At 45.4% G+C, this 72,089-nt stretch overlaps 2 protein-coding genes across 2 annotated transcripts; one reads left to right on the forward strand and one right to left on the reverse strand.

The window, feature by feature from the left end:
- Positions 1 to 18,033: 18,033 nt before the first annotated feature.
- Positions 18,034 to 20,880, forward strand: LOC119268629 (putative receptor protein kinase ZmPK1). The gene has a single exon (XM_037550296.1). The coding sequence runs from the start codon at positions 18,069 to 18,071 to the stop codon at positions 20,508 to 20,510; it is 2,442 nt and encodes an 813-aa protein (XP_037406193.1). The 5' UTR covers positions 18,034 to 18,068; the 3' UTR covers positions 20,511 to 20,880.
- Positions 20,881 to 28,865: 7,985 nt separating this feature from the next.
- LOC119268630 lies at positions 28,866 to 43,521 on the reverse strand. Its single transcript, XM_037550297.1, has 6 exons — positions 42,134 to 43,521; positions 41,590 to 41,730; positions 39,768 to 41,502; positions 32,593 to 32,816; positions 30,801 to 31,741; positions 28,866 to 30,637 (listed from the first exon to the last, which is right to left on the reverse strand). The coding sequence occupies exons 1-6, from the start codon at positions 43,415 to 43,417 to the stop codon at positions 29,434 to 29,436; spliced, it is 5,529 nt and encodes a 1,842-aa protein (XP_037406194.1). The 5' UTR covers positions 43,418 to 43,521; the 3' UTR covers positions 28,866 to 29,433.
- Between the last annotated feature and the right edge of the window lie 28,568 nt (positions 43,522 to 72,089).

Raw genomic sequence — 72,089 nt, forward strand, 5'->3', positions numbered from 1 at the left:
CTCGGTGTTATCAGACGATGAGTCCGATACCACCTGGCGCCGGGAACTCTTTCGGGTTCCCTTGGCCTTCTTCTTGGTCTTCTCCGGCACCTCATAAGGAGCCAGAGTCCGCATCTCCATCAGGAGAGCGTCCGCAGTGTCTTCCGATAGAGGGGCCGGACAGTTAATCTGCTCCGATGTCTCCACCCAGTCCTGTCAAAGGCATGGGAGCTCAGACCCCGCACATGGTTAAGCTATGGGAAATAAATATCCTACCAGATGTACAGAACTTATCGAATTCGCAGGGCGCTTCGCTCTTAGCCCGCGGTCCTCGGTAAGAGAAGGAGGGACCTCGGCGCCCTTGAATAGCACCCTCCAGACGTCCTTATGCATCGTGTCGAAGAGCTCGTGTAGAGTCTGGTGCTGGGCCGGGTCGAACTCCCATAAGTTGAAATCCCGTTGTTGACACGGGAGGATCCGGCGGAAGAGCATGACCTGGACTATGTTGACAAGCTTAAGTTTCTTGCTTATCATGTTCCGGATACACTTCTGGAGTCCGTCCAGCTCCACCGATGAACCCCAGGACAGGCCCTTCTCCTTCCAGGAAGTGAGCCGCGTGGGGATTCCGGATCGAAACTCGGGGGCCGCCACCCAGTTGGTGTCGCGCGGCTCGGTGATGTAGAACCACCCCGATTGCCACCCCTTTATGGTCTCCACGAAGGAGCCCTCGAGCCATATAACGTTAGGCATTTTTCCACCATGGCTCCGCCGCATTCCGCTTGTTGGCCGCCAACCACCTTCGGCTTGATATTGAAGGTCTTCAGCCACAGGCCGAAGTGGGCCGGATGCGGAGGAAAGCCTCGCACACGACGATGAACGCCGAGATGTTGAGGATAAAATCCAGGGCCAGATCATGAAAGTCCAGCCCATAATAGAACATAAGGCAGCGGACAAATGGATGGAGGGGAAACCCCAGTCCGCGGACGAAGTGGGGGAGGAAAACCACCCTCTCGTGAGGTTCCGGGGTAGGGACGATCTGCCCCGCGGCTGGCAGCCGGTGCGCGATCTCCACGGCTAAGTATCCGGCCCCATGTAGCTTTTTGATGTGTCCCCCCATGACGGAGGAGGCCATCCACCTGCCTCCCGCTCCGGACATGTTTGGAGAGAGTTGAGGAGAAGGATGTTGACTTGGGCGTTGGAGCTCGAGTGCGCGAGAATGGATGAGCAAGGAGGAAGAAGGCGTGGGTAGAAAAAGGTGAGACCTTATCCCTTTATAAGGGCGGACGAAACTATGCGCCCTCCAATAGCCTGGTAAAACTCGCTTATCCCCCAAGCGCCGTAATTGGTGGCGCGGTTGGGTTACCCATGCCCGTATTGATGGGAATCACGTAATAAGGGGAACACGATCTCTGCTTTGACAAGACGTGTCAAGAAACCGCCTCACGTTATGTGCGGGGATGGTTAAAGAAAAATGGTTCGAATAATTACCGGGCCATGGCATGATATCATGCTGCCAAAATGTGTCAGCAGATTAGATTTGCGGAAATATTATTCTCTCTACGGTGGTATGTGGAACTTATTTTGTAGGGTCGGACACTATCCTTGTATTCAAACTCTTCTATGGTGTATTCGGAGGAGGAACCCGCCTTGCAATGCCGAAGACAACATTGTGCGCAGGACTCATCGTCATTGAAGCCTGGTTCAGGGGCTACTGAGGGAGTCCTGGATTAGGGGGTCTTCGGACAGCCGGACTATATCCTTTGGCCGGACTGTTGGACTATGAAGATACGAGATTGAAGACTCTGTCCCGTGTCCGAATGGGACTCTACCTGGCGTGGAAGGCAAGCTAGGCAATACGGATATGTATATCTCCTCCTTTGTAACCGACCTTGTGTAACCCTAACCTCCTCCGGTGTCTATATAAACCGGAGGGTTCTAGTCCGTAGGACAACATACAATCATACCATAGGCTAGCTTCTAGGGTTTAGCCTCTCCGATCTCGTGGTAGATCAACTCTTGTACTACTCATATTATCAAGAATAATCAAGCAGGACGTAGGGTTTTACCTCCATCAAGAGGGCCTGAACCTGGGTAAAACATCATATCCCCTGCCTCCTGTTACCATCCACCTTAGACGCACAGTTCGGGACCCCCAACCCGAGATCCGCCGGTTTTGACACCGACAATGAACATGGCATTATGCAGGAAGATCATAATTCTAAGGCTGCAATTTTGTGGAGGGCATTTAAGAACAGATTGAGCAACACAGTTCCCACTTTCAATCTATTACTGTTGGACTCTTTAATTCGAAAAAATCACAACCAGTTGGATTTAGAGAAGCGTTTTCAAAAAAAGAAATTGATGCAGTTGTTAAAGAGCTACCTTCAGATAAATCTCCTGGGACTGATGGATTTAACACTGACTTCATCAAACAATGTTGGGACATCATTGTTCCTTATTTCTATCTACTTTTTGAGGATTTTTATCATGGAAAATCAATCTGCAAAGCATTAACTCTTCCTACATCACTCTTCTACCCAAAAAGATGCTCATCTCACTTCAAATGATTTCAGACCCATCTCTCTACTGAATTGTTCAATTAAAATCATCACAAAAATGCTGGCCAATAGATTACAAGCTATGATTTTAGAGTTGGTTCATAAAAATCAGTATGGATTCTTAAAGCATAGATCTATTCAGGATTGCCTTGCTTGGTCTTATGAATTCATCCATCAATGTCAACAATCTGGCCAAGAACTTATTTTTCTCAAACTTGATTTTGAGAAAGCCTTTGATATGACTGAGCACACAACTATTAGAGAATTACTTGTTGCCAAAGGTTTTGGTCCAAAATGGTTAATGTGGATGGATATGACTTTTTGCTTCTGGGTATTCCTTAGTGCCGCTTAATGGAGTTCCTGGCGAACAGTTCAAGTGCAAAAAAGGAGTCAGACAGGGGGATCCTCTCTCACCATTATTGTTTGTTATTGCTATGGATCTGTTGCAACCAATTCTTAATGAAGCAATGGCACACAATCTAATTCAAGCTCCAATCATGTCAGCTTCTTGCAAAGACTTTCTTGTCATATAATATGTTGATGATACTATTTTAATCATGCAAGCATGCTCTGCTCAGTTAAACCATCTCAAGAACCTATTGACACACTCTACAGCCTACACTGGTTCAAGGTTGACTTTGTGATGGTGCCTATAAATACTCCTCACAGTAAGATGCAAGAGTTGTCCCTATCTTTGGGATGCAAGAAGATTTGATCCTTCTCACTTACCTACTTGGGCCTGCCTTTGTGTCTGGCTAAACCTAAAATTTAGGATTTCATGCCCATCATGAAGAGAATTGAGAGAACGCTAGCTGGATGCTCTTCCTTTTTATCTTATGGTGACAAGTTGGTGTTGGTCAGATTTGTATTCTATAGTTTGTCAATCTTTTTCATGTGCACTCTTACATTGCCAATTGGAGTTATGGAACAGATCAACAAATACAGACACTTCTTCTGGAGAAAATATGGTATGGAAGGTAGAGGCACAACACTCATTGCTTGGGAAAAGGTTTACAAGCCCAAAGATAAAGGTGGTCTTGAAGTTCTTGATATCGCTCTTCACAAAAAATGCTTGCTTATGAAACATCTACACAAATTTCTCAATCAACATGATTTACCATGGGTGCAATTGATTTGGGAGTCTTCTTATCCAGATAAAGTGGTTATTGAGGCTCCTCAGGGATCCTTTTGGTGGAAATCAATACTCAAACTCCTTCCAGAACACAAAACAGTTGCCAAACCAACAATAGGTAATGGATACACTGTCATGCTATGGCAAGATACTTGGTCCGATGAACCTCTTAAATAGAAGTATCCTGAGCTTTTTTCCTTTAGTCTGAATGAGCACATATCTATCAAGCAATTCTTGAACTTGGATGCACAGTCTCAGCACTTGCACATGCCACTTTCATTTCAAGCATTCCAACAGTTTCAGACTCTAACCAACTTCATGCACCAAAATGGTTTGTCTACCAACTTAGACAAATGGTCTTACCCTTGGAAATCTTCAAGATATTCTTCTATTAAGATGTACCACCATCTCCAACAGATAAATGCAGTGCCGGGGATTTACAAGAAAATTTGGAAGAGTGCAGCAATGCTTAGATGCAAGATCTTTCTATGGCTCATGACTTATGATAGAGTTAATACAAAAAACCTCCTTCAAAGGAAAAGTTTCTTCCTGCCTAGCTACCTATGTGCTAGAGGTCAAGTGCACACTGATTAGAAGGAAATGAGGGCGACCGTTGTGGCGTCCTCAGGGCCAGGCACTCCGGCGGATGCCCAATCGCTGGCTAGCCGGCCACGGACTGGGGGCCGTTTCTGGGAGCTTGAGACGGAAGGCGAGGACGGCGAGGAAGAAGACGAGGAGCTGGCCGGAGATCCATACGGGTCGGCGTCACCGACGCCATCGGATAATGTGTGCCTTCTTTTGACTGAGGGTTACGATGAGAAGGAGCTGGCTGGGATCATCGATGACCTCCTGCCCGCGGATGATTCGGCGACGGTTGGATTGCAGGAGATGGAGGGCGACGAGGTAATCCGGCGGGTCGCGTAGCGGCGGATGGCGACGAGGTCTATTCGGCCATGGATCAGGCCGATACCCAATGTATGTTTACCTCAGGTCACTCTGTGTGACATGATACGTCCGGAGATGTGGATGACAGTGGTTCATCGGAAGAAGGGACGCCGGCCGCCGATGGAAACGGTGCTGCCGCGATCTCCGGCGAATTCACAGGCGATCAGATCACAGTTTGAAAGTTTTGATGGGCTTGAGTGGGCCGAATTATTTGTTGGACTCAGGGCATGCGGACCAAAATAAGCTAACGCAAGGGCAAGAGGAGGAGTGCGCACTGGCGCGGCAAGATGGCTCGAGCGTTGTAACGCCCTCGATGTGGCTATATCTCCCACGTGTCGAAGCATGACTTAGAGGCATAACCGCATTGAAAGCAATGTCGCAAGTGAGGTAATCTTCATACAACCCATGTAATATATAAGGGAAAGAGATACATAGTTGGCTTACAATCGCCACGTCACACAATACATGAATAAAGCATTACATCATCCAGATACAATCAAGGTTCGACTACGGAACCAAAATAAAACAAGACTACCCCAAATGCTACACATATCCCCGATCAACCCCAACTAGGCTCCACTACTGATCAACTAGAACGAAACAACACAAAGGACAAGATCTTCATCGAGCTCCTCCTTGAGCTTGGTTGCGTCATCTGCATGAACTCATCGGCACCTGCAAGCTGGTTTTGGAAGTATCTGTGAGTCACGGGGACTCAGCAATCTCGCACCCTCGCGATCAAGACTATTTAAGCTTATGGGTAAGGTAAAGGTATGAGGTGGAGCTGCAGCAAGCGACTAGCATATATGGTGGCTAACATACGCAAATGAGAGCGAGAAGAGAAGGCAAAGCACAGTCGATAAAAGTAAGATCAAGAATGATCCTAGAACAACCTACGTCAAACATAACTCCAACACCGTGTTCACTTCCCGGACTCCGCCGGAAAGAGACCATCACGGTTACACACGCAGTTGATGTATTTTAAGTAAGGTCAACTTCAGGTTTTCTACAACCGGACATTAACAAATTCCCATCTGCCCATAACTGCGGGCACGGCTTTTGAAAGTTCAAATCCCTGCAGGGGTGTCCCAACTTAGCCCATCACAAGCTCTCACGGTCAACGAAGGATATTACTTCTAGCGGGAAGACCCGATCAGGCTCGGAATCCCGGTTACAAGACATCCTCGACAATGGTAAAATAAGTCCAGCAAGACCACCCGATGCGCCGACATCCCGATAGGAGCTGCACATATCTCATTCTCAGGGCACACCGGATAAGCTAAGCGTACGGGAGCCAACGTAACCCAAGTTGCCAAGGGACAGCCCCGCACGATGCTCTGGGTTGGACCAACACTTAGACAAGCACTGGCCCGGGGTTTAAAAATAAAGATGACCCTCGGGATGCGTAACTCCCAAGGGAAAAAGGCTAGGTGGCGAATGGTAAAACCAAGGTTGGGCCTTGCTGGAGGAGTTTTATTCAAAGCGAACTGTCAAGGGGTTCCCATTATAACCCAACCGCGTAAGGAACGCAAAATCCGGGAACATAACACTGATATGATGGAAACTAGGGCGGCAAGAGTGGAACAAAACACCAGGCATAAGGCCGAGCCTTCCACCCTTTACCAAGTATATAGATGCATTAATTAAATAAGAGATATTGTGATATCCCAACAAGTAAACATATTCCCACAAGGAACAACATCTCCATGTTCCAACAAGGAACAAACTTCAATCTTCACCTGCAACTAACAATGCTATAAGAGGGGCTGAGCAAAGCGGTAACATAGCCAAACAACGGTTTGCTAGGACAAGGTGGGTTAGAGGCTTGGCTTAACAATATGGGAGGCATGATAAGGAAGTGGTAGGTATCGCAGCATAGGCATAGCAAAAGAGCGAGCAAACTAGCAAGCAAAGATAGAAGTGATTTCGAGGGTATGGTCATCTTGCCTGAGATCCCGAAAGGAAGAAGAATGAGTCCATGAAGAAGACAAACGGACGTAGTCGAACGGATCCTCACACACACGACGTTATCGGAACCAACCCGAAGAAGCAACACCGGAAAGAAGCAAACAACATAGTAAACAACCAACACATCAACATGGCATGATGCACAATCGAGTATGATGCATGTCTGGTTTAATGAAGTATGGCATGGCAAAATGCACAAACAATCCTACAAATTAAGTGGAGCTCAATATGCAACGGAGTTGCATATTGAAGAAAACACCACATGACTTATTTAGATCGATCTTGTTTATGTACCCCACAATATTAAATGTTGTTAACCATGGCAAGAGGTGAAGCAAAGTAAACCACACAATCTAAGCAATTTAAATGGGGCCGGAACCATCAAACAACAATTTCGGTAAATCCCCATATGCATTTAGCAATTTGGTGCAACAACAATTTTAAACATTTAAATGTTATTATCATGATGCGAATGACATGAACAAGTTTTATGCAATATTTATGAATAAGTTGATAAGAGTATTATGAAGCATTTGTCACCGTGGTGGAAAGGAAAGGGGTGCCACGGCGACGATTACGAAAATGATGCCATGGCAACATATCGGTTATCAGGTAGCCCACGGGGATACCGGTGCAAAAGGAAGTGACGGTAGCGTGCAAAAGATGGTGGGGTGATCCCGGTAACTGGGTTCCCATGGGTCGACGGTGGTGCCAAGCGAGGGAAACAACTAACGTTCACGGGCAGATACAACATCCAAACATGCATCTCATACAACTCATCCATACGATCCATGAGTGGTCGTCTCGAGGTTATACCTTTGAAGTGTGCCTTTTCGGAACGGATCAAGTTCGATGCGGTGTAGGGGAAGTAGACGTTCTTGGGACGTTCGTAGTGGAAGTAGTCGTTGTCGCATGCTCTAGGATCGACGGTAGAGGTTCTCGCAATCTCGACGGCGGTAGTGGTACATGTTTTCCTGCAGATGTTCAGGGTCACGGTGAGGAACTTGATGCATCGTTGAACTTGGCGTCCGAGGAATCCCGCGTAGTCGTACACGAGTCATAGTCGAACTTGATGGTTCCGTTACACGGTTCTTCGGAGACGGTAGTTGTTCTCGGTTCGTAGACGAACTTGACGGATCCGAGGGCTCCGGCCATCGGGGTACTTGACGCAACGCCGAGTAGTCGTATGTTTTGAAGAGGAACTTGGCGTCCAAGGTGTACTTGGCGAACAACGGTCATCGTGGAAGTAGTGGTACTTAGGCGTTTCGGTCAGCACTCGTTCGGGCATCCTTGGTCTTGCCGGCGGTGTGGGTCTCCTTGGGTCAAACAAGATGTGCAAGGCCAGATTGGCGATGGGGACTTGAAGCACGGTTCCTGCAGCGCTGGTAACGGCAAAGACGAGCGGATCCTGGTCGGCTGGCGTCGGGCAAATGGCGGCGCGAACGGAGCCCAGGGGCGGAGGAGCTTGAGCGCGGGACGGCGGCCTGGTGGCGTTGGCGCTCCTGCAGCAGTACACGTGAAGGAAGAGCGACGGGGAGGCATGGGCGAGGAGATGGACGCCGGCAGTGGCAGCTCCGTGGCAGGAGGCCAGGGCCATGGACGGCGAAGCAGCACGGCGGCACGCTCGCGGCAGGCTTCTGCAGCCACAGAAGAGGACGAGGCAGGGCGTCGAGCTCCCAGAGGTGGGCGCTGGACGTGGTCGCCGGTGATGGAGGCGGAGCAGAGGAGGCGGTCGAGGCCGGCGCTGGTCGGCGCTGCAGCGGCGTCCTGCTGGTGGCCGGCGACGTGGACATGGGGCGGCGAAGCCATAGGTGAAGAAGCAAAGGCACAAGGAGGACCATGGCGACACGGGCGACGAAGCAGCAGCGGCACTGGCGCCGAGCCACGCGGCGGGGAGGCGAGGAGGTGAAGAGGGATCGAGAGGGAGAGGTTGCGGGAGGAAGATGGGATCGAGGGAGATGGTGGTTCGGGCGCTGTGGGAGAGAGAGGGTGAGATCGAGAGGAGGGAGTGGCGGCGCAAGGAAGGAGAGCAGGGTGCGGGCTAGGTTAGAGGGTTAGGTGGGCCAGGGGAGTGGGCCTTGGAGCCGGCTAGGTTAGATGCAGCTGGGCCTAAATGGCCTGCTGGGCTCCATTCTCTCCCTCTCTTGATTTCTAAAAACAGAAAAAAAAACAAAGAAGGAAAAAGGAGAAGAAAGGAGGTATTGGGGAAGAAGTAGGACACGCGTATAAATTTCCGGACCCACAAAACTGAGCTGGAACCAAGAAGATAGAAGTTGGCGCGAATGCAAGATTTAAATTTGAACTCATTTGAATATCATTCAAATGGGTTTGAATTGGGGCTAGGTTTTAGAAGTGCTCAAAAAAATGTTGAGATTAAAGAAAAGAGCCTCCATAGATGGGAAAAGAATTTGGCAAAGTTAGAGAGTCCAAACCTGAAGCAGGAAAGGAAGGGATTTCTATGCACGTGTGTTGCGGTAAATTCCAAACTAATGGAATATTTTATATAGCTCCCTAAATATTGGGAGGGTATGTTTTAAAGAGAAAACACCATGTGAGTTCCCTCGATTTAAATAGATCAATGATCTATGCAATTTATTTAGTTGAGATGCAAAAGATTTATGACATGATGCAATGCGCATGATGCAAAGATGAATGCAACAAACCAACAACTCACACGACGAAAACCCGGAAACTCTGGAAGACATCTGAAGCTCCGGTCTTGGGGCGTTACAAGCGTGACGGCAGTGTCGGGCATGGGAGGTTCCCGACCCAACATGGTTAGCCATGTAGCGCTGCATGAGGTGGGCCTGAGGTGCACTAGGCCCAACATGGCATTTACTAGGGTACAACCTCTGCGTCCTTCGCCCAGGTTTTGTTCAATTGGAAAAGTTAAGGCACCGCGAGTCTGGCTGTCAACGGCGGCGTGGGATTCGCGATCCTTTGCATCCGTCGTGATGAGCTCGGGAGGTGGCGGCGACTGGCCTCCCCAGCGGGCCGCCAACGGTAATAACATGCAGGGGCGTCCCGACGCCGGGGGCAATCACGGCGGAGCTACAGGGGGTCGTGGCGCTGGTCGTAGCGCGCCAAACGGCGGGGCGGCGCAGGCGGCAGCCGCTGGCCGGCAAGTTGGCGGGCTGACGCGACCTGAGCTACATGGCGGAAGTGGCCGTGGAGGCTATGGTGGTTTTGGCAATTACGGCGGCGACTATAATGGCGGTCGCTTGAACTGGAATCGCCAATGGGGTGATGACGGTTACGGGGCCTATGGTGACGGGCAGTTTGCTGGTTCTTCATCAGCTGGACAGAGAGCGGCACCTGATTACTATGTTGGCTTCAAGGGTCCGGTCGAAGGTTTCGTCGAGGGACATACTGGCCCGCAGCAGTACTAGCCGCGTCGGGATGGTCCGGCAGGCAGGCGATTCGGGAGGACTGGGGGCCGGAACACACGCCCTCCGAGGACGGATCCTCTTCCGCGGCGTGATCCGGCGTTGGTGACTCCGTCGGCGGTGGTGGATGCTAGTTTGCAGCCACCGGTGGTCGCGGCATCAACAGGGACTCAGCCGGCAGCGGTGGTGCCCGTGGTTGGTGCAACTAATGCGGGTTCGACAGCTGCTACGAGCTCGACGGTAGTGACGGTGACGTCTGCTGATGGCACGACAAGGCTGCCGGGGGAGGCCATGGCTGCGGTGGCTGCCCTTGTTGTTGTTCCAGTCGAAAAGGTGAAGAATGATGTGGAAAAGGGTGACAAAACAAATCAGCGCAAGAAAGAGAAATTGTACTGCTACCGATGTGGCGTGCCTGGTCACTTTTCAGTTGCATGTACCACAGAGTTGTGCAACATATGTCAGAAGCCAAAACATGACACGGAGTGACCGCTTTTGTCTATACCGGTGCCGACGATATCTATTTATGGAGTGTGTGATGCTGAACTCATGTTTTTCGAGACGCTTGTGATGCATTCTTGCAGGCCTCGTCTGGAGAATGCCAGGACGGGCTTGATTAGAGTTACACATGGTACTTTGGCTGAGGATCAGATTATTGCTCAACTTAGACAGTTGGTATCGAGTTCTTTTCAGTGGGCTCTAGAGAGGATTGGAGATCAAGTGTACAAGGTTGATTACCCGACTAAGATTGATCTAGATAGGATCAACAACTTTGGCATTTGCAAGGTTCCTGGCAGCCCTTGTCGCCTTGAGTTTGATGAGTGGAAATAGAATGAGCCGGCTGGGGTTCCTCTTAAGAAAATCTGGGTGAGATTCTCGGGCGTTCCTCCTAAAGCACTTAATGAGTATCTTGTGGTGGCGAGTCTGGGCTCGCTGATTGGTAAAACTCGGGAGGTGGACATGGATTTCACACGTAAGCATGGGATTGCACGGCTACGAGTTGGGGTGATTGATGTGGATTTGGTGCATGCTATGTTAACGTGGTTTTATGCTGGTTTGGGATATGATCTAAAACTAGTGATTGAGGGCCAGCCTATGGCTTTGGATGAGGACAGAGCTAGGGGACCAGGGGACGGCACGTATGATTCTGATGGGCGTCAGGATGCTTTGATGGACCAGGATAAGAGAGGAGATCCACCTCCCTCATCTGGGGGAACTGGACAGTCGGAGCTAGGAACGGCGGCTCCAGTTTCCGTGTCCATGCCCATGACTGAGCTTCGTTTCGGCTCTTTCGGGGCGGCTTCGGCGCCTGCTCGCCTATGGGCTGATAGGATGGACAGTACAGACCCGGCAGAGAGTGAGTTACCTCCGTTGTCACCTGTTTGCTTCTCTTATGTGATGGGAGGTGCCAGTTTGTGTTCACTCCCGAGGTCGCTGCGGGAGGGGAGCCCCAGACGGGTGATTACCCCTGATGTGACTAAGGATGATATGATCTCTTCGGACAACACTAAGGATAGGTCTCCTATACTAACACAGGAGGTGGACATGGTGGGAGAGTTATCTTCGGCGGGTGAGCGCCCGACACCGGTTGTGGTTCGGATTTCTTCTCCATTGCCTATGCAGGTGTCACAGGCGGTGACACCCGCACACGAGGATGCTGCTTCGCGGATTCAGACGGCAGCACTCCCACCGTAGGAGGCGGCGTGAGTGTTGCCTTTGGAGACTTGTGTCCAGCCACACACTGCTGACCGATAGGAGGCTTCGGTTGAGGAGGTGGTGGCATTTGGTGGCATCCCTGATCTGACATCTGGGGGGAGATGGACCAGCAAGCGCATCCAGGAGCAGCCAGACGCGGATGACTTTCAGATGGGGTGAGCCATGCGGGCTGCCAAGATTCGAGATGTCGAGGCCGTTTTAGGTTTGTCAGTTAACACTGAGTTTTTAGTTTTGCATTTTTCCGAGAATGATATTATGCATAGGGCTGATAGTTTAAGTATTTCTTTGGGGAGTAGCAATAGTGAGGTTGCAACTTCCATTAACGATTTACTTGATCTAGAGGCTGATCGCGCACTTAATATGCTTAAAACCATAGCAGCTGTCAAACCAATGAAAGAAAGCGAAATTAATGAACTAGGAGTTAATGAATTGGAGGTGTTATGTGAGGATTTAGTCCTGAGAAATTTTTTAGAAGGGGAGAACGTGGTTGTGGATGGGCATGCGGCCGATCTACAACCATATGATGGTCTTGGCAACGAGCACGGTCATGCGGATTGTGAACTCAAATCGGCAGCACCTAGGCGTAAACGGCAGAAGAATTACGATCTTTCTGCGATACGGTGAAGTGCTCGAGTTAGAGCTAGAAAGAAATTTCATGATGAAATATGAAAGGTATCTTCTGGAATAGCAGTGGTCTGAGGGACTTGGCTAAAAGAAGATTTCTAACTGAGGGAACACAAGTTGGATTTTGTCACACTGTTAGAGACAGGACGTGATAACTTCACATCACAATTTTTGGGGACGATATCAGGGGAGTTGGATTTTGACTGGCATTGCTTGCCACCTCGGGGTAGATCAGGTGGGATTCTCCTTGGAGTTAATTATGAGACTCTTGAGGTGCTAAATGTTTTCTTGGGAGATTTCGCTGTTAAATTCCATGTTCGGTCTAAGGTGGACGGATTCAGATGGGCTCTTGTGGCCGTGTATGGCGCGGCACAGCCGGAACTCAAACATGACTTTCTTGCCGATCTTGCCAGAATTTGTGAAGGGGAGACTCTACCCATTCTGGTAGGTGGGGATTTCAACATCATTAGAAGAAGAGAGGAGAAAAACAATGATAATTTTGATGCCAGATGGTCCTTTATGTTTAACGCGATCATTGAAAATTTGGACCTACGTGAGATTGCGCTCACTGGTAGGCAATTTACTTGAGCAAATAATCTTCCTACCCCGACTTATGAAAAGCTGGATCGGGTTCTCACGAGTGTTGAGTGGGAACAAAAATTTCCTCTAGTGTCAGTGCAGGCAATGCCTAGAGGAGTTTCTGATCATACGCCACTTCTTGTTGATTCAGGTGAGGCGACTCACTTGGGCAATAAGAGTGTTTTCTCTTTCGAAAATGCGTGGTTTGAGAGAGAGGACTTCCTTGAGTTGGTAGCAAGGGAGTGGGCGGCTGAGCAAAGAGGTGCCTCTGCGGAGGAAAGATGGCAATACAAGATTAGACATCTTAGACAGTTCCTTAGAGGCTGGGCTAAGAATAATAGTGGCGCTTATAGACTTGAGAAGGAGAGACTTCTCAAGTTGATTGATGATCTTGACATTAAGGCAGAGAGTGTGCCTCTAGCCATAGATGACCGGGTATCTAAGAGAGAGGCTGAGGTCAGTCTGGCAAAGCTTCTTAGAGAGGAAGAAATGAAGTGGGCGCGTAGAGCAAAAGTACGCCAAGTGGTTCAAGGGGACAACAACACTCAATTTTTCCAAAACATAGGAAAAAGAAAATCATTCAACTTGAACAGGAGGAGGGAACGATTGTAGGCCATGAGAACCTTAAGCTTTACATCTCAAATTTCTATAAACAATTATTCGGGGCTCCAGTTGAGAATTTTGTCAACCTGGATGAGGACAGAGTTGATGACATACCTCAACTTCGAGATGATGAGAATGAGATTCTCACAGCCCCTTTTTCGGAGAAGGAGGTGTATGAAGCGATTGCTCAAATGAAAAACAACAAAGCTCCTGGTTCGAATGGTTTTCCAGCGGAATTTTATAAGAAGTGCTGGGGTATCATTAAAGGTGACTTGATGCCTATGTTCAATGATCTCTTTAATGGACACCTGCAACTTTTCAAATTAAACTTTGGGACTATTACTTTGCTACCAAAGGAGGGAGCGGTCCACATTGAGAAATCCAGGCCGATCTGTTTGCTCAATGTGAGCTTTAAAATTTTCACGAAGGTTGGCACAGATTGCGCATAGTGTGGTGCAATCAACACAGACCACTTTCATGCCAGGACGACATATCCTAGAAGGGGTGGTTGTCTTGCATGAGACCCTTCATGAAATCCACTCAAAGAAACTTGATGGCGTGATCTTCAAAGTGGATTTTGAAAAGGCCTACGATAAAGTCAAGTGGCCTTTTTTGCAACAAGTTTTGCGCATGAAAGGATTTGACGAAGCCTGGAGAAAACAGGTCGAATCCTTTGTGCAGGGAGGGAGCGTTGGTATTAAAGTTAATGACGATATTGGTCATTACTTTCAAATGCTTAAAGGATTAAGACAGGGTGATCCCATGTCACCGGTCCTTTTTAATATTGTGGTTGATATGTTGATTGTGCTTGTTAACAGAGCGAAACAAGATGGTCAGGTAGGTGGTCTTATCCCACATCTAGTTGATGGTGGGGTATCTATCCTACAATACGCAGATGATACAATTATTTTCATGGAGCATGACCTCGCGAAAGCAAGGAACGTGAAGTTAGTTCTTTGCTTATTCGAACAAATGTCCGACCTCAAGATTAATTTTAATAAGAGTGAATTGTTCTGCTTTGGACACGCCAAGGAGGAGCAAGAAAGATATAAATAGTTGTTCGGGTGTGAATTAGGTGCGCTTCCCTTTACGTATCTAGGGATACCAATTCATCATCGCAAACTCACTAATAAAGAATGGAAATGTATTGAGGATCGGTTTGAGAAGAAATTAAGTTGCTGGAAAGGCAAACTTTTATCGTACGGAGGAAGGCTAATTCTTATTAATTCGGTGCTGACGAGCATGCCGATGTTCCTCCTCTCTTTCTTTGAAGTACCAGTAGGAGTACGGAAAAGATTAACATCTACCGATCCAGATTCTTTTGGCAAATTGATGAGAATAAGGCCAAGTATAGGCTCGCCAAGTGGGAGATGATTTGTAGACCAAAGGACCAGAGTGGATTGGGTGTTGAGAATTTAGAAGTGAAAATAGGTGCTTATTGAGCAAATGGTTATACCGCCTTTCAGTGGAGACTGAGGGAGTGTGGTTGCAATTACTTAGAAACAAATACTTATACGCTAAGTTTTTGGCTCAGGTAACGGCACAGCCGTCGGACTCACCTTTTTGGAAAGGACTTATGAGGACGAAGGTTGCTTTCTTTAACAGAGTGACATTTAAAGTGGGGAATGGGCAACGAACTCGATTCTGGGAGGATACCTGGTTAGGGGGCACTCCATTAGCATTACAGTATCCAGTTTTATATCACATTGCACAACGGAAAGAAGTTTCCGTTGCGTCTGTGTTGCAGTCCATTCCACTTAATATTCAATTTCAACGGGCACTTGTGGGTCCACATTGGGATACATGGTTGCATCTTATGCGTAGGTTAATGGAGATTAATCTTTCGGATGCCAATGACACGATAAGTTGGAAGTTAACGGGGTCAGGTGTTTTCACGGTTAAATCAATGTATACGGATTTAATCAATACTGGAGACATCCCAAGGTCGGGCCATATCTGGAAAATTAAGGTGCCATTGAAAATAAAAGTGTTTATGTGGTTTGTTCACAAAGGTGTAATCTTAACCAAAGATAATCTAGCCAAACGCAATTGGGAAGGGAGTCAACGATGTTGCTTTTGTGACCAAAATGAAACAATTGAACATCTACTTATTAAATGTCCTATTGCTAGATTACTTTGGAGAACTATTCATGTTGCTTTTAACATCACTCCGCCAACTTCAATATCACAGTTTTTTCATGACTGGCTGAATGGGGTGGCACCTCAGACAGCTGCACAAATCAGAGTCGGAGCATGTGCGTTGCTTTAGGCGATATGGAATTGTCGGAATGATGTAGCCTTTAACAAACAAAACATTACTAATTTTTTGCAGGTCATCTTCAGAGCGTCTACATGGATCCGTACGTGGTCCTTGCTGAGCCATAAGGACCACAGGGCGCACATGACTATTGGGTGCAACCGATGAAAAACGGCTGCACGGGATACATACAACCGATATGGATGGCGGTCCAGTAATAGGTTAGGTGTGTAGACATCTTGATCTATTATAGCCGGTTGTGGCTTTTTTTTATTTTTGGCCGCGTGTGACATTTGTTTCTTCATGACCTTTTAAAACCACTTGAGGAGACTTTTGACATCTTTTCTTAATAAAATGGTTGTGTGCATCGAATGATGCAGAGGCTGGGGGTTAACCTCTTTTTCTAAAAAAAAGATACCTATGTGCTTTATGTGATACACACTATGAGGAAACTACTCTTCATCTCTTTTGGGATTGTCCATTTTCCCTAGCTGTTGGGATACTATCATGTTGGACAGGAAAAGGGGCATCAATGTGCTAGATGAATTAAGGATAATGGTAGAGCACCTTCCTGCTCAATTCATGATGGAGATTGTCATCGTGGGTTGCTGGAACTTATGGGTGCAGAGAAACGCCAAAATCTTCAAAAACATCACACCCTTGGATCAGTCATGGAGGATTCAAGTAAGAAATGGTTTACAGTTGATAGTTTTGAGGACAAAGAACAAGCACAAAGATGCTTTCGAGCAATTTGAAGTAAATCTGCTTTTGATTTATTTATGGAGTTCCCTAGAACTGGTGTTGGCTAATTGTGTGTTTTTTTCCATTCCTTTGTAAATATTTTAATTAATAAAAATTACCGTAGAACAATTGTTCTACAATCTTTGGTCCAAAAATATATCTTTAGTGATCTATAAACGCTCTTACATTTCTTTACGGATGTAGTATATATCTAGGAGCTAGCGAGCTACGTTCAGAGCAAGTGACACAAGCTACAAAGACAAAACCAGAAAAGAATTATAGGTACTTTAGCCGCATATAAGAAGTCAGAGCCCCTCGTGCAGCGGTGCAAGAACCAAACTCGATTAGTAACTTCGCTGGCATATGCATGACGACTTCTTTCAAGGGAATACGCACCACGCAAGTAAGATAATACACCATTTTTAAAGAAAAGGTAAGATAGTAAGATAGTACAGACCTACACTCATACCACGAGACGAGATGCCCACGCTATTAGGTGAGACTCCTTTATTTAGGGAACTAGGCCAGGCACGGACGTAGCGTTTTCCGTGCCGTTCCCACGAGCCAGCCAAAGCTAGCTCCAAATACGGATGCCACCCGCAGAAAAAGAGATCCAGATTTATAAAAGAAGTTAGAGGGGAATCCAGCCATAGAATATCTGGTTGAAATAACAAACCGATGCACGATAGCCATCAGAGATGACCACACGGGGCCATGTATGAACAGATGACAATGATTCAACCATTGTAGAAGACATTCAATTGCGAAGCTTGAAGACTAACTAAATTAAAGACCACAGTTATTGAGCAGCACTGTAATGGCAACGAGAGGGACATGGCCGAGTCAGTGGTCACCTAGAAACAGCACATGATGGATATTCATGCGTTCATGATACCCATGTGGACCGCATATGAAAGCGATATTTGGTGTAAATTCCTTGCCTCCACCTTCCCTTTCTCTCTCTGGGGCAAAAGTGGCCAGCCCTGCATTCGGTAGACCGTGGCACCATGCGGCGAATCCACCGAACAAGGATGGGAGAGGATTACAGCCCAGCACAGGCCAAGGGAAGAGACACGCAGACGCACACGCGTGCCAGCCAAGAAAATACCGAAGAAGGCCGAGCCGCCGCCGCCGCACCGAGATTGCTGCTCTTCCGCCGTGACGACAGCCGCTGGAGATGAAGCAAAGGGCCAGCGCAACTCTCAGTCTTCCTATCTTGTCCAGATCAGGCCAGTGGTTTTCTGGGTCAGAGAAAGTTACTACTCAAGATCACACACTGAAAACAGTATACGTAGATTCCTAGACCAGCAGACGCACTCATCACCTCCGTGGTCATAAACAAACAAATGGATAGTACTTCCTCCGTTTGGAAATACTTGTCCTAAAAATGGTTATATCTAGAATTGTTTTAGTTTTAAATACAACCATTTTTAACACAAGTATTTCCGAATGGAGGGAGTAGCTCAGTACACAATGCTGGTCACGAGATGGACAGGAACCCCACTGAAAGAGCCCCGCAAAGGCTGCAAAAGGAGCCTACTCCCCTGTCTGTCTGTCTGTCATCACCTCCAACAACCAGAAAGATGCCTAGGCTCTTCTTCTACCCAGTAGCCCTTCTTCTTCCCTTGCTCTCCACTCTGCTCTGCTCCTGTGTGTCCCCATGGCAGAGCACCATAAGCACAGGCACATCTCTGCAAGTAGATCGTGAGAAAGTCCTGCTCGTCTCGCCAGACACCACCTTCTCCTGCGGCTTCTACCCGTCCGGGAACGGCACCAACGCCTTCTACTTCTCCGTCTGGTTCACGCACGCCACCGACAAGACCGTCATCTGGACGGCGAATCCTCGCTCTCCGGTGAACGGCCAGGGCTCCAGGATATCCCTGAACCGTGAGGGCAACCTGGTCCTCACCGACGTCAATGGCTCCACGGCATGGGAGAGCAGGACGAGCTGGGGCAAGCACACAACAGTGGCTCTCCTCGACACCGGGAACCTCGTAATCAACGACTCGGCCGGTAAGACCGTATGGCAGAGCTTCGATTTGCCCACCAACACCTTGCTCCCGACGCAGCGTCTGACGAGAGCAAACAAGTTGGTCTCCCAGTCCGATAGTTACCATGTCCTCTATTTCGACAATGACAACGTCCTACGCCTCCTGTACAACGGACCGGACATCACAAGCATATACTGGCCAAGCCCTGATTACAATGCACTGCAGAACGGCCGGACCCGGTTCAACAGCAGCAAGATCGCGGTCCTGGACCGCGAGGGCAAGTTCTTGTCGAGCGATGGGTTCAAGATGATAGCCTCGGACTCGGGTTTGGGGATCCAGAGAAGGATCACCATCGACTACGACGGGAACTTCAGAATGTACAGTTTGAATGCATCAAGTGGCAACTGGAGTATCACAGGGCAGGGTGTACAGCAGATCTGTTATGTGCATGGATTGTGTGGAAAGAATGGAATTTGTGAGTACTCACCAGCAGGCCGTCCCAGATGCACTTGTCCTCCAGGATATAAGATGGTTGATCCCGAGAACTGGGACAGAGGCTGCACGCCAACGTTCAGCATCCAATGCGGGCAACCAAAGGAGGATTTTCAATTCGTCAAGGTTCCTCATGGTGACTTTTACGGCTTTGATCTCACTTCCAACAAGTCAATCTCCCTCGAAGAATGCCAGCGGATTTGCTTGGAGAGCTGCCTGTGCATATCTTTCACATACAAAGCTGGAGAGGGTTTATGTTACACTAAAAATGTGCTCTACAACGGCCAGGTCTATCCATACTTCCCAGGAGACAACTACTTCAAACTTCCTAAGAGTGTCAGTTCAACATCTCCAGCCGCCAATCATCCTGGTATTACCTGCAGTCCGGAGAGATCCAAGGTTATGGTAGTGTCTGCAGATGCATACATACAAAACTCTGACCGCATAAGCTGGGCATACTTCTACATCTTTGCTGCTATATTAGGGGCAGTTGAATTGCTTTTTATCATGACAGGATGGTACTTCCTTTTCAAAATGCACAACATACCCAAGTCCATGGAGGAAGGTTACAAGATGATAACAAGCCAGTTCAGGAGGTTTACGTACCGTGAGTTGGTTGAAGCAACAGGGAAGTTCAAAGAAGAGCTAGGGAAGGGTGGCAATGGAGTAGTTTACAGAGGAATACTCGGAGACAAGAAGGTTGTGGCGGTAAAGAAGCTTACAGATGTTAGAAAAGGTGAAGAGGAATTTTGGGCAGAAGTAACTCTCATTGGGAGGATCAACCACATGAATTTGGTACGAATGTATGGGTTTTGCTCAGAAGGCCAACACAGGTTATTAGTCTACGAGTTTGTGGAGAATGCGTCATTGGACAGATACCTTTTTGATGGCAGAGGCACTGAAAGACTGCTCTCATGGGGTCAACGGTTCAAGATTGCCTTGGGGACAGCAAGAGGCCTTGCTTACCTGCATCACGAATGCCTCGAATGGATTGTCCATTGTGATGTAAAGCCAGAAAATATACTGCTGACACGAGAATTCGAAGCCAAGATAGCAGACTTTGGACTATCCAAGCTCTCTGAGAGAGATAGTTCTAGCTTAAATTTTACTCAGATGAGAGGCACAACGGGCTATATGGCGCCAGAATGGGTGATGAATTTGCCAATCGATGCAAAGGTAGATGTTTACAGCTTCGGAGTTGTGCTTCTAGAGATTGTCACTGGGAGTAGGGTTTCCAGCGGGGTGACAGCAGACAAAGATGAGATGGACTTGATGCAAATTCCCAGTGGGGCAACAGAAGGCGGAGAAGAGATGGGGTTCATGCAATTTGTTCAGGCGGTAAAACAGATGCTCGCTAATGGGGCTGACCTGGATATAGTGGATGCTAGACTGAAAGGGCATTTCAATCACAAGCAAGCAACAGTTATGGTGAAGATAGCTATTTCATGCCTTGATGAAAGAAGCAAGAGGCCAACAATGGATCAAATTGCTAGAAATCTCATGGAATGCGACGATGAAGACTATCATCCTGCATACTTTTGATGGCATCTTACCAGAAGCATGAAAGCAGGCTGAACAAGGCATCAGAAGAGAAAAAAAAAACAGCTATGCCATTATCTATGCAGTGTATACCTTATGTCATGAATTGGGAAGATTAGATCCATTCTCCAGATTTTCTGCATTGCCTTATTCAAATTGTGGTTGGTATCCTCACAGGCTGCAAGGCTGGTAGGGGGGAATTAGGTGAAGCGCGGTATTTTCTTTTATGTCTGTATGACAATTTTACTCATCATGATATAACTGTTTTGATAATGGTCGGTTCAAATTGGATCAATTAGTTTGATAATGCGTTGCGATATACTGTGTCTGGTATAAATTATTTATAATGCTAAAAGAGTTAGAAGTCGGTTCATTGAGCTCTGCAAGTAGTAGTTTCTAGATATGGATCTGCAATAGAATAGTGCATTATGTTCTTCCATACCGGTTGCTTTTACTTTACAGTTTCATAAGCCAGTAGCCAGGGAACATGATGTAAAGTCTCAGGCACTAAGCCAAGATTAGCAGTGCCAAACTTTGTTTTGCAATGCTGTCTATCACTAGTGGGCTGCCAGGTTTATACAAACTGACTTACCCCCCTGTACCGATCCTGCACTCTATATATAACACCATGAAGTATAGGCTGTTGTAATTTTGCGGCACATAATAAACCATGTCGGTACGATGCAGTATAGGCTACCAGATGGGGCAAGGGATGTCATGAAGCTATGTGTGAGAATGTTGTAATGTGTGAGACCTAACTTCTTGAATTATGTGTCATTTTCGGATATTTTGGTCTTTTGAACATATGAAGTGACTTACAAAATTCTTGACCTAAGTGACTTATACCATATTTTGATGGCTAAATGCTTCCAAAAAATGAAAGTGCCCAGAATTATTTTTAAAAATCTAAAAAATGAACAATGCCCTTGTATTCAATCTGGGAAAATTTCAAGAAGTTTTTTCGAACAGGAAAAAAAACTACAAGCAAAATCCAAATTCTGGAGCATTTTGGGTAAAATTTGGCCAAAAAAAAGGTTTCCAGGAAAATTCCAAAAAATTCTCATAAATATCCAATCTGGGAAAGTTTCAAGAAGTTTTGCCAAACAGAAAAAGAAAACTAGAAGAAAAATTCAAATTTAGGAGCATTTGGGGACAAAATTTGGCCCAAAAAAAAGTTTCCAGAAAAATTCCAAAAAAATCTCAAAAATCTACACTACCCTTATATTCAATCTGGGAACGTATAAGAAGTTTTTCCGAACAGAAAAAAAATAGAAACAACTTTCGCAAAAAAAGAAAGAAAAAAATAGAAACAAAACTCAAATTCAGAAGCATGGTTGGCATGGCGGCTGACTGGGCTGTTGACCAGTCAGACACAGTTAAAAACCAGCCAATGGTTGTTTCTTGTCCGGTTTTGAAAGTTTAAGGTTGTAAAATAGACGGTTTCATAGTTCACGGTTGTATATTAGAGTTTGAGCGAGAAAGGCCCAAAGGTGGCAACCAAGAGGGGGTTGATGCACACTTGTCAAGGTCCAACGAGGAATGCCACACAGCCTCTCGACTTGTCAGGATGACACTCCTTGGCGGTGGCACGAACGGTACGGCCACATCAGCTGCAGATGGCACATCAATATAGGGAAGCGGCTCCCCTGACGTACGTTGCCTGCAGTTGTGGCACTACCATGTGGGCCTGTTTTTCAATGAGCCCACCTGTCACTGATGGAACGGCACCCTGCCGAACGGCAGAGGAGCCTCGTCCTCAATATAGATGGTTCGAAGCCTACCACCTCTGTGACACCTGCATCCTCACCAAGCAGCCGCGTTCGTCTTTCCTGCTTCCTGGCGAAGGTAAAATTAAGAGCAGAGCATGAGAGTGCTCTGGATTTGGTCCATGGCGACCTCTCTGGCCCAGCCCACCAGCAGGTCCCGACAGCAAGCGTTTCTTCCTTGTCTACGACCACAACCGCTTCAATGGCTGGTGTTATTGGCAGCAAAATGTGCGAAGCGCCGATGGCAATCAAACGCTTCTAGGAGGTTGTAGAACTCAGAAAGTAGCAACAAGTTCCGAGCTACAAACCGACTACGGTGGTGAGTTCATGTTGATCGAATTCAACGACTATTGCACACATCAAGGTGTGTAGAGGCATCACTCCGCGCAGGTGTCACACTCACCGCAGCAAAGCGACGTCAGCGAGCGGCGGAATCAAACCATCGTGGCCACAGCATGCAGCATGCTCAAGCAAAGCAGCATGCCTACGAAGTTTTGGGGCGAGGAGGTCTCTACGGCCGTCTTTCTCCTGAGCTATGCGCTGACATAAGCCCTCGACGAAAAGACGCCGTCCAAAGATTGGCATGGCAGCCAGGAAGCCGGTGGTGAGCTTTCTTCGCACATTCGGTTGTCTGTTCATGAAGAAAGTGAAGCCATTTCCAGGCAAGCCCGAAGACTGGCAAACCCATTGTCTTCGTCGACTACAAATCGGGCTCCAGGACATACAAGATGTTCAATCTTGTATCACAATGTGTGCACGTTGCACGCACTGGCACACCGGCCAGTTCATCCAATGTGTCATCCAATGTTCCTTTTGCGTGTTACTCTAGTTCAAAGAGCATTAAAATTTAAATTTTCTTTAGGATACAATTGCAGTTAAGTTGCACAGGAAAGTTTCTCTAACTCGGAAGTAAAGCTATTAGTTCTTGCTTCCAAATTCAATCAGAATAACACAATGTTTCCTACTAGTTGTTATGCTAACTTGCTAAGATTTTGTAAGCCCATGTAGATTTAGTGCAGTTACTCGTCTAGCAAAGTGCAACTGACACAAGATTTGGAGAACAGCAACACTTCAGAAATATGAAACACGATCTTGATTTGGTGCAGTTACTATTCTAGCAGAGTGTTGCGTATAAAAAGGCTATACCTTTATCTAAATTTACAGAAACATCCCATTGGTATCGTCGTTTCGTCTTGCAAATAGAATGGCTTGTTCGACAAAGGTACAGCAAAAACACCAGTGTTGAAAGAAATAACTACAAAAAAATAGCCATTTCTTGTATGTCTTATTTTGAAACTTATCACAAGATTGCGAAAGTAAGAATCTAATACAAAAACTACTGAGATGATAAGCTAAAACTTACTTGAATTTAAGGCACTCTTCTCATGGCACTAGCGATTCTCCTTCAACCTAATTTGCTGGCCTGTTAGATAAATCACACATTTCTCCTACCATGACAGATATGCAACCATATTGTCCAACCTTCTGTAGGTAGAAAAGGCTGCACATATCTGCCAAAGGCTAGAAAAATTAAACATCATTAATCATGTCATGAGAAATCTGCACCCTCCATTGTGTCGTGCAATGCTTTCCAGTTTTCACATGCCATTTCCCTTCTCTCTTTGAAAATAAAGTACACATTGTCCTAATCATATCTGTAATGCCCAACAGGCATCACTTAAGCTGAATTGCTATGCTGCAGTATGAGTAGTTTTCTTAATCAACCCAAATGATAAATACATTCTGCTGGTAGAAAAGCTGGAAGGGCTTTAAGCTTTATTTATATTTTTTTAAGAATACGCAGGTTTTTCCATTATTAGAAGCAAACAGTTATACTGATGATCCACCATAAGGCGCAACACCCTTACACGATCTTTTTTTTTTCAGGAAACCTTGGGAATGTAGTCAGAAGCATTAGTTTGCTTCACAATAAGGTCTAAAGGTTGTGCTCCCTTCGATAGATACCTTATTCCACTTACCTCATACAAGTTACAACCCTCACAACCTGGTTTGCAAAATATCAGATTATAATTACACAGTTCATTCAGAAAGAGCTGCAAGTCGTATAGGAAAAGATAAAGCACCTGCCAAAAAACATTGCTGAAAATTTGCAGCTACTTTCTTGCATCAAGAAGAACAATAACTGGGGTTCCTCAATACATATTAACTTACCTAGCTAGTTTAACTTTGGTTTAAGAAAGCCAGTGCCGGTGATAGCTCAAGACAGCTCAAACCCGTTCAAACAGAAACAAAGCAAGTGGACAACATGAGAGGAACATTACAGGCAACTGTAGATTGTGGTAATACACATAGTGTGAAAATGTTGTGGACATGAGTACGTTGCCTCAAAGCAGCATCACATGTATTGTGGCCGGCCAGCCGGCAAGGTGTACAATTGGCACGTGAGTTCTGTACAGGTAAGAGACGCCGAATGATATCCAAGCAAGGAGTTGGCTAGGAAGAGTTCAGGAAGGAGACGACTTGAACTAGGAAAGATGAGATAACTTGAACTAGGAAGGAGAGGCCCAATGATATTCGAGCAAGGAGTTCTGCACATATAGAATTCGGGACAGTACGTATTAGGAAAGTATGGATTCAGATACTCATATTAGAGGGTTTCCTAGTTAGAGTACAACACCCTGGGTGTCAAGTTAGGAAATATTATACTCCCTCCGTACCATTTGAACTGTTAAAACGTCATACATTATGGTACAGAGGGAGTAGTGCATGTCATGTAAGGTTTGAGAATCAAGCAAGAACAATAAATCTACGGTAATGTTAACTGGCTGATGTTCCCTGGGAGGGAGCTCCAAGCGAACACCCCTACAGCCATTGGATCATGATCAAGCGGTGGCAGTTTTCTTGGAAAAATTGCCTTCTACACAATAAACTGACATGCTCTTCTGAAGAAACTGCCATCTTCACATAACTTAAACTGCCAGGAAAAACGTTTGGAAATGCCAACCCTTCCCAGCGAACGTTCCCCAGCTATTGGGGTCCTAAATCTAATCTATAGTTATTCTCTCATTCCAATCTATCTCTAACCAGTTCCTCACAGCCATGCCATCTGGCATATTCAGAACGGTAGTTATCCAGTTGCGAATCAAGGTTCCCAACAGAAAAATAGTCAGTAGTCTAATTGACATATTGCCCAGGCAAGTTCACTATCAAACCCAGTCATATAACCAGGAGGCACGAATGCATCAGGGAGAAAAGAAAAATAGCAGTCTGCTATAAGTTATAATCAGGATTCAAAATCCAGGAATAACAATGTAGTTAGTAGTTACTGCCTTCCCTGGTTATCCCAGTCAGTGTCTCTAGTACATCGGCCACTGTTAATCTATATTTGATTCAAATCCCAATTTCAATTTGTTTTCAAAGAGACCATCTGCAAACCAGACTGGCCACTAGCTGGATAATATCTGGCTCGTTTATGTCTCCAGACCCAAAATATGGCTACACGCTGCTAGTAATCCTGACCAGTATTTGCACAAGTACTAATTCAGCGTCTGAAATCAGTCCACTTAACAAAATTATGAAGTGATCCTAATAGCGTAGGCAAGTTATATCCTACCTCGCAAATCGCAGCTACCCCTGGTCCAACAAAAAATACCCAGTGGAACTTTCTTAGCTTCAAAGAGATAAGGGCAACTCCAAGGCACGACGCCAAATGGACATCCGTTTTGTCCGGATTTCGTCCGTTTGGGAGTGGCAATGGGGCAGTGTCCACCCGGATTGTGGATGCGCCGGGCGTGCGCCCAACGCGCGGCCGCATCTGGTCCGCCTGCATGCAAATTTTTGAAAGCAACAAAAGGTGTAGCTAATGCCAGCGGCCGCGGTTGCGGTTCACGCCAGTACATACCGGCCGGCAACAAAGCCAGCGGCCTACAGAATGGTCACCCTCCAGTTTCACGCCGGCAACAAAGCCAGCGGCCGGCACACTAGCCAGCGTTCAAAATGAACATGTTTTTGACGCCGGCAACAAAGCCAGCGGCCAGCACACAAGCCAGCCTTCAAAATGAACAAGTTTTTGGCACCGGCAACAAAGCCAGTGGCCAGCACACCAGCCAGCCTTCAAAATGAACGGCCATAGTCCACGGCCAAGGTCTCACCTAGTTCAGGCTGTCTCGGGCAAACATCTCCTTCTGCCGGTTCGCGAACCAAGCCTTCCTCTCCAGTGACATGTTCTTGTCGACACTCATGATCGCGAGTGCCACCTCTTTTGCTTTGGTATCGGCATTGGTGGCCTTGATCTTGAGCTTCATCAGTTGAGCAGCCTCCTCAATGCAAGCTTCCTCTTCGCGGCCTCCTCCATGTCAAGCTTCTTCGTTTGGAGCTCTAGGTATATCTTCATTTGCTCCTCCTCTCCTCCCTCACTTCCTTTTGACTCATCATGCCTTCCAAAGTTGCTTGCAAGGCCATGGAAGCCGCATCACGCTTCTCGTCGGCCTTCGAGCTGGTCTTGCCCCTCGGCCTCTTGAGCAAGTCTCCCTCCTCAGCCCCGGCCGCCTTCCCTCCTTGTGAGCGGCATATTGGTCTTTGAACATGGGGCAATCTTTGATGAGCGACCAACAATGCGTGAGAGTAAATGGCTTGTTCTTGTGTCGGGCCTTGAAGGCTTCCAAAGATTGGAATGCCTACACAATCAAAGATGTGGTCACAATTGTAACATGGGAGGACACAAGATGCATGAAACATAAATGGCGTGCCAAGATGAAAGGACACAAGATGAAAAAAGAGAGGTTCATACCAAGTCACCGACGCCTAGGCCACTCACGAGATGGGCTTCGACGCTCTCAAGCGTGATACAATACTTGTTGCACTCTTGTTGAATGAACCCCCGTCTCTTTTGGATTGAGTTGATGTCGCGGGTGCTCGCAAATTGGTAGGGGGCAAACTTCTTCACTCATGAAAGGTTTTGTAAACTCTCATCCAAAAGACAGATCCTTTTGCTCGGCACCTTTCATGGGATCTTGGCCTATCTCCATCCAACTCTCGCAAATTAAAGTGTCCCCCTCTTGGGTGTATATCCCGTGCGAATGATTTGCCTCTTCTTTTGTGCTTCGGCCCTTTGGGTGAGCTCATCGATAAACAAGGGCTCCTCCGCAATGTCGACCTCTTCTTCCTCATCTTCACAATACATGTCATCATCTTCATGCCATGAGTTGCCATGGTCGTCCTCATCTTCATCATGGCCGGCGAATTGGGTGTCACCATATTGGCCGCAGGCATCCTGGCTTTCGGCCGTGGCGGGATCGAAAGCTTGGCCTTGACCGTCGACGTGGAAGGCCTCACCACGGCCCTCGAAGATGATGTTCTCCATGAATGCGGCGTAGTCAGGGTCATCGACTATCGGCGTCGGCAGTGGCATTTCAACGACAACTTAGGGGCGCCGGCCAACCGGCCATGTTGGTCGTAGGAATCAACCGGGCCTGCTTCCTTTGCGTCCCGTCGAACGGCTGGCTAGCGCCGCTGTACCCCGGCCGTCACGTTGAGGTCGATGAGGGCTGCGGGCGTGGCCGGCGTGACCACGCTGCCGTCCGGCGACATGGAGAACCGGGTCTGGCCATGGCCATGCAGTGGCGGCACACGATACACGGGCGTCTCCGGCGTGACGGACGAGCTCGGGGACCGGTACTGCGAAGGACGAACGGTCGACGAGCCTGTGCTAGCCACGGCCATGGCAGCGACCGAGAGAATGGCCAGCGAGGGCCGACACAACCCTAACATGAAGAGGGCGTGCGCCTTGGCAACGATGGACTCCTTGTCGTCGGCGTCGGCCTGGTGCTGCGCGGCTCGTGACTTGGCGGCGTAGCCGGCAGCAGCTTTCTTCTTCGCCACCTTTGTCAACCAGTTCCTCCTCTTGGTTGATTCGGCATCGAGCTTGGTGAGCTCCACCGGTGTGAGCTCCGACCGCGGCTTCTTGGGAGCCTTCTTCGCCGAAGGGCATGCGGCCGCGGCCGGGTCGCCGAGATTCATTGGGGTGCCGGCCATGGAGGAGGGAAGGGAGAGGGGGGGCACGGGAGGGTTTTGGGCGAATTGGAGGAAAAGCGGGCGGGGTGTGTCTCCGACGGGCGGGCCAGGGGAGGACAAGGGCACACGTCCCGCCTGTCCGCGCGCTATCCATTTCGACGCAAGCGCGGCCAAAATTTGGGTCGGGAATGGGTCGAAAGCGGACCGAAAACAGACATTCGTCCGTTTGCTCCCGCGCGTTGGGCCGCCTTTTCTGTCTGTTTAACCCCAAACGGACGCGGACGGACCATTTGGGGTCATGCGTTGGAGTTGCCCTAAGCCATGGTCAGGTATAACCCCTGACACAATCAATGTACTGCATTGATATGGCAGGTAACTGGCACGGTGGCAGTATTCACACTTGGCCTGATATTGCAACCTAACCATTGCATATAAAGGTTGCCTATGGGGTTCTAACCCATCAGTCATTGTTTCCATCAAAGAACATCTGGTAGAGTTTCTTACTGACAGCTAAGGTTCACTGCTTTCTCTATGTTGTTAAATATAGTGTTATAGTCATCACCAATCAACAGATAATGTTAGTAATTATTTCTGTTGCCAAACATTAACTCCACTGGAATAACGAAAAACAGCACTCTTAATTTCACTCATGTCAGGATAACAACAGACTCACAATTATACAGAACTATCATGCTGAAAGCTATTTGCTCATTACAAAGCATACCAGCGAATCGGTGAGCAGTCTGAATGTAACACCCAAACCTGCTAATATTTGTCACCCTTGTTTCATCTTGATCATTTAATTGAGTTGTAATACATAATACAATGAGATTTGAGAAGGCATCATCATTCATCTAGTTCTACAGATTCCAGCATCAGTAACAGCAGTCCTTGTCTACAACAGAGGCACTTAATTAACAGAAGATCAATTGCTCCACTTCTCTTCAACCAATCCATATCCCACAACGACAACGCAAGCCCGCATTCCCCTGCCAACCATAACCGATAAAGGAGATTTATTTGCAGAAGGCTAGCGTGAAGTTGCATCGAGGATGAGAAACAGAAGACTTGCTAATCTTTTGGTATGTACAGAACTGGAAGTGGGTCAGCTCAGAGCAAAAATCCTAAACCGCGGCATCTTTAGCATTGGACAACACATTGTATTTTTATCTGCCCGCATGATCACATCAACTGGGGATCTGAATGAGCATAGAAATCGTTCCAGGTAGAGAGCAAACACATAGTGTTTTAAAGCTGCAATGAAGTGTGGTCCCTGCAGTGAGATCTTGTGGCATCAAAACACCATCCTTAAAGAAAAAACTTAATGATTGTCCACATAGAGAATGCCTCTCCTTATTACTGGCTTCGGCCTCTGCACTGCTTTCCAAGTGACATGTACAATCCCTTGAAACAAAACTAACATCACCCTGACAAACACAATGCTCTGAGATGATTTGCAGATAACGCTTTTTTCCAATTTCTTCTTTACAGCCAACTACACCTTGAGAGCTGTGCCATTTTCTAACTGTTGCTAGTAGTTTCAGTGAGCAAGATGAGAGAATGTCATGCATATCATCAACGGTTAAGCAATGCTTATTAGGCCATACTGAATTTGAAAGAATATCATGAGACACCTTATAAACAGCATGGAAGCATGTGGAGCAACATTCATATAGACATGAAGATTTTGGAACTGAGAGATTATTTATGCTATCTTGCACTTGACCATTAATCGGATGACCTGACCCAACATCATTAAGAGGAAAGCTGGTATGCAACTCATTACCACTGCCATGAGATTCAGAAGACATCGTCTTCTTTGGTACTTCTACATTGTCCATAGCAGCTGGGCATGCACTTGAATTTTCTGCCCTTTGCATATTATTGAAATCTTCAACAGATTCAGAGAGGCTTTCAGATCTTTGAATATCTGGCTTGCATTTTGCTTTACCATTGGTAACTCTGGACATTTTCCAGCCGTTGTTTACTCCATCAGATCCTCCATCATTTATTACTGGATCTGCAGGTGTAAGAGCACTTTTGGGCGCATCGGGTGAAGCAGAACAGACAAGATCTTGTTCCACTGCATCCATCCTGGATATAGATGTCAAATGATCATTACCAATGTTGCAGACCACACTATGAATTTCAAGTTGGTCTGGACCTTGGACTGCCTTGTCATGCATCTCACTAGGACAGGAAGCAGGGCCAACCAGATGGTCGTGTGACTGTTGGGCTGAATTGTCTTGGACCTCGGTAGAGCCGCCAACAGGACCAGCCAGTACATTGCTTTCTGTAGCGTAACTGGTACTTTCACACTCTCTTGTGCATGACTTTCCTAGACTTGCTGTCTTTGTACCTAATGCTCTTGTCCTAGTGTTAGGATGTAATCTGTAGATGAAAGCAAAAGGAAGAAAACAAAAGGTCAGTAAAATTCGTCACAGGATCAGCAATATTAAGTACCAACATGATCTTGCTGGCCTAGCACACCTGACTTAAGAAAGAAACAATACTAGCAATCAATAGAAACATAAGACTGATTCGTCAGGCATACCTTTGGAAGGTGTACGCCCAGCTGTTCACGATGTCATCCAGATATGCTACTTGAGATAGAATATGGAAGTACCGATATCGACTTTTCTTTTCCAAAATTTTAATTCGGATCTGCTCAACTAACAGTTCCAAGACCTTTCTCACCTCAGCACAGACTTCCATAACAGATTCATAGACACCTCTATATGCTAATAAACCAACAGCAACCAACCCTCTCACACAAAGGGACTTCTCCTTGCCCTTAACAACACTGTGTCCTTCAGATAATGATTTATTGGATGAGGTACTGCTATGTAATAAACAGGAATTAAACGGCCAGCCTTTCCATGGTTCATTTATATCAGTGCAGGGGCCTTCCCGCAGTTTTGAGGTAACCCAACAGAGTTTAGAGAACTGCGGGTGCTGCAGTATCTGAATTCCGAAGGCAATAATAGAAAGTGCTTCATTGCCCTTCATAGTTCTACTAGAAGGATTTCTTGAGACACTCTCGTGAAAATCAAGTTCCTCAGGATCTTCCTCTCTATCTTTCACATCAGATGCTGATGGCTGTAGCTGAGCACTGCATGTGGCCAGCTTTGTAGGATATGAGGGCCGTTTGTCAACATACAAAGAAGACTTCGCCAATATGATGGATTCCTGGTTCTCACAGGATTTTGATTTATCTGGTGCACTAATTTCCATGGGAGAAAAGACTTCTTTCTGATCATCACGACTGTTATGAGCTTTGTCATGCAATAATTGAACATGATGCTGAATTAAGTCATGTGATAACCGCAAAGCGCATGAATCGAGCACCTCGTCCCAGCTAATAGAGCTGTCAACATTCACAGAGAATCTTGGTACAGTGTGTTCTGAAGAACTAAGACATTGATCTACAACATGTGTGCTGAAGAAATGCTTTACTCCGCATGGAAGATCTTGGAACTTCAGCTCACTAGTGGCCTGTAAGTGAAGTATCAGCTACATATCCCATTTATATATAATCAGGTCAGCTAATTACCACTAAATCTCAAGTCTAAATAGTAATGGGCAATCGCCAATGGTGAAAACATTCACCGTGTTCAACATGAATATGAGATGAAAGATTAACCAGCAAGGCAGTAACAAATGAACCAACCAGCTCTTTATCATTTGCACAAACAGACCAAATAACAAATACATAACTGAGCACATCACTATTGTTGCTATTAAGATCCGTGGGCGAACTACTGCTATACAATGTTGCACAATTGAATTTGAGCAATCACTCCCAGCTACGAACTACTTGCTACTAACTTCTAGAGCAAATTTGGGGTTAGTTTGGCAATGCAGTGGCTTTTAGGTTACGGTTTTGTTTATTAATTCCAGATATGCTCAGTAATCAACTAAGAGCCATAGCAGAAATATTTTACAATGATTGGTAAAGATTCTCTCAACTAACTATATGTTGCAGCATGGACTGATCACAACCTTTATGTCATTTTAAGTTTGTGTTGTAAGACCCAAAAGCATGATTTAACAAAGATAAATACAAAATATCCTTTTCTTAATAACAGTTTTAGTTGTTTTTAGTTTAGATTATCATATAGAAAGAAATGCAAACAAGGTGATAACATTGCATGACTAGAAATCCTCAGAGGCGTACTCATCATGTTAATGAACTTAAATGCAGTATTTTAGCCATGAACTTACCATGCACATTCCTTTGTGACATTTTATGGAGGACAGCACGAAATGCATACATATATACAGAAAATCTCAAGCAAAAAGGAAGTCAAAAGAAATATGGCATGAAGAGTGGAGATGAAGCTTACCAGAACACTTACGGATACAGATGCTGATAATGAACCCATCTGATCAACCAAAGTATTCCAAACTTCTGAACATTTTGGCATGCTTTCAACTGGCGAGGAGGCCAACTTGCTTGTATCCATGTTGTGCCCATGATCTTCTGTTTCCTGTTCATGGACCGTGTTGACTGCCCACAGATCAATTCTAGGCATGTAGATTATGCACCTTCCAAGGTGTAGGCCTTTCACTGGTCAAGGAAAAGCAAAAACAAACTATGGTTACTCACTTATATCCATTGGAAACAAATGAAAGATACTAATAGAGTACTAGATGGATAGTCAATAGATCATTGGACATCAACTAAAAGAGGAATCAGGCATAACATAGTTTACCTATATATAAAACCATAAAGGCACTCTCCTCCAGGAACATAAGTTACTGAAACAACATTACATTGATTGCCTTTGGAATTTGGATAGTGTGACAATGGCTTCTAAACTCACATGATGTGGCCAAAAGAGGATAATGGTTCAGCTAAACTAAGTCTGCTAATTTACATCAGGCCAGATATGGGTTGGCAACTTGGAATTAAATTCAATCTATAAAGAATCATCATTGCTATGGTGCATCAATCTTCAGTGCATATATTCAGTAACTTGGCAATGTGCAGCTCAACTGAAATGAATTCAACCTCAAATGGATAAAACAACTTGAATTGTCCAATGTAGATACATATTAGCTACATACTCAACTCGCTTTCTAATATGTGATGAACACTTCACAGGAAAATGCAACTTTGATCAGTGGAAAGATCCAACACCAGGTGCATGACTATCTTCATATAGCTAATTTTCTTGATAAAACAAGTTTTTTGTTTTTACTACGTGTCAACTGCACAGTGCTTGCGAAAAGTCGGTTGGTTGTGGATGACTGGCTGCCCATATCAGATAAGATTAGCGCATGCACATCAGTAAAGCCCAATAAGATAGTTCTCTATAATGTATTTGTCTATTTAAATAGACTCCTGAATACATGACTGAAGGTTACATCCAGGAAAGCTCCTACTTTCTAAGTGTTGAACCGGTATGGGCCCTAGCCCATCAAGATCTGTCTCTTGGGCCCAAGCCCATGAGAGGTGCTGACCTAGAAGAGGAGCCCCTCTTCCCCCTGCCCCAGACAGAGCCGCCACATCCAAGACACACACTCACGCAGGCAACAAGACAGGAGGGGAGGCGCTGTGTGAAGGTACCCTTCTCCCGATTCAACATGGTATCGAGCCAGGCGACGAAGGTGGCGGCGTAGTCCCTCGCTGGAGAGGCGGCGGTGGGGCCCAGCGGGGTCAGGCGAGAAAGGAGGCTCGTGCGTGCGTGAGGCGGCGGGTCTGTTGTGGTGCGCGCGGCGGCGGCTGGGCTGGGCTCGAGGAGCTGCAACGCGGCCGGGAGGGAGCTGCTTCCTCTTGTCCTGCTTCGTGTCCCTGGGGTGGCTAGCTGCGAAGGGGGCGGCCGAGGAGGGCTGCTGCGGGCTGTGCAGGCGGCTGCGGCGGGAAGAAGAGGAGGAGGAGGAAGAAGGCGGCAGCGGATTTGGGCTGCGTGCGAGTCAGGCTGAGGCGGGGAGCTGCTGCTGTTGGTGCTGCTGAACAGAGGAGGATCTGCAGCAGCTGCTGCTGCCTTGTGCTGTTCCTGGGAGCTTGCTGAGCTGCTGGTGCTTTTCGGCTGCTTCTTGGTGCTGCGGCAGAGGAAGAAAGAGTGGTTGCCTGCTGGACTGCTCGTTCTGGAACAGGAAGAGCCTTGGCTGGACCGCTTGTGTACTTTACAGAGATTTTTTTTTCTCTGTGGACTTGCTGTTGTGAGCTTGGTGTTGTGGTGGTGGTGGTGGTGCTCCTTGGAAAAAAAGACTCTCCGAGGCTGAGTTTTGCTGTTGCTGCTCATCCCGCCAAACGATGGCTGAACCAACTGGTCTTGCCGAGGCTTTGGAGAAGCTCGCTAAGATCCTCGCGGAGTCCAACTCTGGGGCCATCGTTCCTCGACAGGAAGTGGCTCAAAAGCTTGAAATGTCGCCCCTGGACATGAAGCTAGAGGGGGCAACAAATTATTTGAGCTGGTCCAGAAGGGCTTTGTGGGCTGTGGAGCAGAAGGAGCTTGATGGATATTTGTTGGGCACCGTTGTAGAACCAAGGGACACGAGTAGTGCAGAGGGCAAGAGGTGGAAGGTCATCCACTCTGTACTTATGGTGTGGTTGTTGAACTCCGTGGTGCCCTCCATTGGACGCTCTGTGGAGGGGCTATCCTCACCTGCTGAGATATGGAAGATTCTGTCCACTCAATACTCTGGCAAGGGCAATGTCATGCTCATTGCTCAGATTGAGGACAAGATTAGGTTGCTGCGTCAAGATGATGGCATGTCAGTGATGACATACGTGGCAGAACTGCAGGCTCTGTGGGCTGACCAGGATAACTGTGATCCCTTGGAACTCTATGATGCGGCTTCAATAGAGTCAGGCCATAAGTGGATGGCACGCAGGCGTGTGCTGAAATTTTTGGCTGGCCTCAAAGGTTGCTTTGATGGCAGGAAGGCTTCCCTGTTGCACCAACCTAGTCTGCCTACCATTCCTGAGGCTATTGCAGCGATGACTCAAGAGGAGGTGCGCCTATCCCTTGAGCATGCAGCCATGAAGGTTGTGCCAGCTTCGACATTTGCAGTCACTGAGCGCATGGAGTGGGGAGATCCCACCAAATGTCATATCTGTGGGGAGGTAGGTCACTGGAAGAGAGAATGTCCAACTCGTGGCAGAGGCAGGGGATATAACAGAGGGGGAGCAGGCAGAGGTAGAAGTGCTCGAGGCAGAGGTGGATACTCAGAGACCTCATGGAGCCAGGCTTCTAGAGGTAGAGGTGGCTACTCAGGACACTCAGGGGGTCAACGGGCTCACATGGCCGTTGCAGGAGACACTGGGACGTCCAAAGGCAAAGATGTAGATGATGTTGCCTATGGAGACTTTGCTCACTGGGCCTCCACTGATGAAGGTAATCCGGAAAGAGCATCTCTTGCTACTAATGAGAGTGCTCCAGAGTGGGTTCTTGACTCTGGAGCATCTAAGCATGTTGCTAGTAACTCATGTGTGTTCGAATCTTACACTAAGCATCCTCCCTCTCACACGGGCACTATACAAACGGCTGATGGCACAAAACAACCAGTCATCGGGGTTGGTACAGTAAAGTGTACTCCGACCATTTCCCTATCGTCAGTTTTACATGTGCCAGCCTTTCCTGTCAATTTGGTCTCTTTCAGTGCACTCATTGATCAAATGGACTGTCGTGTGATCCTTGACAAGTTCGGTTGCTTGATTCAGGAGCGACAGACGAGCCAGACGGTTGGGACTGGCACCAGGCGTAGGGGGCTCTGGTACATGGACCAAGAGGTGCAGCCGGACTTGGTGTGTGCTGCGACCATGGAGGATAAGGAGAAGCAGGCGATGATCCATCATTGTAGGATGGGGCATGTATCTTTTGATAAGATGAGTAGAATATTTCCGGATGTTATGTGTGGCATAGGCAAAGGCAAGCTGACATGCGATGCTTGTGAATATGCAAAACACACACGGGCCTCATATGTGAGTAAGGGGCTCAGGAGCATATCTCCTTTTATGCTTATTCATTCGGATGTATGGACTAGCCCAGTGGTGTCAATGAATGGGAAGAAGTATTTTGCTACCTTTATTGACTGCTATTCTCGCATGACTTGGATTTACTTGATGCGTCACAAGGATGAGGTGTTTAGCTGTTTTCAGAACTTCCATGCTCTTGTAAAGAACCAGTTTCAGGTACAGGTCAAGGTGCTCAGGACGGACAATGGAACGGAGTATGTGAACAACATTTTTGGGGCTTTCATGGCTGACCATGGGATTCTTCATCAAACTTCATGTCCGGACACCCCCCCTCAGAATGGAGTGGCCGAACGGAAGAATCGTCATGTTCTTGAGGTTGCTCGGTCGTTGATGTTTACCATGAATGTGCCTAAGTTCTTGTGGGATGATGCAGTTATGACAGCCACATACTTGATCAATCGAACACCTTCCAGGATACTTGGCATGAAATCTCCGTCTGAGTTGATCATTGGAGATAATAAGTTTGTTGTTCCCCCAAAGTTGTTTGGCAGTACCTGCTTTGTTCGTGATCACCGACCATCTGTTGGCAAGCTTGATTCTCGGGCAGTGAAGTGTGTCTTTCTGGGATACTCGTCTAGTCAGCAGGGGTATAAATGTTGGTGTCCCTCTGAAAAACGCAGGTTTGTAAGTATGGACGTTACATTCAAGGAGTCTGAGCCATTCTATGGTGAGCCGACTGATCTCAGTCTGTTGTTTGCAGAGCTTGACCACCTACACCCTGTGCATGATGGTCAAGAGGGGGAGAAGGATGTGTCTCATACTCACGGTGATCCTGTGGACATTAACACTGATAATGATGTGCAGGCTCAGGTTCAACCAATAGTGGGTACAATTCCGGTTAGTACCATCACTGATCATGATGTGCGGGCTCATGCCGAGCCAACTGTCGATACACTTAAGATTGGTGCTCTCCAGGTTCCTGTTCGGGATCGATGGCAGACGAATACCCTGGTGTACTCTCGGCGGCAACCACAAGTGCAGGGGGAGCAGCAAGGCAGGGAGGCAAGAGTGCAGGGGGAGCAGCAAGGCAGGGAGGCAAGAGTGCAGGGGGAGCAGCAAGGCAGTGAGGCAAGAGTGCAGGGGGAGCAGCAAGGCAGTGAGGCAAGAGTGCAGGGGGAGCAGCAAGGCAGTGAGGCAAGCTCATCTGACACAGTGGAGCTGCCCATTGCATTGCGAAAACCTACACGTGAAGCGGCAAGGAAGGGTGAGGTAGCAAGGAAGGCTCTGCCAAAGGATGATGCTTGTGATGACCTTGATATTGGCAATTTTGTGTCTTACAAGGCTTTGTCACCTTCATATAAGGCGTTTGTTGCCTCTCTGCAAACTGTGTCTATCCCTAGGGATTGGAAGGCTGCAAAGCAAGATCCGAAGTGGCGTGAATCGATGATAGAGGAGTTAGAAGCATTGAAAAAAAACAAGACATGGGTGCTAACCACATTGCCGGCAGGAAAGAAAGCAGTGAGTTGTAAGTGGATTTTTACTGTGAAGCAGAATCCTGAGGGCAAGGTGGAACGGTATAAGGCTAGATTGGTTGCCAGAGGATATAGTCAAACTTATGGAATTGACTATGATGAGACATTTGCTCCAGTTGCAAAGATGAACACGGTACGGGTATTGGTCTCGTGTGCTGCAAACTTTGGGTGGAAATTGCACCAGTTAGATGTCAAGAATGCCTTCTTACATGGTGACTTGAAAGAAGAGGTATACATGGAGATACCGCCAGGTTTTGGCACAGAACAGACTACGAGGAAGGTATGCAGGCTGAAGAAATCCTTGTATGGTCTGAAGCAATCGCCGAGGGCATGGTTTGATAGGTTCAGACGAGCTGTTTGGAATATGGGGTATGGCCAATGTAATGGTGACCACACGGTGTTTTATAGACACACTAATAAGAAGATCACCATTGTTGCAGTGTATGTTGATGATATCATCATCACTGGAGATGATGAGGAGGAAATAAAGAGAGTGAAGGGGTGTCTGAGCAAGGAGTTTGAGGTAAAAGACTTAGGAAATCTAAAGTACTTCCTTGGCATAGAAGTGGCCCGGACAGAGAAGGGAATATCTTTGTGCCAACGAAAATACACCTTGGATCTTTTGAGTGACATGGGCATGATGGGATGTCGTGCAGCCCCTACTCCAATTGAACAAAATCATCAAGTAACAGCACAATCAGGTGAGCTAGTGAATAAGGAAGATTATCAGAAGCTGGTTGGGAGGTTATTGTACTTGTGTCATACTAGGCCTGACATTACGTATGCCGTGGGGGTGGTGAGCAGACATGCATGAACCAAGGAGAGGGCATCTTGATATTGTTCACAGAATCCTGAGATACTTGAAGGGGACTCCGGGTAAAGGGTTGTGGTTTGCGAAGAGTGGACATCTAGAGGTGGATGGCTATAGTGACTCTGATTGGGCTAGCTGTCAAGATGATAGACGATCAACTTCAGGTTACTGTGTGTTTGTGGGAGGAAATTTGGTTTCATGGAGAAGCAAGAAACAGAATGTTGTGTCTAGATCAACAGCAGAAGCTGAATATAGAGCATTATCTCAAGGATTGTGTGATATGCTCTGGGTGAAGCACCTACTATGCGAGTTGAAACTCTTGAGGAAGGGACCCTTAAGGGTGTGGTGTGACAATCAGTCAGCTATAGCCATTGCTAATAACCCAGTTCAACATGATAGGACGAAGCATGTGGAAATTGATCGCTTCTTCATTAAAGAGAAACTTGATGCTGGGATCATCAGCCTTACTCATGTCAGCTCTGGGCAGCAGTTTGCAGATTGCTTGACAAAGGGACTGGGAACAAAGGACTGTAACTTGGCGTGTGACAAGATGGGGATGATAGATATCTACCACCCATCTTGAGGGGGAGTGTTGAACCGGTATGGGCCCTAGCCCATCAAGATCTGTCTCTTGGGCCCAAGCCCATGAGAGGTGCTGACCTAGAAGAGGAGCCCCTCTTCCCCCTGCCCCAGACAGAGCCGCCACATCCAAGACACACACTCACGCAGGCAACAAGACAGGAGGGGAGGCGCTGTGTGAAGGTACCCTTCTCCCGATTCAACACTAAGTAACATCCAAACCTGTTTAGACAAGACAGAGTATGTTGTTGCGTTATAACTGCAGAGAATACTAATCCAAAGTCATGGCAGAAAATGGCAGTGTTCTCTATGCTGCTACAGTTACTGTGCAGCCAGCAACAGTAGCACCATGAAAAGTTCATAATGACAGAATCTGATTGCAAAGTTAACAAATTTAAGCCTAAAGGAAGTTGTTGACTTATCATCGATTCTTATACAGATAACTCCTGAGTGAGCATTAATTTCACATACTCACGAGTCACCTTTTTTAGATGGTGGAGATTTTATTCATCCCCAGCCTCTGTTACATGCATATAGACAGTACAAAATGAAAAATAAAATACACAGGCAAAGAACATTAACACTCAAGATACAGCAAAAATACAGACGAAAAGTTAACTGGTAATTTCTTAGTCAACATTTCAGAACTAAATGGAAATAAAAGTAACTTACACAGAATTTGTGTCAATCCATTAAGGATGTCACCATTTCCCTCCTGTGCCATAGTTGCAAGATCAAGCTTGTGTATTACAGTCTGACCCACAAAACCATGAAGAAGGCAACGGACTAGATGTTGTTGGCCTGATCTGGGTGCTCCAGCAACTAAAGCTCGAAAACCTGTTAACTTATATGCTAACCCTCCTTTGTTCAGAGAACAGGTGGAACTCAACCTGCGGTCATCGAACTTCTCATGTTGTTTGTTTTGACTTAACAACATTGAACCATGATTTCCTAGTTGAGATGCTGTAAGACCATAGCTTGACAAGATTGATACAATTTTTTTTCCAATATCTTTCTGCTGTATCAAAGAGGGAAGATAGGAAGACCAGAAAGTGTGAGGTACATTGTTCTTTTCCATAGACGAAAACACCACTTCCTTTATAGAGGAAGATGCCTTCAGAAGAGACGAAGGTAACCAGATCCGTTCATCCAAACAGAGGGAAATAAGGAGATGAAGTAATGGTTTAAGAAGGCATGGTAAAAGATAGGAATCAATAGGAGCGGAAACTAGATCATTTGCAGCAATCCCTGCTTCCCTTTGTGAACAGGGTGGGGGAGCTGCTGCAAGAGCAGACAGCCAATCCCTTTCCTCCACGTCGATTGATGGTAGAGGAAGTCGTCCATGTTCAGTTCCTTTCTCAGCAAAGCGTAAGATATCTTGCAATGGGCAAGTCCTTTTCAGAGCATTTAATGCAGCTTGGGTACAAATTGCCTGCAAATCAGCACCAGCGTATCCAATAGTTTGGCTTGCAACAGCTGAGAGGAATGTGCCTGAAATAGGACTAGGCCAGTTTTTTGTGTGTAACGAAAGAATGGCAGACCTAGCCTCTAGGGTGGGGAGCGGGAAGTATATCTCACGATCAAACCTTCCTGGTCTCCTAAGTGCAGGGTCTATAGCATCAGGACGATTAGTAGCCCCTATTACTATAACGGAGCCACGTGATTTCAAGCCATCAAGTAACGAGAGCAAAGTCGCTACAACTGAATTGTGCGTCTGGTCTTGTTGTCTGGATCTACAAGGTGCTAAACCATCCATCTCATCAAAAAATATGATAGAAGGTTGGCATTTTTCAGCTACCTGGAATAGAAGTCTTAACTGCCTCTCAGCATCCCCAACATACTTGCCCAAACAATCAGCACCTTTTCGAGCAAAATAAGCAATCCTTCTGTTACCCTGAGAGCATGCCCCTATTAGTGCCCGTACAACAAGTGTTTTACCAGTACCAGGATGACCATGCAGCAGAACACCTCTTGGTGGTGTAAGACCTAAAGAGCTAAAGAATTCAGGATATAGAAGAGGGAGTATCACCACTTCTTTCATGCTCTGAATAACATCGCTAAGCCCAGCAACAGATTCCCAACCACGGTACGCCTTGTCATTTTCAGAAGAACCTCCTATGTAAACAGGTGCAATCCTCAAAAGATCTCTGTTTAGCCTCTTCCCCTCACGTTTCAAGAACTCTTCATCTTCCCCACAGTTCTCTAACCATTTCTCTTCAGCCTCTATATCCTTTCTCCATGCATCATGTGACAACTTTCTGATATTGGCCTTCATCTTCTTTACCTTCATCTTCCTGAGTAGTTCAGCATATTTATCTCCTTGAGGTTGGAAGAGATGTCGATGATCATTACAAGTTATAAGAAACTTCCGGTGATCAAATATGCAGGCTTCTGTTCGACTACAAGGCTACAGAATAGAGATGGAGAGATGAATAATACATATTAAAGAGAAATAATAGAATGATGAAGCGCAGCCTAAGCATAAAGTAATTACCAAATGGTAGGTTTTTGGACACCGGTCGACACGGCACCCAATAGTTGCTCCAGGTCTGCCACACCGACTGCACTTCAGAAGCCTTCCACGGCAAAGTGCTGCCCTTACATTTTTTAGGCACCCCAAACCAGCAAAGTAAACCTAAAATTTAACACCAAAAAAAAAATCTCAGCATCACTAACATGGTGTATATGGATGCATTCAACTGTTTTTATTGGCAATACATTCTATTGGAATTCAGTAAGTAATCCACAGAAACCAATGCTGATCCATAACCAGTTAACCATGCAGTGGAACATACTATTTTCAGGAAATACAATCATGGTGATAAAGAGGGGGTTATTGAGGAAGTGAGCCTAACTAACTTGGGTGAGGCCATGAGAAGGTGGATGTACAAACCCACCACCTAGGACATTGCTACATGCCTTCCTTTTTTTTAAATAGAGCTAAAGAACAGCAATAATAAGCAACAGAAGAAAGAAGTAACTCAACATACACATTCAAACAAACACATAAGAATTTGAAACGCATTGCAGGAACTGACCTCGGGACTCCAAACTGCACAATTCTGATGAACCCAGACACGGGCAATTCCAAATCTATCATGTATTGGACCCAGTAACCTTCCGAGCCATCCAGGATCGTCACTGAACCCATCCCATATATCATAGTTGGGCTCCTCTGAAGGCATGGCACCCTCATAGGCTTCATTCTCGCTGTCAGCAGTATCATGCAGTGCAATCTTGGGTGGTCTCCCATCAGTCCCTCCTCCACATAGCCCACACCTCCTTCCTTCTTTAACATCTACAACTCCTCGTTTTTCATCTGAAACTAGAGATTTTCCGACTCTCTCGTTCAGAGCCTCCTCAGGCAACACTATATTTGGGGCATCCATCTGTTCATCCTGCTGGACCTCTTCCACTTGCTCATCAGGACCATCAAGTTCCATTGGCTGCTCATCAGGAAGGTTGCTCGCTGCAATCTGCCCATGGTGCACATAGAGCTGCTCATTCCCCCCTAAATCGCCGAACTCAACCTCATCAGTATTCTCATCACCATTTTCTCCTTCTAGTACAGGTGAATCCAACTGTTCAGGTTTCTCTTCACCCTGCAAACTATCCTCCTCCCCCATTTCCTCCATGTTGCCTTCGTCTAGATCAGTTCCCGCACCAATTGCTTCTTCCTCCTCGTCATACTCATCACCTTCCTCCCCTGCTCCTTTTTCCTCACCTTCCTCTTCTACTACAGTGACACCCTCAACAGCCTCGTGAGTATGTACACTAACATCGATGGTTAAATTGATCTCCCCATCTCTGATTTCCCTCCCACGCGATGACAAACCTCCGCTCTCCTCGCCCCCCTCTTCCTTAATCCCCTCCTCAACTTCGTCTTCATCTTGGAACCACAGGGTCCTCACTCGCCTCCCCGCCCCGGCCTTCCCCTTTGCCCTATCCCGCAGCCGCGAGCGCCACGCCGCATTTCCCCCGCCGTCCTCCTCATCCTCCTCGCCGTCCACTACTCGGGCAACCGCCTGGCCCCGTGCCCTACCCTTGCCTCCCCTCCGTGGGCTCCCACTGGACCCGGCCACGCCCCCGCCGCGGCGGGGCCTCATGCGGCGGGGCGAGGGGGCCGGCGAGGTGTCGAGCGTGACCGGCGCGCGGCGTGACCGCGTGCTCCGGCGGACGGACTCCGGGTCGGAATCCTCGCCGCCGCCCCCCGGGGGAGGCGTCGGCGCGACGTCGCAGATGGCGTCGAGGCGTTTCTGCTTCTTCCGGCAGCGGGGTGAGGCGGCAACGCCGCGCCGCCGCTTCGGCATCGACGGAGGCATCTTGGGGGAGGGGGGAGCGATCGCAGACCGCGTGCTAAGCGAGGGTTTTGGGGGTCTCGCTCGCTCAGCCTCCAGAGTCCAGACGGCTGTGGGTACGGCGGCGCGGCCAGTCGAGGGGAGGGGGGGAGGGCAACTGATGTCAGTCTCAGGCGCAGATTTACAGTTACTGATAGGTGGGTCCCATGTTTTTCTGGGCTCGTCTGTCAGTGCGGCTAAGGCCAGGGAGCGGGTGATGCAATGCAATGGCTCTTCCTGCCAATTTTGCATTTTGCAAGACGCCCTGTCAAAACAAAACAAAATGAACTTTTTTGAGCCTGTGAGTTCGGAATGTCAATGGCGACGACGGAGGATTAGAGCAACTCTAGCACATCCCCTATATCCTCGTCCGGACCATATAATTTCCACGGTTTTACAGTATTTCACATTTTTACGGCTGGAACAAGTCTGTTAAAAGTCAGCCAGTTCTATAAATATTTTTACAGATGTCCCACGAATCCGCTCGTCCGCCGCTACCTAGGCATGGGCGGCCCGGCCCGACAGGCCTGGCCTGAAGCTTGATGTCTGGGCCGGGCTTAGGACTCACTTTCCAGACCACAGCCCGGCTCGTAGCCCAGGAAAAACTCGACAAAACATGATTTTCAAGTTTTTATATAAATATAGGCATAGAATTATAGTATTAATCTTCGAAAACATGATTCATTGACTCGCGTTCACTGTTTTGATAAGTTGTTATGTGGGTGAAACTAATTTGTGCAATCAATTTGATTATCTCAAAGCAATTGATTTCCCAAATTAGTTTGTAGGATAATCATATAGAAGCTATTGTGATGTCCATGAAAGGTTAAGTTTCCACTCCACCGAAAAAGATTTTCACCCCACTTTTATATATAAAGCAAGCCACCACGGCCACAAGGTTCAACAGAGAGCACACACACATAAGGTAACACAACACAAAGTACGAGGTAGGATAAGGTACTGCTTGAGAGCACAGCTCAACAAGCCCTTAAAATAAAAAGGCGGACGCGCCGCAGACGAAGAAGCTAATCCGGCTCTGGTGGTGGTGGAGGAAGCAGCGGCGCCAAACGAAGAGCCATCGAGCGAAGGTCAACAATGATGATGTTGATGGTGTCCTGGTCCTGAGGGCGGCTAAGCGGCCACCTGAGTTGCAAATAGCCACACATTTTGAACACCGCGTCGGACGCACGTCGCAGAGGGACACGCTGGATCACAAGCTTATTTCGAACTATCCAAAGCGTCCATGCAACGACCCCAATGGCCAGCCACCTAATATGGCGGCCCGTTCGGGGTAAGGTCTGAAGCTCAGCGAAGAGTTCCGGGAAGTTGGTGTTGCACCATTGACCACCAACCACCTCGCAGAAGCAACTCCACAGGAACTGGGCGAACACACGGGAAAAGAAGATGTGGTTCGAGTCTTCCTCTTGAGCACCTCCATGTCGGAAGGGATGCGGCCCCGGATCCATTGCCATAAGAAGATCCTGATCTTCACGGGGAGGGGCCTGATCGACCATATCATCACTAAGGGCGCAGGTCCCGACGAGGGGACGATGGCCCGGTATGGACTTCATGGAGAAGCTGCCCGAAGATTCAAGACGCCATGAGATGCGGTCGATCGTCTGCTCGACGTCTGGCTCGTGCAAAGGCGATGCAGTCAAGGAGTTCATGCCAGGCAATTATATCCGACAGCCGGAGCGCAAGGTACCCTAAGTCAATAAGGACCACCTCGACAGAGATCCTAGGTTCCACCGTGATGGAGAACAGATCCGGGAAGCGGGCCGCGAAGGGGGTATCCCTAGCCTAGTGATCGAACCAGAACAGGGTGGATGCATGCTACTTCTTGAGTTTGCTCTGGTTTTTCCCTTGAAGAAGAAAGGGTGATGCAGCAAAGTAGAGATAAGTATTTTCCTCAGTTGAGAATCAAAGTATCAATCCAGTAGGAGAACAAACAAGTCCCAATGATTGCACCTACACAAACAAACAAATACTTGCACCCAATGCGATAAAAGGTTGTCAATCCCTTCACGGTTACTTGCATGGATGGGATCTGATAGTGATAGATATAAAAGATAAGTAAAAGTGCTATATAAAATAAAAGTAAATAAATTGCGGCAAGGTATTTTTGGTTTTATAGATCTGAAAATAATATGATAAAAGATAGACCCAGGGGCCATAGTTTTCACTAGAGGCTTTTCTCTTGAAAGAAATCATATGGTGGGTAAACAAATTAATATTGAGCAATTGATAGAAAAGCACATAGTTATGTCGATATCCAAGGCAATGATTATGTATATAGGCATCACGTCGGTGATAAGTAGACCAACTCTTGCATGCATCTACTACTATTACTCCATACATCGACCGTTATCCAGTATGCATCTAGTGAATTAAGTTAACAAGAATGGAGTAACGCCTTAAGCAAGAGGACATGATGTGGAGGGATAGATCCAATTAATATGGACAAACCCCATCTTTTTATCCTTAGTGACAACAATACAAATATGTGTCATGTCTCTTTCTGTCAATTGGAATAAGCACCGCAAGATTAAACCCACTACAAAAGCACCTCTCCCATTGCAAGAAAAATCAATCTAGTTGGCCAAAACAAATCAATAGATCGGAGAGAAATACAAAGCTATCTTAATCATGCATAAAAGAGTTCAGAGAAGACTCAAATAATATTCATAGATAATATGATCATAAACCCACAATTCATCGGATCTCAACAAACGCACCGCAAAAGAAGATTACATCGAATATATCTCCTAGAACATCAAGGAGAACATTGTATTGAAGATCAAAGAGAGAGAAGAAGCCATCTAGCTGCCAGCTATGGACTCGTAGGTCTCTGATAAACTACTCACACATCGGAAGGAAGGGCGGCAAGGTTGATGTAGAAGCCATCCGTGATCGAATCCCCCTGCGGCGGGGTACTGTAAAAGGCCCCAAGATGGGATCTCACGAGGACAGAAACTTGCGGCGGTGGAAAAGTATTTTTGGTGTGTCCTCTAGTCTACGGGGAATATTTGACTATTCATAGAAGAAGAATTAGGGCTGGAGGACCAACTATGGGCCCACAAGCCTGGGGGGCGCGCCCTCCGAGCTTGTCGTCTCCTCGTGGCTCTTTTAGCCTCTTCCCGAGCTTCTAGGGTGTCTTGTGCTCCAAAAAAATCATCAAAATGTTTCGTTTCATTTGGTATTGAGTTTCTCTAAAGACAAAAACAAGGAAAAAAATAGCAACTCGCATTGGGCACTAGGTTAATAGGTTAGTCCCAAAAAATGATATAAAATAGCATAATAATGCATATAAAACATCCAAGATTGATAATATAATAGCATGGAACAATACAAAATTATAGATACGTTGGAGACGTATCAAGCATCCCCAAGCTTAATTCCTGCTCGTCCTCGAGTACGTAAATGATAAAAATAAAATTTTTGATGTGGAATGCTACCTAACATGTATATCATGTAATCTTTCTTAATATGGCATGAATATTCATATCCATAAGATTCAAAACTAAAGTTTAGTATTGACATAAAAAAATGCTTCAAGCGTACTAAAAAGCAATCATGTCTTCTCAAAATATCATGGCTAAAGAAAGTTATCCCTACAAAATCATATAGTCTTGTCATGCTCTATCTTCTTAACACAAAGTATTTATCATGCACAACCCTGATGACAAGCCAAGCAATTAGTTCATACTTTTTAACGCGCTTCAGCTTTTTCAACTCTCACGCAATACATGAGGGTGAGCCATGGATATTGCACTATAGGTGGAATAGAATATGATGTTGGAGGTTGTGTGGAGAAAACAAAAAAGGAGAAAGTCTCACCTTGACGAGGCTAATCAACGGGCTATGGAGATGCCCACCAATTGATGTCAATGCAAGGAGTAGGGATTGCCATGCAACGGATGCACTAGAGCTATAAGTGTATGAAAGCTCAAAAGAAAACTAAGTGGGTGTGCATCCAACTTGCTTGCCCATGAAGACCTAGGGCGTTTGAGGAAGCCCATCATTGAAATATACAAGCCAAGTTCTATAATGAAAACTTCCCACTAGTAATATATGGAAGTGATAAAATAGAAGACTCTCTATCATGAAGAACATGGTGCTACTTTGAAGCACAAGTGTGGAAAAATGATAGTAACATTGTCCCTTCTCTTTTTTTCTCTCATTTTTTATTGGGCTCTTCGGCCTCTTTCTATATATTTTTTATATTTTTGTCCGGAGTCTTATCCCAACTTGTGGGGGAATCATAGTCTCCATCATCCCTTCCTCACATGGGACAATGCTCTAATAATGATGATCATCACACTTCTATTTACCTACAACTCAAGAATTACAATTCGATACTAGAACAAAAATATGACTCGGTGTGAATGCCTCCGGCGGTGTACCGGGATGTGCAGTGATCTAGCATGACATGTATAAAAAATATGAATGGTGGCCAAGCCACAAATACCATGCCAACTATATGATCATGCAAAGTAATATGACAATGATGATATGTGTCATAATAAAACAGAACGGTGGAAGTTGCATCGCAATATATCTTGGGATGGCTATGGAAATGTCATAATAGGTAGGTGTGGTGGATGTTTTGAGGAAGATATAAGTAGGCTTATGTGTGAAAGAGTGTATCATATCACGTGGTTTGGATGCACTGGCGAAGTTTGCACCACAACTCAAGGTGAGTAAGGGCAATGCACGGTACCGAAGAGGCTAGCAAAATGCAGAAAGGTGAGAGTGCGTATAATCCACGGACTCAACATTAGTCATAAAGAACTCACATACTTATTGCAAAAATTTACTAGCCCTTGAAGCAAAGTACTACTACGCATGCTCCTAGGGGGGTAGATTGGTAGGAAAATATCATCGCTCGTCCCCGACCGCCACTCATAAGGAAGACAATCAATAATATATCATGCTCCAATTTCATAGCATAACGAGACCATAAGTGCATGCTTCGGGAATCACAAGCCTTAACACAAATATTCTTACTAAACCACAATTACTCACTAGAATGACTCTAATATCACTATCTTTATATCTCAAAACAAATGCAAGTAATCAAACTTCTCATATATTCAATGATCTTCGTGAAAGTTTTTATTATATCCCTCTTGAATACCCATCACATCAGGACTAAACTCTTAACCTAAGCAAATTGCCATACTATTTATAAGACGCTCAAAATAATATAAGTGAAGCATGATAGTTCCTCAATTTCTTCAAAATATAACCACCACCATGCTCTAAAAGATATTAGTGACGCACTAAAGCAACTACCTAGCTCAAAAAATATAAGTGAAGCACATAGAGTATTCTAATAATTCACGATTAATGTGTGTCCCTCTCAAAAGGTGTGTCCACAAAGGATGATTGTGGCAAACTAAATAGCAAATAAAGAAAAACTCATATAATACAAGACGCTCCAAGCAACACACATATCATGTGGTGAATAAAAATATAGCCTCAAGTAATTTAACGATGGATTGTAGATAAAAGAGTGGATGCCATCTGGGACATCCCCAAGCTTAGATGCTTGGTTGTCCTTGAATATTACCTTGGGGTGCCATGGGCATCCGCAAGCTTAGGCTCTTGCCACTCCTTATTCCTTAGCCCATCGAAACTTCACCCAAAACTTGAAAACTTCACAGCACAAAACTCAACACAAAACTCGTGAGATCCGTTAGTATAATAAAGCAAATCACCACCTTTAGGTATTGTTGTAAACCCATTCCAATTTTATATTTGCATTATGTCTACTATGTTCTAACTTCACCGTGGTTCATACCACCCGATGCTACCCATATATTCATTAAAATAAGCGAACAACACTATGAAAACAAAATATGTCAAAAACAGAACAATCTGTAGCAATCTATACTTTAGCCAAACTTTTGTAACTTCAAAAATTCTGAAAAAATAGTACAATGTAGGAAATTTGTATATAAATGTTGTGTAAAAAATTTAGATCAAAATAACGTTTCTGTGAATTTAAAAAATTCCATAACTGAGCGCAAAAGTTTCTATTTTTTAGCAGAATCGAATCAACTATCACCCAAGATCATCCCAAAGGTCTTACTTGGCACAAACACTAATTAAAACACTAAAACATAATCATGACAGAAGTATAATTTCATATACTCATAAAAATAGAAAATAAAAGGGAAAACTTTGTTTTTGCCACTCTAGTTTTTGCCAACTTCGCTTATGCCACTCTAGAATTTGACATTTCACTTTTGCCACTCTTAGCTTTTGACAATATATCACTTTTGCCATTCCGTGGCAAAAACAAAATTTCTAGAGTGGCAATTATGATACATTGTCAAAAGCTAAGAGTGGCAAAAGTGAAATGAAAAATTATTGTTTTTGCCATGAAATGGCATTTGTGATGTATTGTGAAAAGCCAGGAGTGGAAAAAATGAGATGTCAAATTCTAGAGTGGCATAAGCAAAATTGGCAAAAGCTAGAGTGGCAAAAACAAAGTTTTCCCAAAATAAAAATATTGGGTTGTGTCCCAACAAGTGCTTTTCTTTAAAGCCTTTTAGCTAGGCGTTGATAATTTTAATGATGGTCACATGAAAGACAAAAAATTGAAGCACAAAGAGAGCATCATATAACATGTTAAAAACAAGTTTGAATCTAACATACTTCCTATGCATAGGCATTTTATAGGGAAAAGATTTATCAAGACAAGCAAAAACTAGCATATGCAAGGAAGAAGAAAGAAACAATAGCAATCTCAACATAACGAGAGGTAATTTAGTAACATGAAAATTTCTACAACCATATTTTCCTCTCACATAATAATTACATGTAGGATCATAATCAATTCAACAATATATCTATGATATAAATTTTTCTCTTCATGATCCACATGCATAAAAGTTTTATAATCTTCCAAGATAGTGGGATTAACATCAACTAAAGTCATGACCTCTTCAAAACCATTTTCAGTATTATCGCAAACATATTCATCATGATGCTTAAATAAATTTTCAAGATCATAATTAAGAAGCATTATCACCCCAATCATGATCATTGCAATAAGTAGTGGACATAGCAAAATTAGCATCCCCAATATTGGGGTTCTGCATATTCTTAGCACAATTGAAATTACTAGAATTTATAATAAAATCATTGCAATTGTGCTTTTCATTCAAGGAGCTATCATGAATCACTTCATAAATTTCTTTGTTTAGCACTTCATCACAATTTTCAGATTCATGAATCTCACGCAAAACTTCGTAAAGATAATCTAGTGAACTTAATTCACTAGCAATTGGTTCTTCATTTGGATCTTTTAAAAATATTAGTAAGTGGATGAGGATCCATATCAATAGACTTTCAGCAAGCGAAGATGCAAGAAAATAGAAGGCTCATGGCAACACAAGCAAACATAAGATAGAACAAGAAAAAGGCAAACGGAAAATAAGGCAAATAAAGTGACAATTTTTCTTGAAGTGGGGGAGATGAAAACGAGAGGCAAATGGCAAATAACGTAAATTGCAAGGAGATGAGATTTGTGATTAGAACCTGATAGATGTTTCTGATGTTTCCCCGGCAACGGCGCCAGAAACTCCTTTTGATGCGGCTTGAACTACGTCGGTATTTTCCCAAAGAGGAAGGGATGATGCAGCACAACTACGGTAGGTATTTCCCTTAGTGATAAGACCAAGGTTATCGAACCAGTAGGAGAACCACGCAACACTATGTGAATGGTACCTGCACACAAAGAACAAATACTTGCAACCCGGCGTAAAAGAGGGGTTGTCAATCCCTCACGGTTAAAAGGATAGATAAAATTGTAGTAGATTGGATAAATAGATCTCACGGGAACGCGAGATAAAATAAATAACAATAAATTGCAGCAAGGTATTTTTGTATTTTTGGATTAATAGATCTAAAAAGAAAAGCAAATAAAAATAAATATCGAAGGCAAATATGATAAAGAAGAGACCCGGGGGCCATAGATTTCACTAGTGGCTTCTCTCAAGAAAAATAGCATACGGTGGGTAAAAAAATTACTGTTGGGCAATTGATAGAACTTCAAATAATTATGACGATATCCAGGAAATGATCATTATATAGGCATCACGTCCAAGATTAGTAGACCGACTCCTGCCTGCATCTACTACTATTACTCCACACATCGACCGCTATCCAGCATGCATCTAGCGTATTAAGTTCATGGAGAAATGGAGTAATGCAATAAGAACAATCACACGATGTAGACAAGATCTATTCATGTAGGAATAGACCCCATATTGTTATCCTTAATAGCAATGATACATACGTGTCATTTCCCCTTCTGTCACTAGGATTGAGCACCGTAAGATCGAATCCATCACAAAGCACCTCTTCCCATGGCAAGAAAAATCGATCTAGTCGTCCTAACTAAACTAAATATTCGAAGAAGAAATACAAGGCTATAAGCAATAATGCATATAAGAGATCAAAGAACTCAAATAACTTTCATGGATAAAAATATAGATCTGAACATAAACTCAAAGTTCATCGGATCCCAACAAACACATCGCAAAAAGAGTTACATCCAATAGATCTCCAAGAGTCCATTGTATTGAGAATCAAAAGAGATAGAAGAATCCATCTAGCTACTAACTACGGACCCGTAGGTCTACAATGAACTACTCACGCATCATCAGAGAGGCACCAATGAGGATGATGAACCCCTCTGTTATGGTGTCTAGATTGGATATGTGGTTTCTGGAACTTGCGGAGGCTAGAATTGTGTTTCGTCGACTCCCCTAGGGTTTTTGGAATATTGGGGGTATTTATAGAGCAAAGAGGCGGTGTGGGAGGCCACCGAGGTGGGCACAACCCACCAGGGCGCGCCTGGGCCCCAGGCGCGCCCAGGTGGGTTATGCCCCCCTCGGGGCACCCCTCTTGTACTTCTTTGGCCCATCCTGTGTCTTCTGGCCTAGAAAAATTCTCCAAAACGTTTCGTTGCGTTTGGAATCTGTTTGGTATTGATTTTCTGCAAAGTAAAAAACAAGCAAGAAACAACAACTGGCACTGGGCACTATGTTAATCGGTTAGTCCCAAAAAATGATATAAATTGCTATAAAATGATTGTAAAACATCCAAGAATGATAACATAACAACATGGAACGATCAAAAATTATAGATACGTTGGAGACGTATCATGCACCATTGCAAAAGTTTGTCGTTTCGAAGCACCTCATGATGATCGGGTGTGATAGACTCCATGTTTGCATACAGTAGGTGTAAGCCAGTTTTACACATGCAGAATACTTGGGTTAAACTTGACGAGCCTAGCATGTACAGACATGTCCTCGGAACACAGGAGACCGAAAGGTCGAACATGAGTCATATAGTAGATGTGATCAACATGAAGATGTTCACCATTGATGACTACCCCATCTCACGTGATGATCGAACATGGGTTAGTTGATTTGGATCATGTGTCACTTAGAAAACTTGAGGGATGTTGATTTAAGTGGGAGTTCATTAGTAATTTGATTAACTGAACTAAATTATCATGAACTTAGTCTTAATTGTCTTCGCAAAATTTGTGTTATAGATCAATGGCCCGCGCTGTAGTTCCCCTGAATTTCAATGCATTCCTAGAGAAAGCTAAGTTGAAAGATGATGGAAGCAACTATGCGAACTGGGCCCGTAACTTGAGGATTATCCTCATTGTTGCTGATGTCTACTACGCAATGATAAGTCTCCAACGCATCTATAATTTTTGATTGTTCCATGCTATTATATTATCAATCTTGGATGTTTTATATGCATTTATATGCTATTTTATATGATTTTTGGGACTAACCTATTAACCTAGAGCCCAGTGCCAGTTTATATTTTTCCTTGTTTTTGAGTTTTACATAAAAGGAATACCAAACGGAGTCCAAATGACATGCCAATTTTTGATGATTTTTTATGGACCAAAAGAAGCCCCCCGAGTAAAAGAGTTGGGCCAGAAGAGTCCCAGGCCATCCATGAGGGTGGGGGCGCACCCTACCCCCCGGGCGCGCCGCCCTATCTCATGGACGACTCAGGGACCCCCCTGACTTGTTCTCGACGCCAAAAATTCCTATAAATACAGAAACCTCCAGAAAATAACCTAGATCGGGAGTTCCGTCGCCGCAAGCCTTAGTAGCCACCGAAAACCAATCTAGACCCATTCCGGCACCCTGCCGGAGGGGGGATCCATCACCGGTGGCCATCTTCATCATCCCGGCGCTCTCAATGACGAGGAGGGAGTAGTTCACCCTCGGGGCTAAGGGTATGTACCAGTAGCTATGTGTTTGATCTCTCTCTCTCTCTCATGTTCTTGATTCGGCACGATCTTGATGTATCGCAAGCTTTGCTATTATAGTTGGATATTATGATGTTTCTTCCCCTCTACTCTCCTTGTGATGAATTGAGTTTTCCCTTTGAAGTTATCTTATGGGATTGAGTCTTTAAGGATTTGAGAACACTTGATGTATGTCTTGCATGTGCTTATCTTTGGTGACAATGGGATATTCACGTGATCCACTTGATGTATGTCTTGGTGATCAACTTGTGAGTTCCGTGACCTCATGAACTTATGCATAAGGGTTGGCACACGTTTTCATCTTGACTCTCCGTTAGAAACTTTGGGGCACTCTTTGAAATTCTTTGTGTTGGTTGAATAGATGAATCTGAGATTGTCTGATGCATATCGTATAATCGTACCCACGGATACTTGAGGTGACATTGGAGTATCTAGGTGACATTAGGGTTTTGGTTGATTTGTGTCTTAAGGTGTTATTCTAGTACGAACTCTAGGATAGATTGAACGGAAAGAATAGCTTCGTGTTATTTTACTACGGACTCTTGAATAGATCGATCAGAAAGGATAACTTTGAGTTGGTTTCGTACCCTACAATAATATCTTAGTTTGTTCTCCGCTATTGGTGACTTTGGAGTGACTCTTTGTTGCATGTTGAGGGATAGTTATATGATCCAATTATGTTATTATTGTTGAGAGAACTTGCACTAGTGAAAGTATGAACCCTAGGCCTTGTTTCAACGCATTGCAATACCGTTTTCCCTCACTTTATCATTAGTTACCTTGCTGTTTTTATATTTTCAAATTACAAAAACCTTTATCTACCATCCATATTGCACTTGTATCACCATCTCTTCGCCGAACTAGTGCACCTATACAATTTATCATTGTACTGGGTGTGTTGGGGACACAAGAGACTTTTTGTTATTTGGTTGCAGGGTTGCTTGAGAGAGACCATCTTCATCCTACGCCTTCCACGGATTGATAAACCTTATGTCATCCACTTGAGGGAAATTTGCTACTGTCCTACAAACCTTTGCACTTGCACTACAAAAAAATACACTTCCGTGATGATACGTGTTTGCCACAGTAGGTCGTGTTTTTTGTCATGCATGTACATCCATGACAAATTTATGACAAAATCAAGATAGTCATACCTGTGCTGTCGTAGAAGTGTTCCATGACATTACCAAAATTATCATCATGGAAGTGTCCACTTCCATGACGATGAATCGCGCATCACAGAAGTCCTTTCGTCAAGGGTGACCGACACGTGGCATCCACCATAACGGAACGCCGTTAAGCTATCGGGTCGGGTTTTGGATCCGATAACCCATTAACAGCCCTGACCAATGGGGATTTTCCACGTGTAAAATCATCATTGGCTGGAGGAAACACGTGTCGGCTCATCGTTGGGACAGATGTCATCCACTCATTGGACAGAAGGTGCCTATGATACGTCGAGACGTGGCACGTCCCAACAGAGGCCATTCCTGTGAAAAGGCCGGCCCGTTTGACTTGGTCAAAAGGTGGCAGGCCGGCCCATGGAAAGCCTGTTAACGGCCTGTTCACATATAGCCCATTTACAACCCGCTAACCCAAGGCCCGTTACGCCCTATCCGAATTAGGCCCAGTAGCGTCATCTGGGCCATCCAATATGATTCCAGTCCATTTCCACTTCTGGCCCATGTATGGCCGATGACGTCTTTCGGCCCATATGAGGCCCTATGTAACTCTTGGCCTATTAATGGCCCGTGGTGAAACTGGCCTGTAATGAACAGTGTATCACTTTACACCCATTAACGGCCCGTGGTGAAACTGGCCCGTAATGAATAGTGTATCACTTTATACCCATTAACGGTCCGTTATTCCGTTGGGCCGTTTCCAGCCCATGTTATCTTTCGGCCTTCTCCGAGCCCATTTATTCTTGGGCTCATCTCCAGCATTCGTTTACTTACGGCCCGTTACTGCCATTTTCTGCTTATGGGCCAAATTCAGCCCGTGGTTACAGTCGGCCCGTTTGTGGTCTGTTAATATGTTGGGCCGTTTTCATAGCGTCATCAAATACGGCCTATTAACGATGGCCCGTTTATGGGCGGCCCATGAACGAACGATTCCAACTCTAGCCCGTTTACGGCCATAATGCGGCCTGTTATTGGCCCATGTTTGGCCAATCGATCATACGGCCCGTATAAGGCCCATTGATGATACGACCCGTAGAAGGCCCATTGTTTCTACGGCCCGTAGAAGGCCCATTGTTTCTACGGCCCGTAGAAGGCCTACTGTTTCTACGGCCCGTAGAAGGCCCACTGTTTCTACGGCCCGTACGAGGCCCAGTGTCCATACTGCACTGACTACAAGCAAACAAATAAACAAGACAACAAGGAAATAAATAAGCAAGCAACTTATGCTAGGCTATCACGGCTATTACACATATTACATCCACTGGGCATCAAAGTTCGCCACCAGTGCAAATATAGGGAACAAAGCAGCATATAAACGCCGCAGCAAAACAAGTCTAGAACTGAAACCACTTCAGAAGAGTTCAAGAAACAATATCCTGGGTACCCATAATGCTGGCAAGATGCTTAGCAAGCTTATTAACTTTCTCTTGTTTGGCACTTAAATCCTCCAGCGCTTGCTGTTGCACAAGAAAGTACGCATCTGAATTCTGCAGGGACTTCCTCAGTTCTTCGGCTTCTTACCGCAGCATAGCTGACTGATGCCTTTCAGCTTGTAGCTAAGACTGAAGAAGCCAAAGTGATTCAGGTAGCGAGTTCGAAGAGCTTGTGCCAGCGGTACTGGCCAGTAACTCGAACACTACATCAACGCAGGACTGTGGGGTTTTCTCACTGTCTACAAGACCGTTTTTATCACCTTTCTTGGAGACCAACAGGGTTGTCTCACTATCTTGAACCTTATCTGCATTACTTTCTCTACCATTGCATAGTGGGGTGCTCTTCTCCAATATTCTGTTTGCATACTACAAGAGAAACAAGCAGACACATCACAGGTTTAGCTTGTAGTATACGAAACTCATTTTGGTAAACCGGTTCAGTAGTAAGGTGGACAGGATAACAACATAAAACAAACATATATCTATGTACTATGGTCACTTTATTGTCCATATCATTTTAGTTTATGTTCCCTAATCAAGATAGAGACACAGTTCAACTCATATATTTTTAAGACACAACAGCATGGACAGAATATAAGTGTGATAAACTACACAGCATTGGCAGCACTTGTAATGTGCATCACATGAGAACATAACTGTTTATACAACTTAAACTAAAATCAACATAGAGCAAGAAGTTAGAACATCAATCCAGTTAAAGAAATAGGTTTAAAACATACCTGTTGCACCATTGGAGTTTCAATTGGATCCTTCAAATTCGAAAGTAGTTGGTATGAGTAAATACAGTGATGCAACAACAAAGGAGTATGGACCATAGCTACGGAATCTGACCTGAGAACAGTTGCTCTTCTGCTTTAAACGTGGAGTTTGGGTTAGCTGTGGTGGTCTTCGTGCTTTGGGCACTGCAGTAGCTTTACAAACTGCTCGTGTGGGGGTACTCTGTGGTGGACATGGTGCTTTGTCAACTATAAGTGGGTTACTATCCGCTGGCGTTGCGGTTAGATGGGTTGTAGTTGGTTCTCTGCCCAACGGTGTAAGTGTGCAATCTGGAAGAGTCTCGATTATGTGTGGTGGGGCTAGTTTGTGGGCCAGTACAACCATGGTTCTATCTGCATCGACGGGTAGCACTGTCTTTTGTGAAGAACGGGTTTTTGCTCCCTTAGATACTGCCATCACCGCCTTCAATTCAAATGGCTGATAAACAAGAAAAGAAATTGAACGTGCATACATTGTATGATAGACAGATGTGGTAATTCACATATATGTTGTCTAACCAAACAGGACAACATGACACAATTTCACATATATGATGCCTAACTAAACAGGATAGCATGACACAGTTGCAGATATATGATGGATAACTTAACAAGATATAATGGCATAATTCAACATATGATGAGTACCTAAACAGGATGACATGACAAAACTATATGATGTCTTTCTAAAATAGGCTGGGATGAAATAATTCACATACATGTTATCTAAGTATACAGGATGGCATGATATAATTGACATAATTGATTCATATACTAAGCAGCTGGCACTCGCATGTATGATCTCTAAACTAAGCAGATAGAATTCAATATTGTGCATATGATGTCTAAACTAAGCAATGCAAGACACCATATGCATCATATGAGAAATATAAACATTGCAACTTAGAGCATACACCTCAGGTGAGATATAGGACTGGTCATCTGTCTCTGAATCCTCCTCTGAGGAGCTCCCTGTAACCATCGAGATATATGCTTCAACAGGTACCATTGCCTGCTCTGAAGACCTTGTTTTCACTCCAGATTTTTTCCATAACCAGCTCAAATGGCTGATACACATGAAGAGCAGTTCAATATACACATATTGTCTACAAATGGAATACTAATGAAAAAAGATGGCATAAGATAATTCACATATATGATGCCTGGCTCCATGGCGGTGCATAATTCACATATATGATAACTGGCTGAAAAACATGGCATTGCATAATTCACATATCTGATATAGAAAGCAAACAGGAGGCATTCACACAAAGCATGTCTAATCTAAGCAGATGGCATGGCAATGCAAGGCACCATATGCATGATATGAGCAATATAACCCAGCCAAGTTAGAGCATGCACCTCGGGGGGGGGGATACGACTGGTCATCTCTCTCTGAATCCTCCTCTGAGGAGCTATCTGTAACCAGCAAGAAATCTGCATCGACAAGTAGCACTGACTGCTCAGAAGACCTTGTTTTCACTCCAGATTTTCCCATGACCGACTCAAATGGCTGATGCACAGGAAGAGTAGATGAATGTATAAACATTGTTGACAAATGGAATACATTATGGAAAAAAATATGGCACGATACAGTTCACATATATGATGACTGGCTAAACAGGATGGCATTGCATGATTCACGTATATGATGCCTGGCTAAAGAAGATGGCATTGCATAATTCCCATATACTCCCCCGATTCCTAAATATTTGTCTTTTTAGAGATTTCAAATGGACTACCACATACGGATGTATATAGACATATTTTAGAGTGTAGATTCACTCATTTTGTTCCATATGTAGTCACTTGTTGAAATCTCTAAAAAGACAAATATTTAGGAATGGTGGGAGTATGATATAGAAACCAAACAGGTGGCATTCACACAAAGCAAATCTAAACTAAGCTGATCACATATAAGATGTATAATGTAAGCAATGCAAGGCGCCATATGCATGATATGACCAACATCAGCATGCCAGGTTAGAGCAAACACCTCAGGTGGTAAACAGGCATGGTCGGCTCCTTCTGAATCTCCATCTGAACAATTATCTTCCTCTCGAATACAATCTGGAAATGTAGGAGGGGGGGGGGCACTTCGCCCACCATGGAGCGGCATCTGCATGACATTATATTCACACGCAACGGTCTTCTCTTCTTCTCTACATGTTCAGTAGGATTGTGTACAATATCTGACATGCATAATAAAAAAATAGTTATATTTTGTAAGGCCTAAGGGGTGCATGCAAAATTCAAGACTGATGGTAGCAAACGAGTGGATGGATCCAAAACTAATGATAGCAGGTAGATTATAGCTTCAGTTTAAAAAGATAGACAATGGATCATCTATTGTTTGTTGCCCACCCAACATGAACCACATAGAAGACCCCAGATGAACCAGATAGTAGACATATACTATTCGTTGCTGGCTTGATATGAGACCCATGGGCAATTCAAAACTCAAGATTGAACGATAAAGTAGCAGGTAATAATAACCGATGTATAACGTAAGCAAACACGAAAGACTGTGACCTCTCTTCTGGAACTGTGTAGTCCTCAGGTTCATCTGCTCAGTCGATGATGGTAAAGCAGTTGGCGTGGCTTCCAGCAACAGGGAAGATGATCTGAGGCAGCGAAAGGAAGTCTGCAGGGGGGATCTCTGCTGAAGTGAATGCTTCTGTTGATGGTGCACCTCAAGTGGGGTGGATGACGGCACGGCAGGAGCAGGACATAACACACAAAGTTTTCTTTGACGCCTATCTGAAAATGAAGTAAATCTGTAAGTGCTCCTTAGAATTGGAGGATTCTATAGACGCAGAGACAGGAAAAACACAGGAATAGGATAGGAATGCACGTGTAAAACAAAGCATTTGGAAACATAGGATTTCAGTCAACCTGGGTGTTTGGCTCACATGAATTGGAAGAACAGAAGAATGGAGAAACAAAGTGATGCAATGAGTGTACAACCTCTTTGGCATGGCCTTGTGGACCTCAGCATCATTGGGTTGGATGTGGAGGATGGTGATGATGCTGGTGTGACTGTCGGAGGCGAGGAAGAAGATCTGAGGCCTCTGGAAACGGCGCCGAGGGTACTGCTCCACTCTGATGGATAGTTGTGTCGTTGGAGCAGCTCCGCTAAGGTGTATGGCGACGAGGCTGAAGCATGACAAGACAGACAACGTTAATCTGAAGTGGGACCCTAATATCATCTACAATAGATGATGTAAAATACATCATCAAAAAGTGCTAGGTGTAAAACGCATCAGCCGCGCCACGGCCGCTCCGACAGATGCTGTAAGTACTGTTCACTCTAAACTTAACTGAAGAAAATGAACTTCACAGTCGAAACTGAATTTTACTGTCGAAACTGGTTGAACTAGTAACAGAGCATTGCAATAGATGTTTAGGGCGTTCGAGCACTAGTAGCAGAGAAGCAATGATCTAAATCAGCAGACGCTCGAGCAGGGAACGCACTAGCAGAGAGCAAGTCGTGCAGTAGCATCGTGAGCGAGTGCTAAAGCAGCAACTCCTGTAGCTGCCGGAGGTCGTGCAACAGCAGCAGCAGCGCAAGCGAGAGCAAGAGCAGAGCAGCAGCATGAACGAAAGCAGGAGCAGTGCAGCAGCGCGACCGACAGCAAGAACAGAGCCGCAGCGCGAGCGAGAGCCGGAGCAGCTGCAGCTAGTGCCGTTGTGGAAGTCGCCGCCGAGGAAGCAACGGCATGGGGGAGAGACGCCATGGATGATGTGGCCGACGATGGCGCCGTCAATGGAGACACGCCATGTCTGCTCGGTATCGAGCACCGGCAGCCCCGTGAGATCGAATAAAAGATAAAATGCAGCGATGAGTGCAGAACCTCCTTGGTGGCGCCGAGTTGGCCTCAGCTTCATCGGAGGAATTGGTGAGGGTGCTGCGGTTCCGATGGGGCAGGTCAAGACGGCGCTGTGGGGATTGAGGTGGCGTGATAGATGAGGCGAACGTCGGGGCAGCTCCTTGGAGGTGGAGGATGGAGCGGCTGATCCGGCGGGACGACGAGATCGACAACGGATCCTCATCTGGTGCGATGGATGAGGGACGGCGAGCTGTTGCGGTAGACGACGTAGTCGGGGAAGAGTCTCCGGCTGGGCGGCGGTCGGGAGGCCGGCGGAGGAGCATGGGGTTTCGCGGGTTTTGGCAGCCTCGGTGTACGAATGGGGGGGCGAAGGGGGAAGGGGGAGCCAAGCTTAGGGACGCGCTTGTCCGAAATGTAGGGTAAGTTACCAGCGTACCCCCACCGGTTTTGACACCGCGGCGTGGAGGTTCATTTCCGGCTAAGGGGTAGAAGGGGGATTTCGCGTGTCTGGGCTGCGGGAGCGATTTCGGATGAGGAGGGAGTTCTCGTGCGCGTCCAAATTTCGGGATAACAAGGCGCAGCGCGGGTTGAAGAAGCGGGAGTTTAGAAGCAGGTGAGACAAAAGATACTCGAGCTTGAAAATTTCGGGATAACAAGGTGCGGATTCCTTGTTCGGCAGAACAAACTTAACGTGTAAAAAAACAATTCATACAAGACACAAGAGAGTCATGTCCCCTTTTACTATATTGCTATAGATGCCATTGAAAAATCTACAAGAAAAATGTAAAAAAATCGGGAGAACAAGATTACCCTGCACAGTACCAAATCGATTCGCACTTCCCTCAATAACAACAAAAAACAAATCAATTCCCACCAAAGAAAGAGTAATGTCCCTTTTTATATGATTACAGATGCCATGATCTCGAATTTCAATTTTTAAATCCACGTTATGTTGAATTCGAATATATCTTTAGGTGACCTTGTGGTTTATAATTGATGTAGTCGTACATTTTGATCTTCCATCATATATGAACATTTTACTCCACCATGTGAACATATATATTGCCATCTACCATATGGACTAAATTTGAATCAATTTTTCTTATTTGAATACGATTGTTGTCAAGTTATACAATAATTTATAATATTATCTTGATAACAAAAAACATACATATAGCAGTAATCATATTTCACTATGAACTACATGTACCATACGCTCTCCAATTCAAATATTTGTATCCATTTTATGTTGAATTCAAATCATAGTACATTATTGGTCTAGGTAGTGAGGTGTTTGGGATAATCTAAACCCTATTTTCATACATATAATTTTTGGCTGAATTGGGACAAGTTTTGATACAAGCCTCTTGCAAAACCGGAGATTCTCTCAACAAGCCTCGTGGTTCCGAGAGGGAACGTGTCACCTTTGTGTGCAAAACGATATACGCTGCCTCCCCCCTAATTTTATTTACAGAGGCAACATATAACTATATGAGTGCCCTGTTAAATTTTGGAATTATTTCGGGTTCATTTGGCCTTTTTATACATTAATTGAGTTTTTGGACTTTTAATGTGCATAATCTAAATATGAATTGCATGCACATGCTCCGGTGCACCAAAGTGGGTTGAAAAATCACATGTGTGTCCTTGGTTGAATTTCTAGGCCCCATGGAAGAAATGAGAATGAAATTCAAACATCTGGGCGTCATGACTTGGCCAAGAACATCGAGAAACTTTGATTTTAAATTCATGCAAATCCAAAACTCGCTTGGAAATCATGAAACTTGGCATGGCGTCATGTCATGGCACTAAGATGTTGTGGTAAAAAATTGGGCCGATTTGGAAGCTCGTGGTTCTAAGAGGGAACGTGCCACCTTTGAGTGTGAAATGATATACGCTTCCCCCCTTGAGTTTCTTAACAAAGGCAACATAGAACTACATTAGTGCCCTGTTAAATTTTGGAATTATTCCGGGTTCGTTTGTCGTTTTTTATACATTAATTGAGTTTCTGGTCATTTAATGTGCATAAGTCAAATTTGAACTACAAGCACATGCTCTCGTGCACCAAAGTTGGTTGAAAAATCACATTTGTGTCCTCGGGTGAATTTCTAGGTCCCATGCAAGAAATGAGAACAAAATTACATCTGGGCATCGTGGCTCGGCCGAGAACATTGAGAAGCTTGGTTTTAAAAATCCAAAACACGGCTGAAAATCATGAAACTTGGCATGGATGTCATGTCATGGTACTAGCATGTTGTGGTAAAAAAAATTGGCCGAATAGGAACAGATTTTGGTATAAGCTTTTGCAAACCGAAGCTTCTCTCAAGAAGGCTCGTGGTTCTGAGAGAGAACGTGCCACCTTTGAGTGCGAAATGATATACGTTTTTCCCCTTGAGTTTATTTACAAAGGCAACATAGAACTACATGAGTGCCCTGTTAAATTTTGGAATTATTCCGGCTTTGTTTGGCCTTATTTACACATTAATTGAGTTTTTGGTCATTTAATGTGCATAATTCAAATTTGAACTACAAGCACATGCTCCCGTGCACCAAAGTTGGTTGAAAAATCACATTTGTGTCCTCGGGTAAATTTCTACTCCCTTCTTCCATCTATATAGGTCCTAATGCGTTTTTCGAGGCTAACTTTGACCAAACATTAGAGCAATAATATATGACATGCAACTTACACAAAGCATACCTTCAATTTTTTATGTCAAAGGAGCTTCCAATAATATAATTTTCATAGTATACATCTCATGTGCTATTAATCTTGTTAATAGTCAAAGGCTGTCTTGAAAAACACATTAGGCCCTATATAGATGGAAGGAGGGAGTAGGTCCCATGCAAAAAATGAGAATAAAATTCAAACATCTGGGCATCATGGCTCGGTCGAGAACATTGAGAAACTTGGTTTTAAAATCATGAAACTTGGCATGGTGTCATGTCATGGTAAAAAAAATTGGCCGAATAGGAACAAATTTTGGTATAAGCTTCTTGCAAATTGGAGCTTCTCTCAAGAAGGCTCGTGGTTCTGGGAGGGAATGTGTCACCTTTGTGTGCATAATTTAAATTTGAAATACAAGCACATGTTCCAGTGCACCAAAGTTGGTTGAAAATCACATGTGTGTCCTCGGGTAAATTTCTAGGTTCCATGCAAGAAATGGGAATGAAATTCAAAATTTTGGGCGTCATGGCTGGGTTGGAAACATTGAGAAACTTAGTTTTTTAATTCCTGTAACTCCAAAACACGCATGAAAATAATGAAACTTGGCTTGGTGCCATGACAAGGCACCAGCATGCTGTGGTAAATTTGTAGTCCGATTTGCGAAGGCACACACATTAATAATCAACAAAGTCATTTTGGAAGAAGTGCTGTCACGTTACAATGGAAACACATTATTATTGAAACCGTGGGCGTTCTACTTACTAGTACCATTTACGTGCCGCCACGCGTCCCCATTTTTTATTAGCTAGGAGGCGTCGTGCAGGGTAGCTATTTGAGTACGAGAGGCGTGCGATTAGACCCCTGCGCGTGCTTATCGGGAGGAGAGCCCTTTGACCCTCCATCTGTCGTCCACCTCTCTCCCAAGGTCTCCATTAATGGCGCCTGAGCCTCTGTTTAATGGCGTGGCTATGTCTCACTCGACTGAGATTTAAGAGAGAAAAAAGAAAATCTAAAAGCACAGATCTTGATGTAAGATCCGACGGACCTATATAGCATCTACTGCGACTTATAGCAAGACTGGTGAATATATAAGGACGATTAATTTTTCTTTTTTTATCAAAGAAGGGCTTGCCCCTTCCGATTTTCATTACTGAAAACCACCACAATTCACAAGAAGTTCAGCACAACTCCAGCCTAACACGAAGGACTAAAATCTACCAGATTGAAATCGCAACATCCCGAGAGGCCAACAAAGGCCAAACATCCGCGCTAGAACCCAACATTTCACAACCGACGACACAATCCACATCCTAAACCGATTATTACATCAAAAGAAACCAGGAAACTAGTCTCCGCGGCGAGCGGCGATGAGCTCTTTCGTGTCCTCAAGACGCTGCTTGAGAACATCCATGAATTCCTCCACCAGCCTTTGGCGCTCGTTGCGGAGCATGTCATTCTCGTCCATAAGTTTCTTGACGATGACACCGGTCCTCTTCAACAAGGCACTGGTCTCCTCCTGGTGGTCTGCACTTCAGACGATCTTCTCCCTCAGCAGGTTGCACTCGGCCCGAAGCTTCTCATTGTCCTCCCTTAGTTGCCGGATGACGCCGGTAGCCTGTTCAAACAAGGCTATCATGTCGTCCTGCAACCTCGCCGAGCCGGAGATCTGATCCATCTGGCTATGGACGATCGCATGCATGCGCCTGTAACAGTCGTCGCCTGCCCGCGAGAAATTTTCCCAGACCGCCGCAGTGCGGCCGGACATCTCTGCTGCATTCGTCGCACGATGGGACATTTCTGCTGCTTCCGCGGCGCGGCGGGACCATTTTGCTGCATCGACGACGCGCGCGGGACCTCCGTGCTGCTTCAGCGGTGTGGCGGGACCTCTGTGCTGCTACTTCCGCGCGGTGGGACATGTCCGCTGCTCTCGCAGTGAGGCGGGACATCTCTCATGCTTCCGCTTCCATGCTCGCCTCTCCCTGGTGGCAATCTCTCGACCCAGAACTCACGCTGGCCATGGCAGACGCAAGGGAAGGATGCTGAATGACTTTGTTTTTGTGGATGAGGAGTTGAGGAGGAATGTGCAATCATCTTGGCATACTAGTATTTATAACCGAGTACTAATACGCTCCTAAGTGGGAAGCCGTTTAGGTTGTGATCGGTGTGAACAAGTTTGCAATTCAATATAGCATGGAGTAATTGGGAATGTGACGAGACGCAAGCTCAAAATTTATTGACGATTCTAGTTTCGAAGTGCGGCACTATCCCCAGATGGAGTACTTCTTTTTCTACTCCCTCCTTTCCGGTTTTATAGGGCTTATCTCGAAATTTTAGTTTTTCCATTTTATAAGGCTCAATTTGGTTGTTCCCCAACACATGTTCAGATTCCAAGGTGCATTAAATCATTGCATGCAAGTATTAAGAGAAAATTGACCAAGCATGTACTTTATGCATGCATGCATTGCAATTAATGCATTGATAAACATAATTTTTTGAGAAAAACAATAGCCGCGTGGCGAGCTCTAGGCTAGTCTTTTTTTTCAGACGCATTAAACCTATCTCTCGAGACTTCTCGCACGCACCATCGTGCCACCCACAAAAACTTGTACTCTGAGTTTATTAGTACATTATACAGGAAGAGAAGAGGTGCACGCACGCACTCGTCCTCTCACACACGCGTCTGTTTTTTCTCGAAAAGGAGGATGATGACCCCCGACCTCTGCATCTGGGAGTCACACATGCAAATTATTGAAATATATTGAGTGCAGTGCTTTGATGTGTCGCGTCAACTCGTACATCAACGAGAAGTTTGATTATCCTCTCCCTCGCGGACTTAACTGCACCTGCCTTTGGCTGTATGACAGGTTGGCCACACACATGTCGGGCCCACCTGTCATGCACACAAAGGCAGGAGCGTCCCTCCCTCGCCCATGAGCGTGGTGGCTGGCAAGACTAGGAGAAGCTTTCGCTACACGCTCTCCCTCTCGCACGCGGTGGACATGCAGCAGTTCAATCGGTGTCAGATGGCCAGAAGCGTACTGTAGTACTCCTCCAGTGCAGTAGTATTCCATCATTGTTTGACTTCTCGAAGAGGCGAAGAGCCAAGTGTAGCCCGCATGCTCGTGTGGCAGTTTCATGTGTAGAGTAGTCTAGGATAGCGTGTATCGTTCCTGTAAGCTTAAAATCGTTGGGGTCGGCTCCATGCTATGTGGCCGTCTCGAAGTTTTTTTTTAAAAAATAGTCTTCTGGCCCTACCCGAAAACTGCCGCGCGTATTGCTCGGGAAAAGCCCCGCCCTCAACTTTTAACTACGCAAAAATAGTTCGAGCTTGTTCGTTCTATATAAATACAGTACTTACTATATGTTTATTCACCTGTGGGGTTGTTCAATGAATGGAGGGTGGGGAGCACAAGTGAACAATACTGTAGTACTACTAGTAGTAGTAAGTAGGAGCCGTACAATAGTCACCTTAAATAGAAAGTTTCTTTTCTTTAATGCCACGTACACAAATTGAAACGCTTGTTGTGGAGAGAAAAAAGATAATCACTCCACTATATATGGACGCAGGGGCCTGAGCGCTTGCTTTACTAGGGTTGCTCTCTTCATTCTCCCACCCTCTCCAGATATATACAAGACAATGGTAGCGACATTTTCTCTCTGCTCACCGCTGGTCACAGATCCGGCCGGATCCCTTTGGCCGGTGTGTGCAGAGGACTAAAAGGTGCATCGTTCACGCGGTCATCGCCGCCGAGGGAGGAAACCCACAGCTGCCGGAGGGGCCCGATCCTCTGCTCGTGCCGTTCTCTCCGACACATGGCCGGCTCGAGAGGTCCTCCGACCCTTCTTCCACCCTGCCGTATTATCCGCAGATCCGACCTGCCGCCGCCGACATCCCGGCAACCCTCAGGTATAAGTTCTTCGAAAGCGGCCTTGCTCTACTGCCCCAGCTCCCCATGTGTCTGCATGTGCATCTCTTTCTACTCCTATCAGCTCTTCCAAAGCCACCTAAAATTTTAGATTAGAGGTAAAGCTACTTCATGCATTTGAATCTAGGGCTTTGTTCAAACAACGAAGAAAGGGGGAAAGTTGTAGCATGAATCTAGGACTTGATTCAAAGATGAAATAATATGGTGAAAGTAGTAGAGACCGGATACCCAACCGGTCTCTTGGTTGAAAAGGGAAATAATGGGAAAACACAGTACAAACTGGATAAGGAACAAATCTATTATTGGTTGAAAAAAGGATAGAAAGTGGCGGCTGGTGGACAAGTCAATAGAGTATGTCGAGGATTAGATTTGCTGCCATCACATAGTAAAAGGTCTCCAGGATTAGATTTGCTGCCCTCACATAGTAAAAGGTCTCAGTATTAGATTTGCTGCCCTCACATAGTAAAAGGTCTCCAGGATTAGATTTGCTGCCCTCACATAGTAAAAGGTCTCCAGGATTAGATTTGCTGCCCTCACATAGTACAAGGTCTCCAGGATTAGATTTGCTGCCCTCACATAGTACAATGGCACTCCTATTGTTTTCCCCAGTATGATAAGTAAGTTGCTCCTTTACGCTCCTGAGTGTCCTGGTGTCCCCATGGTCCCATGCCCTTAAACCAACTCTTTAGCTGCTGTTGATTTACTGTGTCTGGTAAACAAGCAATGCAACCATTAAAGTAATCCCATATTTGAGGAATCTCATTGTTGATCGTAATGCTTCTGCTAACATGAAGCATTGCTGACGTTTTAAAATTTCTACTGTCCTTGCGTGATTGCCATGAACATAATTAAGATGCTTCTTTTCATTTTGTATATGTTTCGTATATTCTTATTAACCAGCAACTGTTTACTTTCTATCTTTTTGTGCAGATAGGGATATCCATTTCACCTTGTTGCTATTGTGACCTTTTGGTGAACTGCATAAAACACTTGTTTTGGAATGAGTGTCTTGTGCAGTTTAACTAAAATGTCACGTGGGCGACATCTCTCAATTTTGGTGGAACTGCACAAAATGGTGATTGGAGTTTCCAAAATCTCCGTCAAGTTCTGCTGGTAATCTCGTGCATCATTTTATTAGCCTTTGCAAGATGGAGCCGTCACTGTCACCACAATGGCACTTTATTTTAGTGGAACTGCACAAAAGGATAAGAAAATTATAGTTGCACCTTACATGAGCTGGACAGCCAACCTTAATGTTCCTCAATTTTAGTGCAACTACTAAAGAAGAACCTGCCAGCTCATAAGAGCAAGTACTTCTTGCTAGCTGAATGATGCAATCTTCGCTGCATTTCAGGTGAACTGCAGAAAAAGGCGCATGAATTGAATCATGGAAGTCCAGGTAGACCTCATCCAAGTAGAGCTGGAGGTTGAGTTCAAGGAGGCCGCTATTAAAGCGAAATCATGCTTTCCTGTCTCCTTGTTTGTGCTGTGCAAACATGCTGTGCAAACAGGAATACTCAACTACAGATGTTGTGACGGTCAAGAGCATTCGCCAAGTTCTTCGATTGTATGACATGGCTAGCCAAGATGGATTTAATCCCGATATTCACTTTATCAAAAGGCTCTAATGGGTTGGTTCTGAATCTTGCAAGCTGGGAATCAGTGAGATGTGTAGGCATCTTTGTTGTACTTATTATTTGGATCTTATTTGTTGGTTATGAATCTTGCAAGCTGGGAATCAATGAGATGTGTAGGCATCTTTGTTGTACTTATTATTTGGATCTTATTTGTTGGTTCTGAATCTTGCAAGCTGGGAAACACGGCATGATGATGCAAAGGACAACAACCATAACAAACAGTTCAAACTTGGTAGTATTATCTTTGTGAAAGTGCGACAAATGTGCTGATCGTGTGCGTCCTGAGAATAATAATTCTAATTGTTGTGCATGTTGATCCTGTGGCACTGATAGAACGAGTGAATGCATTTCTTGTTTTAAGTATAAATTTCTACTAAAGCTAATTAAATTTAAGTAAAGTGACCACTAACTCCTGTTATTACAGTACCAATACAGACCCGCTCGTGAACCGATGTGTGGCCGATGGTGCATCTTCTACCGGGCGTGCAGCGGACGAGGGAGGGGTAGTAACTATTGTCGCCTATACACACTCAGCTTACTGTTGAATCCAGTTCCCCAAGAGCTGAAAAACGAACTACTGCCGCCGCCTACACACTCGTTCACTCGAAGAGACTCCAATGGCGATCCGAGGGGTGAGCCTGCTGGATATGGACTTTAGCAAGGAGTTCCCCTTTGAGTTTGCTGTTCAGTCCTATGGCTGCACCAAGTTGAATGTGATGTACACCAACGATATGGACTCGGTGAAGCTCTGCCTCGCCTCAGTCCCATGGCTGCACCAGGTTCTGGAGCATTCGCCTGTTTCATCGGCAGCGCCGACTGCACCTTCGCTACGGTGGAGAGAAGGAAGAACGCGACGATTCGACCATCTGGTGCAACAAGCTTGTAGACATCCAGAAGCAATACAAGATCATCAGCGACGGGCAGGAGAAGGACTCCGTGGTTGACCTTGCTGAGACCATCATTGACCCCTGATACGCCAACATGAAAGAAGACGACCTGAACACGTGGGAGGTACCTCTGAATCTAGCCTACATAACCTACGCGGCCAAGGACGCATACGCATGCTACGACATGTACAGGCAGATCTTGGACATGAGGGCGTGTCTGCTTCCTGTAACCGACGAGTACACGGACAGCCGCAACGTCATGATCAAGCGTGCCAGGAAGGTCTATATGTTGTACTTTATCTGTTTATAAGCACCTTTATCATCTGAGTGTTTCATACATTAGCCTGTGTGTCGTAATTATCTATTTTGTCCAAAATATTTCTTTTAAGAACCCATTAACCTGATTGCTTTTTTAGTGGCTATTTGCTTATGTATGTAAACTAGTTCACTTGTCCGTAAAAAAACTAGTTCACTCGGCTGCCGTGCTTTGAATCTCCTTCCTCCCAACATACTCCCCTCCTCAGGTGGACCCAGCAGGTCTCTGAATTTTCTCCCACTTTCTTTTTCGATGTAAACTGAGTTTTCTCCCAGTCCTTTCCCCGTCTAGCCCAACATGATATTTTCACCCAGCCCAACAAGTCCGCGGATTTTGAGAAAAATGCAAATGGGATTTAAACGGGCTGCATAGATGCTACATCATTGTTTCACCCAACCCACCAAATGGACTAAAAAACAAATGGACTGACAGCTGGGTCCACGGCCACAAGCCATTTTTTGTGATTTGCCAAGTAAGTCGCTTTGTCAGGCCTGTTGGGTTGCAAATCTTTCAAGACGAGGAGAGCTTCATTCGGCTGGCCGAGAAAATGGCCTATCGGTAATGAGAAATGGCTTGTACATTTTTAAAACACATCAAACCGACAATTAGTTTCAAATATCTTTTTTTTGATTTTGAGATTTTAAATTACATTAATTTTTATGCATTGAGAATTTGTTGGATTTTATATTGATATACATTTATTTTTAAAATCAGTTTGAATGTGAGTCGAAATTTCGGGATTAAAAATAGTTAGGACCGCACCGAAATACGCAAAATTTCGTATAATTTTTTAACCGTGTCCACAATATGGGCTGTAGTGCTAACAAAAAGAATATGGGCTCCAAAAAAACCTGAATTAGCAAATGGGTTGTAAATTATTAGAAATAATGGCAGATGGGTTGTATGCTATTTTCCACAGATTTGAGGTTTTCCTAAAAAAAGGTTGACGCACAAGCAGTGACTGTTGGATGGCCATCCAACGGCCGTCGTGCTTCTTCAATCTCTACTCTTCCTGCTTCAGCCACTCAAACAAGCACCGGCGGGACTGCCTGCTCCCTTCACCCCGGGGTCGGCTCTGGTACCGCGCAGGCCTCACCGCCCCACCATACTCCCATCGCTGGCCTAGCCATCCCTCTACTCACCCACACCTGTTGTTATTCTCCGGCGATGGCAGACGAACCAGTAAACCCTCGTACAGTCGTACTCCCCTCCGCCTGGGAAACAACTGCCTAGTCTTCCCTGCCTCCATGTCGTTCTCTTCCTAGGCCTCGCCGTCGTCCACCACCCTGGTGCTCTCGGCGCGGCCTGGTCAACGTGGTCAACGACCGACATGCATCTGAAGTGGACTATACGTGGAGAGGCCGACAGCTGGGTCCACGACCGCACGCAAGGAAATGCCTCATTACGTGCAAAATAATGATTCCTCCACCCGATATTAGGGACCCACAGAAAGGGCCTCTGTATTTCGCGAAAAAACGTTACCCCCACTGACAGCTCGGACCCACCAGCTATATCTTCGCACGCAAGGAAGTGCCTCCTTATTACGCACAAAAAAATGAATACTCCCCCTGTTAGCTGGGACCCAGTATAGTGGCAGGCTGACTTGTGGGCCTACTAAGTTGACGGGGACGGAGGGCTTTGTCAACTTAGTCAATATGCACGATTCTAGCTCCAGTGACCGTACGATG

This window comes from Triticum dicoccoides, chromosome 3A (assembly GCF_002162155.2).
Source record: "Triticum dicoccoides isolate Atlit2015 ecotype Zavitan chromosome 3A, WEW_v2.0, whole genome shotgun sequence".
NCBI classification, from domain to species: domain Eukaryota; kingdom Viridiplantae; phylum Streptophyta; class Magnoliopsida; order Poales; family Poaceae; genus Triticum; species Triticum dicoccoides.

Bases quoted from the DNA above. Each gene is read 5' to 3' on its own strand.
- LOC119268629 (XM_037550296.1), top strand. From the start codon at position 18,069: ATGCCTAGGCTCTTCTTCTACCCAGTAGCCCTTCTTCTTCCCTTGCTC.
- LOC119268630 (XM_037550297.1), bottom strand. From the start codon at position 43,417: ATGCCTCCGTCGATGCCGAAGCGGCGGCGCGGCGTTGCCGCCTCACCC. The intron at 41,503-41,589 runs GTAATTACTTTA...TCTATTCTGTAG, and splicing joins GTCCAAAAACCTACCATTTG to CCTTGTAGTCGAACAGAAGC. The intron at 30,638-30,800 runs GTATGCCTGACG...TTTCATCTACAG, and splicing joins TGGGCGTACACCTTCCAAAG to ATTACATCCTAACACTAGGA.